The 57348-nt window shown below is 39.8% G+C and overlaps 4 protein-coding genes and 1 non-coding gene across 7 annotated transcripts; 2 read left to right on the top strand and 3 right to left on the bottom strand.

Moving 5' to 3' along the window:
* The first annotated feature begins 5781 nt into the window (after positions 1-5781).
* Positions 5782-12332, top strand: LOC122031831 (probable hexosyltransferase MUCI70). Of its 3 annotated transcripts, none has more exons than XM_042591006.1 (9): positions 5782-6557; positions 8096-8311; positions 8409-8622; positions 8898-9007; positions 9131-9330; positions 10481-10584; positions 11282-11469; positions 11560-11759; positions 11943-12332. In XM_042591006.1, exons 1-9 carry the CDS (start codon positions 6308-6310, stop codon positions 12150-12152), a joined length of 1692 nt encoding a protein of 563 aa, XP_042446940.1. In that variant the 5' UTR covers positions 5782-6307; the 3' UTR covers positions 12153-12332. The 3 variants fall into 3 exon arrangements, with proteins under 3 accessions (XP_042446940.1, XP_042446938.1, XP_042446941.1); XM_042591004.1 differs by having other exon boundaries at positions 10481-10626; XM_042591007.1 differs by having other exon boundaries at positions 6356-6490; positions 10481-10626.
* Positions 12333-12540: 208 nt separating this feature from the next.
* On the bottom strand, positions 12541-26070 carry LOC122031177 (dolichyl-diphosphooligosaccharide--protein glycosyltransferase subunit STT3A-like). Its single transcript, XM_042590315.1, has 23 exons — positions 25848-26070; positions 25657-25719; positions 25104-25159; positions 24944-25015; positions 24739-24844; positions 24589-24639; positions 24161-24256; positions 23947-24006; positions 23758-23871; positions 23547-23633; positions 23003-23106; positions 22803-22898; positions 18256-18376; positions 17649-17729; positions 17437-17568; positions 17063-17344; positions 16170-16313; positions 14279-14465; positions 14092-14189; positions 13273-13352; positions 13107-13194; positions 12857-12943; positions 12541-12785 (listed from the first exon to the last, which is right to left on the bottom strand). Exons 1-23 carry the CDS (start codon positions 25965-25967, stop codon positions 12723-12725), a joined length of 2388 nt encoding a protein of 795 aa, XP_042446249.1. The 5' UTR covers positions 25968-26070; the 3' UTR covers positions 12541-12722.
* Positions 26071-26722: 652 nt separating this feature from the next.
* Positions 26723-30654, bottom strand: LOC122031826 (ultraviolet-B receptor UVR8-like). The gene is made up of 5 exons (XM_042590999.1): positions 30503-30654; positions 30244-30414; positions 29324-29359; positions 29100-29227; positions 26723-28240 (listed from the first exon to the last, which is right to left on the bottom strand). The coding sequence occupies exons 1-5, from the start codon at positions 30558-30560 to the stop codon at positions 26936-26938; spliced, it is 1698 nt and encodes a 565-aa protein (XP_042446933.1). The 5' UTR covers positions 30561-30654; the 3' UTR covers positions 26723-26935.
* Positions 30655-31220: 566 nt separating this feature from the next.
* On the top strand, positions 31221-33892 carry LOC122031650 (GATA transcription factor 9-like). Its single transcript, XM_042590740.1, has 2 exons — positions 31221-31541; positions 33188-33892. Exons 1-2 carry the CDS (start codon positions 31221-31223, stop codon positions 33890-33892), a joined length of 1026 nt encoding a protein of 341 aa, XP_042446674.1.
* A 21505-nt stretch (positions 33893-55397) lies between these two features.
* On the bottom strand, positions 55398-55470 carry TRNAF-GAA. Its single transcript has one exon. It is a non-coding gene; the product is annotated as a tRNA-Phe (tRNA).
* Between the last annotated feature and the right edge of the window lie 1878 nt (positions 55471-57348).

Genomic DNA, 57348 nt, shown 5'->3' with positions numbered 1-57348 from the left:
TCATCAACTTGAACATCTCGGCTAATAATAACTTGACCCAACTGTAGGTTAAATAGTCTATAACCTTTGCTCATGGTACTGTAGCCGACAAAAATACATCTTTCGCTAGATTCGTCAAGTTTGCTTCGTTTCTCTTTTGGAATTTGAGAATAGCAAATGCTTCCGAATACCTTGAGATGGTTCACCGATGGTCTTCTACCACTCCATGCTTCAAACGGAGTCTTGTTTGGTATGGCCGTGGTTGGGCATCGATTGGATAAGTAAACGGCTGTGTAGACTGCTTCAGCCCAGAAGATTTTGGGTAAACCTTTCTCGTGCATCATTGATTTTGCCATTTCAACGATTGTCTGGTTTTTCCTCTCGGTAACACCATTTTGTTGAGGGGTGTACCTTACCGTTAGTTGCCTTTCTACTCCTTCATCTTCACAAAAATTATGAAATTCTTTAGAAGTGTATTCTTTGCCTCTGTCACTTCTTAAGGTTTTGATGAAGCATCCACTCTGTTTTTCGACGAGACTCTTAAACTTCTTGAATATCATAAATACTTCCGACTTCTGTCTCATGAAATAGACCCAAGTCATGCGAGTGTGATCATCGATGAAAAGAATGAAATACCTATTCTGAGCATGAGAAAGGGTGTCCATCGGTCCGCAGACGTCGGTGTGGATAAGTTCCAACTTTTCTTTAGCTCTCCATGATACTCCTTTCGGGAAAGGAAGTCGATGTTGCTTTCCAAACGCGCATCCTTCGCATATATGTTGCTTTCCTTCTATGTGAGGAAGTCCTTGCACCATACTCTTGCCAGATAATTCTTTGAGGCTTTGAAAATTAAGATGACCAAGTCGTCGATGCCATAAGGTTGATGTCAGGTAGTCCGAGGTAGAAGCTCGATGAGCTTTTAGATCGGCATAATTGATGTTGAGAGCGAAGCTTCGATTGACCATTTTGATCTTTGTGAACACCTTTGACTTATCTCTCCTGTCAAATATAACACATTCATTGTTATCGAAGCAGAGCTTGTACCCATTTTCCACCAATTGTCCAAGGCTGAGTAAATTTTGACTCAAGCTCGGCACACACAAGACATTGTTGATGCAGCTCGGACCTTCCTTCATCTCGATGGCGATTCTCCCAAGTCCTTTTGACTTTGTTTGCTCTCCGTTTCCAAACTGAACAGGAGCATTGATGCTATTGTCGATCTCGGAGAAAATTTCTGAGATCGGCGTCATATGGTTGCTACATCCGCTGTCTAGCAACCATTTTCCTTGCTCCTTGTTGGTGGCTGTGTGACATACATAGAATGTTCCATGTGTCTCCTCAGCTGTTTGATTTTCTCCAACCTGATTTGCCTGATAAGAGTTCCTACTTCGGCAATCTTTGGTGAGGTGACCAAATCGATTGCATATTTTGCATCTCGATTGGCCTTTGAACCAACAGTCCTTCTCGGAGTGATTTGGCTTATTGCAGTTGCTGCAATTCGATGAGTTATCTTTTCCTCTTCCTTTTGAGTTACGTCCACCTCGTCCTCTTGATTTCCATCCACCTCGTGATTGGCCCTCTCGTTCGTTGTTACCAATTTTGAGCTTTGATTGGAATGCACCCTCTATTGGCTTTTCAGAATGTCTGGACAATCTTTGCTCGAACGATTTTAGGGACGCCATCACTTCTTGAACTGTGAGTGTTGTTAGGTCCTTTGTTTCTTCAATGACGGCAACAATGGGATCATATTTCTCAGGAAGACAGATGAGAATCTTTCGTACCAGTCTCTGATCTGTAATATCTTCACCATGAGATTTCATTATGTTGACCAAATCAAATATTCTGGTTGAGAATTCCATGAGTGTTTCTTTCTCCTGCATCTTGGCATTTTCGAATTCCTTGAGTAGTGATTGGAGCTTAATCGCTCTCACTTTCACATCTCCTTGAAATTCGCTCTGCAAGATCTCCCATGCTTCTTTAGCAGTGTCGGCACGCATGATTCTGGGAAATATAGCCTTAGTGACTGCTCTTTGAAGGATTGAGAGAGCACTTGCGTCGGCTTGTCGAGACTTCTCTAATTTCTTCAGACCGGCTTCGTCGAGGGCAGTGGTTTCCTCGGGCTCTTGTACTCCATTCTCCACAATCTCCCATTGGTTAAGAGATCGAAAGATGGTTGATCCTGTCCGAACCAGAAGTCAACAGACGCTGGGCACGTGACGCTCCAAGGTTCGCTGATGTAGGTCTCCAACTAGTGTCGAGATGCTCCGGCTATCCTGCACAGAAGTCGAGCCGGGAAGGGGATTCCCAGCGACGACCCTCCGACGCTCAAGTCAGGTAAATCACGATGAACAAGGTGGCTCCAGAAGTCTCAGAGTACATACCATAATCCTCTGTCGATGAAACCTGAGGTTCTTTATATAGAGCTGTGAAAGGTTTGGGCACGCGTACCAAGGTGCATAAGTGTCCCCTGTCCTATCCTAGGTATGCGGCTGTCAGAAAGCTTACCTGTCCTTTCCTAGGTACGCGGCTGTCAGAAAGTTTACCTGACCCATATCGCTACAGTCAAAGCATGCCCTCGATGGGACAGCAGAATCCCCTGTCACAAGATTTGGAGCATGACACACACGTGAAACCTACAGGTTGTCAGAGAAAGAAATCCTCTGGCCCTTTCCTTTGCTCCAAACTTGTAGTCCGAGCGGAAAGATACCTAAACATCCGACCGGACATCCGCAGTGGTTTACTTGTGCTTTGTGGAGACTAACAAACAGGGGTGCTTTATGACTGTGATCGGTCAAAAGGTCAGCTCGGTCCATGACCTTTTTAACTGAGCGTCGGAACCCCGATTTGACAGGGTGCCTACCAACTATAAGTGCAAACCGGCCGGACCCTTCCGGGTACTCGATTCCATCGGCCGGCCGGCAGTCCAGTCGGACCGGCCATCTATGGCCGTCCGTCCGGTCGGACCACACTCTCCTCTGGGTGGGCGGCTGTTCCGGTGACTTCCACTTGGCGTTGACTTTGCAAGAGAAGGGGGGGGGCCCGCTCTTACTACCGGATCAATGGTCTTCATCTTTACATACCAGAAATCATAGTCTTCGCCATTAAACTCTGGAATGAGATGGTTGATGTTTGTTAAGCTCGAGCTGGCCATGGATTTTGATTGGTAGAACCTGGAGGCTCTGATACCAAATATTGAAGAATTTTGGTAGAACTCTTGAGGAGAAAGAGATATTTTGTTTTCTGTATATTAAACTTTTGATTACAAAGCCTTTATATAGACTTGAAAGAAACTTAGAGGGTAAGTAAGCTTAAATGCTAAGTAACCATTTAGCTTATCAAGGTGACTCTTTGATTCATACAACAATTGCATGCACGATGGAAGAGTGATGGTCCAACTTCCTCATAATGATGGTCAACACATTAACTTTAACAGAGAGGTAATACCATGACTTTTATTATATTCCTTCTACACCATCAAATTCATCCATTCCTAAAGTCAATATGAACTTTGACATAAATGACTAGGTATCTATCCATGGAACCTATGAAGTATCTTGCAATGCTCAATATGAACATGAGACGTCTATTTCCTAGGATATAATAGTAAATCGTGATTCTATCAAGCACTAGTCACGACAAACTGAGTGATACCCGAACTATCACGAATACTCCATCGAATAAAAGTTGCACAACAGAGGAGGAGGAAAGGTAAACGGAGAGCTCTTGCTTTTCTATATGCGTAACTTTTTACTTGTGGTCACAGCCTCCTTATGTAGGAGCTCAGACCAATGACTGCATTAATGATCATTTAATGATCATTATTTGTCAGCTATATAACGCCAACGTTTTACTCGACTGTATTAATCTTTCTTTAATGCATCAATTTCACTCGGCTACATTTCTCTTTCTTTATCACTTGGGCAAATTTTGCCACGATCGGTCCGACATTCGACGCATGCAGGTCGTGCCCGCACATGAGTCAACATGGTTCAATGCAATTCGGATCTTGGATTTATACCCACGTGTGAAAGAGAATCTCTCCCCATATATTTGTTCATATCCTCAACACATGTGAAATAATATAAACTAACTTTATTATCTTGGAGCTCCCAATATAAGACTGAAATCTCATTTACAATAAAATTTTATGACTCTTTCTTTTTTTTTTTTTCCATTCATAAATCTCCAACAACATGTTGTATATCACCTTACCAAATGTTCTATTAAATGGAGGGGTAAAAAAACTACGCCTATAATTGAAGCCTTTTTTTTAAACCACAGCAATATCTAAATTAGGTAGACCTTGCGTGACCAAGTCAAGTAATCACACGGCATGCCTTGTGAAAAGAATAGATAAAATTAAAGCACCTTTATGAGACACGGAAGAATCAAATTAATCGAATAGTCAATGGCCACATGGTTGGCTGGAAGACGTGAAATCTATTCGTTCAGTAATACATGTGCACGCTCAAATCATTTGTTGCATGGAATAAGGTGATGCTTGTGATTTGTTGTATCATTATTAATTCAATCTCATCGTCTAGATCCACATGCATCACATGCATAATATTCGAGCTAGTGTTTAAGTTGTCTCTTTTTTAAATTAGGAGGCACATATTTTACATTAACTAGGACTGTGGAAAAGAGACGGGAGGAGGAATCAGTTGACTGGAGCATTGGCTTTATGAATGTTCCAGGAACTAATCGCTTAAGGTGCTTAGGAGTTAGCTGTATAGTTGTCGATGAGTCAGCCATGTGCAGGTCTGCACAGAACGACTATGTCATTCCATGACCAATGCTAATGGAGGAATTCTGCCTCTCTGCAAAGAAGTTTTCTGACTGAATTCTGCCTCTCTTGTTCAGATTTTAATCTTGGCTTGTCCTAAAGGAGCAAAGAGAGAACTAATGAGAATATCTGGATTCAGATCGATCGATTATGCAGTTTGTGCTTTGGGCTATAATCTGAACAAGAGAGACTGCAATCTGAGAAGCCAAGTTGGGCTTCAAAGACTATCAATGTTAGACAGAGTGACTTTGGCACCATCAGTGTCTTCAGCCATCCCAAGCTACACAACGATAGATATCATAGCAGTGAGATAACCAAGTAAAATTTGCAATGAACTTGAAAGATGGACAGGAATCATGGCATGGAGAGATACTGCCCAAGCACACTTAGCTTTGGATTCTGATGAAATCCGATGTATACATCAGTGCTGGTACGATGGCACCATAGGAAGAAGAAAAATGCGTCCGCAATTTGTGGACCTCGTGAACACGGATCTTCTAGTTCGTAATTTACGAATCAGAGGATGCCCGTAATATAAATTGATCCATTTTAATAGATTCCATCTGTTAAACAGATGAATTTCATCATAACTCACCAAATGAATTTCATCATAACTCACCAATCAAATTACGAACCAGAGGACCTCTGCTCATCCATGAGATCTCTCTGTTATGCAACCATTTTATACGTCTGAGAGACTGCAGTTATGCAATTAGACTTTGGGCTAATTAATATTAATATATATATATATATATATATATATATATATATATATATATATATATATAAAATAAATTTTATTTTGGATTTCAAAGTTTTGCTTTTAATTATGCAATTGGAATTTTCTTAAATCTAAAATTAAAATTATTTTTGATACAGAATGACAAACCGTGTTTTTTTTTTCTTCGCTCACTTACATTTTTTAATTACTTCTAAAACAAAATTGATGTTTTTTATTTTTTTTTTTTAAATAGAAATTTGTTTATATCTTCTCAGTTTTAACTTTTAACGAGACGCGTCGGCTTAATTGATGTTTGTTTTCCTCGCCTCTTTCGTATTTTCAACTTCTTCGAGCCCGACGCTCGAACACCTCCGCGTGGGTTTCGATCGGCGAATCCTTCCGCCGAAACCCTAATACACGGATTCATCGGAGCAATCTGCAGCCGAGAACATAATCGACGGATTGATCGCCAACAATTGCAGAATCAGAAGAGAAGAGATCCTTCGCACCATTCCCAATCTATTCCTCTTTTTGTTATTATTATTATTATTATTATTATTATTTACTTGCATTGTAATCGCTCCCCTGGACCTGTGACGAAGGAGACTAATCGCCATCTTTTTCTGGAGATAAGAATTTCATGTAAGGGATATATTCCGGAGAAGTCTGGAGATTTTCCGTGCTAGAACAAGTAGATCTCGTCTTGGATTTAGGTCTGCTGGTTTCAGGAAGTGAGGATTTGCAGATTTTGATTCATTTGATGATAGGATTTTGTAAAGGGTCGGGGAGATGAGTGGGTCTACCTTCCGGAGGGAGGGACGATGGCTGCAGCGTCATTGGGTCTTCGGTCGGGAAGCTACGGATCATTGCATCAACAGCTACAGGACGGTGCTTTTCCGGCAACTCAACCAATCCTACTTCGAAGGGCTGCAAGATCCTTTTCCGGAGTACGAGAAAGGGAGAAGGTCTTGCCTAGGATTTACAAGTTTGTTGGGAGGAGGAAGGTCGGAATTCTACTGATGCTCATGATTTCAGCTGCATTACTGTCGTTTGTTTCGGTTATTAGTAGAGGTTAGTTACTATTTTCGGTATTCCTAGGCATGAATTCGTTATTGAATTGTAGGTAGGTCATTTCATTCATAAATAATATCAATTACACCACACTTCCGTGAATTTGATGCTGAATTGTACTAGGTTATTTCATTCGTGAGTAATATATAGTGAATATGCTTCTTTGAATTTATGAATTTTCTAGTGAATTGTACTAGGTTATTTCATTCGTGAGTAATATATAGTGAATATGCTTCTATGAGTTTATGAATTTTCTAGTGAATTGAAGGTATGTTATTTCAATCATGATTAATATCTAGTAAATTATACTTCTATAAGTTTGGAACTTTGGATGGATTCTTATTGTCCTAGTAGGAACAGTCTAATCTTTTCAATCTTTTGTTATGCCATATTCTAATTTCCCGTTCTCTTTTGATCATTTATGGGTGAAAATTTAGTATTAGACAAGTTGACCAATACAAATTTGCTTGTACTAATTTTAGAGGCATAACCCGACTGAATTTTAGATCAAGACTTGACAGAGAGCTCAACAGTTTTGTTAGGTGTGTCATATCAGGTAGTGTTCCATTTGGAGCAGTGTACTCTTGATTGTTGTAGAAGTTTGCACTAAATTTATATTTTTCAGGAGCTATAGTCATCGGCGGCGGTATCAGTATGAGTTGTGGGTTGTGTATCCTGATAAAATTTCTTCATCATGAGTTTCTATCAGATGAATAAGATTTTCCATCATGCTAATTTAAAGTACCAACAAATCCCATAACCCCAATACAATAACAATAACAATAACCAGACCTTTATCCCACTAAGTTGAGTCGGCTACATAGATCATCTTGTGTCATTGGACTCGATACTCTATTATTTCCTTATTTATATTTAAATGAATTTTATCATATATTATTATTGCTAACCAAATCTTATTTGGTCCTCTTTCTCGATTAATGTGTGTGTTTGCTATAATCTCTCATCGCCTAAGTGGGGAATTTATTGGTCACCAAAGTACTTGTTTAGACCATCTTAAACGCATCTCTTGGAGTTTTTCCTCGGGCGTAACTCCTACTTTTTCTCTGATGTTCTTATTTTTTATCATGTTGATTCTCGTATATTCTCATTTCCACCTTAACATTATCATCTATACGACTCTCATCTTCTACTCATGTGCGCAATTCATAGCCCAACATTCAGATCCATGTAACAAAGCATGTCTAATCGTCGTTTTGTAAAACTTCCCTTTAAATTTTAGAGGTATCTTACGATCACAAAAAAAACATTTGACGCCCTTCTCCATTTCAATCATCCTCCTTGTATCATATGTGAAACATCTCCATCAACCCTTCCATCCTTTTACAAAATCCAAATCTTGGATATTGAAAAAAAAAATATTGCTTTTTTGGGTGCAGTGTTCCTTCATGTATCATCCTTGTAGCTCTAAATATGTTTCCTTTATACCCCTAGTAAACCTTCTTGTCTGCAGCTTTGATAAATTAGTTTTTTCATTATGCATCATCATGGTATATGATAAACTTGTGTTGCTGTTTTAGATGAAGATTCGTTATTAGGTGCTACAACACATATGCATTCGGAAAATCCTTCAAGAAAAAGTTTCGACTCCCCATTTATTGTTCCACTTGAAGAGTCGTCAACTAGACATAGTACAAATCATATTTCTCTTCCCTCTCATCATGGAACACAACATCCTTGTGAAAAATTCCCTGTTCCTTCTCCACCAATGGATAAGAGGCACACTGGTCCACGTCGTAAGTGATGATCTCTTAGCTATATGCTTAATAACTTTTGGATTATCTATTATACTGACTTCTCTATCACACTGACTATCTCATGTGTGTTTTGCAGCATGTCCTGTTTGTTACATTCCCGTAGAGCAGGCTCTGTTTCACATGCCATATTCACCATCTCCATCACCTGTCCTTAAGAATCTACATTATTTTTCAGAAGCTAGTTTAATCTCTTATGAGCCAAATGGGGGCTCTATTTTTGGCGGGCGTCCGTCTTTGATGCAAAGAAATGAATCTTTCACCATAAAAGAATCAATGACCGTGCACTGTGGGTATTTTTCATCATCCTTCCTACTAATCCATAAATATTATTGGATAAATTATAAATGCATTTGTAATAGCATAAATCTGCAGTCTGCAATGTGTATGATTTCTCTTCTCTTTCTTTATAAATGCATTTGTAGTAGCATAAATCTGCAGTCTGCAATGTGTATGATTTCTCTTCTCTTTCTTTAGTATCAATGTGCTTATGTATGTGGAGTAAGGTCCTATTACTTTTATTGTTTTCTAAGTCACAGTTTAATTAGTCTGTCTACTCTTCCATCAGCTTTGCAAATGGAAGGAAACCTGGTCAAGGAACTGGATTCAATATTGATGATGATATCCTTCTCGAAATGGAAGAATGCTATAATGTTGTAGTAGCCTCTGCTATATTTGGTATGAATATAATGCTAATTCTGTTGTTTTTTTCTACTTATTTGTTTCCCCTCTCATTCCTTGTTGTTTCTCCATGTTCTCTTTGCCCATTTAGATTGATTTCTTGTTTGTCTTGTTAACTAGGAAATTATGATTTAATGCAACAACCCAAGAACATTAGTGACCATACGAAGAAGAATGCGTGCTTTTACATGTTTATTGATGAAAAAACTGAAGCCTATATGAGAAATTCTAGTGGTCTAGATGATTCCAAAAGAGTTGGTCTCTGGAGAGTGGTGCTGGTTCGAAATCTTCCATACGAGGATTCAAGGCGCAATGGGAAGGTACAATTTACTCTCTACACTACTATTGATTCATATTAGCTACAATTAGCATCATTTTACATTTAGATATGACCTTGCAATATGCACAACAACTAGGCCAAGTCAATTGTCCGTTACGGTTCTGTAAGTGTTCATCATATTCTATTAGCATTTCATAATGCAAGAAAAGTAAATGTAAAATAAACATGCATATTTTTTCACCTTCTATACCATTACACCTAAGCTCATTACTTCATCATCGGATTTTGTGAACATATTCTTTATCTTGAACTTGTTTCTAAATAATGTTACCTTCCTGACTGTATATTGGCATAAGAAGCTCTTAAAGCTATCAATTAAATTACATTCACTGAAAGGACATATAAGACTACCAAAAACAAATTGATCTTCTTCAATATCAAGAGCATTAAAGAGGTGACCTCAACTCCCATCCAAGATTCTTGATTTCTTCACACATGATTCACTTTTGATTATCCAAAAGAATGTGTTTCAGCTTTGGAATTTTGTAAAAGTCATTTTCATCTTTGATATATGTTATATATCTAATACCTACTATTGTATGCTTTGTTTGTTTGCCTAGAAGGATATATCTTTGGAGTGTAACATTTATCAATAGTATTTCTCTTCATGTTCCATGGAAAAAGTGCTAGAAAACAAAAAGCTTGGCATTAAGGTTATTGTTGAATGCAACATTTAACAAGAATAACAACTTCGTAACATATAAAATAGAAATTGGACAACTTACAAAAATATGAAAATGAATTAGTAAGAAGAAATAACCAAGTTTAATTAGTATAGTTGTTCATAGAAGAGGTTCTGAAAGGGGTAACTTAAGCAGATTGATAAAAGAGTATCGGAGAAATAATAAAATTAGATTATTACTTGAAATCAGTATTTATGTAATCTTAGCTCTGGAACAAATTTAAAATGCATTTGTATGAACTCTCATGATTTTGTGAATAAGCTTACTGTGATACACATTTACACTTCCTGCAGTCATGTCTCTCCATATTCTTTTGTAATTTATATGTCATTTCTAGTTTGCATTTATATTATTATTGTTTTTATTTTTAAAATTCTTTTAGCAGTAATCCCTTTTCTATTTGAGACGATCTATTAAACAAGAGTTTTTTTTTTATAACATTAGCAGGTTCCCAAACTTTTGCTCCATAGGCTTTTCCCAAACGCTCAATTTTCTATTTGGATTGATGGAAAACTGCAACTCGTTGTGGATCCCTACCAAATTCTTGAGAGGTATACTTGGATGAAGGTCTTGCCCCCAATTTTTTTGAGTGGGTACACTTTCATCTCTATGCTAAATGTTGTTCTAATGCTATTAAATAGCGTAGCAAAGTATTGTGTATTTATATTACTTTAGTAGATAGTTGAACTTTTTGCAGCAAAATAATGTTGTTTTTAACTCAAATTGTCAAAATAGTCTCTTTGAAGACAATGTTTCACCATCCAAACCGTAGGTCAGCATGAGCTGTTGCACTAGATTACACTTATTCAACTTATGAAATGCTACTGTATGTTATTTACAAAATGAAAATTTTGTTTTTTTTTTATAAAAGTGACGGGTGAAATTGTTTCCATTCCTATATAATTGGAGTCGTTTAATTTATTCTTATAATTTACCCCTTTCTTCTTTTTGAATCAATGGAATTGTTTGAAGTGAACATTTAGTTGCACAACCAGGTACACTCTTATATTAAATGTTGCGACTTTATTTCAAGAAATATCGATATATTTAACTAGTGTTGCCGAAGGTATAGTTGTTGTGTGGTAGTTAGTAGTAACCGACCTTAGCTTTTTTATGTATGAATAGTGAATCATCTACATGGTTTATATATTTTATATACGAATGACAAAGCAAAGCATTTGTGTTCAAATCTGATTTGTCTGTAAAATTAGTTCATATACGCTGACATGCGTTTATATCCACTATCAGATTCTTGTGGAGGGAAAACTACACATTTGCAATATCTAGGCACTACAGGCGCTTTGATGTATTTGAGGAAGCAGAGGCTAACAAAGCTGCTGGAAAATACGACAATGCGTCCATAGATTATCAAATTGAATTTTACAAGAAAGAGGGGCTGATACCTTATTCTTTATCTAAGCTTCCAATTACAAGTGGTGAGTGCTAGGTTTTACAAGTTGATTCATTTGTGAATAGATTGCTCTTACAACACATGTATTAAATTTGTATGTTTTTTCGTACGCCAGACGTACCAGAGGGATGCGTGATCATCAGAGAACACATACCGATTACTGATCTATTCACTTGTCTGTGGTTCAATGAAGTCGATCGTTTTACCTCCAGGGACCAAATCAGTTTCAGTACTGTAAGGGATAAAATCATGTCCCAAGTAGATTGGACGATTAACATGTTTATGGACTGCGAAAGGCGCAACTTTGTTGTTCAGGTAAATCAACGTTTTATCATGATCTCTCTAACTTTGCTATCTATATTATGTCCCGATTTAATTAGACAACTTTGTTATCCATCAAATCGAATGACTTAATTTCGTTACGTGTAATGGATAATGTCTATAGGGATCAACCAGAAGTGTGCTTATTTAGTTTGAACCATGGTGATGATTGTGCAGGCATACCACAGAGACCTGTTGGAACAGCGAAAAGCACTTGCCGCGATGCACCACCCGGTCCACCCGCCTCCTGCTGCAGTGACACGTGACAAAGACACAAAAGCACCGCCGTTGAGGAAGCTGCCGGGGAAAACGCCCGCGAGGCGTGGTAGGGATAAGAGATCCAGTTCACGACGACGCCATCCGAGAGTCATCGGTGGAAATTTATGACAATTTTTGTTCGGATTTATTCTTTATATTTTCGAAAGTTCTTAAAAGATAGGCAGGACCAATTATTCTCGAGTGCAAATTGCAATGTTCTATTAATTTCGTGAGGAAATATTGACAATTTAACTATTCGTTGTAAATAACAAATTTATGAATAAATCGTCTGCGAAAATTGATTATTTACATGGATTTTGCTCGAGCAGTTTTTTTTTCCCACGCCATCGAATATATTTAATTTTGGAAATCGCAAGAAAGCGAATGCCTTGTAGGTTTATTTTATAACAACACCCCGAGGGAGGTCCCTTTGTAAATTTACATATCAAGTCAATCTTAAATTTCTATGGAAAAGCTTCCGAGGCATGTTACGGATAAAGAATGCAAATTCGTAATGTAACCAGGAAAATTCGAAATTGCATTTCTGAATCCACCATATTGTACAAAGTTAATACAAGACATAAAATTGATTAAATATAAACGGTATCTCCTAACAAAAATTGCAGTCTTCTCCTCTTGATATAAAAATAAAAACTTAAAAAGAACGTCAAGGCATGCATTTGCTATAACTATTCAACTTCACTGCCAAGGATTCTTGTTCCTGTTCTTTTGGTAACTGATCTTGGTTCTCGTTTTAGGATTCTGCAATAATCAACCGAGTGATGAGAAAAGGATTTGCTCAAACTCCAACACATGAGTGCAATTTGACTTACTATTTTTTTCTTCGATTTTCCACGTGTCATATTCTTGGGTGGTTTCAATTTGTATATTCGCACCATCCAGTGGTGTGTAGTAAACACCTGATCAAAAAAAAGTGGAAAAAAATATAGTATGATTCTTAACGCATTCATTATGCTCAAAACAAAACTCCACAAAACTCAAACAATAAACTAAATAGAATAGGAAAATATAACTATTACACTGAAACACTACAACAGAGAATTAGTAAAAAAAATGTTTTACCTCCTCGAAGTGTGTTAGCTTGAAATGTTTTTTCCCTATTTCTGTCCTCCTGACTCTATCAAAGCCTTTACCATCTGTTTCCACAAACCTAAAAAAATAAAAAAGTATGAAAGGATACTCCAACTATAACACTATCAGATTCCTAGATAAGAAAGGATTTGCAAACCTGTAGTATGACAACTTGTACATTAGGCAATTGAGCATAGTTGGGGTAGCTTGTGCATCAATACGATACTGGCCATCCCTCTAGATTGACAAAATAAACACTTGATAAAGTTTCTCTTCAAGAAAAAAGTAGCTCATATCTTTCTGAACCAACTTTAACTATCTATAAGAATACATAGCATAGACAGTTATTGAAGTTCAATGGATTGACGTCTTATATGATGCACCACACTTTTGAGAGCGAAGGTAGGGAATTTAGAGGTAACACTCACATTATTGAAATTGATAAATTTACATTTCACCTGCTATGACTCGGTTACAATACAGTAATATATCTTATGCAGAATCTCTCAATCTTTTCAAAAATAATATAAGAACATTCATATCAATTTCTCAATAATCTCTAAAATTTAGAATAAATCACCCACTTTATTAAATTTAGACAATCATTTTTCATTACACGCTATATCAACTATCCAAAAATTTCCATTATATTTATTTTTTTATTATTTTCTTCTCTCTTTCACTTTTTTATTATTTTCTCTCTCTCCCTATATAATATCTACTTTTCATTACCCAATCTATTCCCTTTATTTTTTCTCTCCCAAATTAAATGATAGGGAATGAATTTCATTCTCTAAATTTAGAAAAATCCTATTCATGAAATCTAAAATTTAGAGAATGGATAGGATAATTGATGCAAACATTTTTTTTTACGTAAAATGTAAAATTTAAATAAATTCCGTGTTTAAGGAAGCTGATGTGGATGCTCTAAGAGAACAATAAGTGATGTACTGCATGACAGAAGTCAGACACTCACAAGATAATCAGGCTCCCTGATATGTGGAAAGACGCCTCCTCCAATTCGAACCATCCACAAGAATTTGTTGATGTCATCACTTGGGTAGCCCACAAAACCTGTTCATTGAAACAAAAAGCTAGAAAATTTAGAAATTTAAAGACGCAAGTTTGAAATGATCAAGGGGATCTCACTTGAGAGCACAAACCTCCAAATACAACAAGAACATATTTGACATCCAGGGAATTGAAGATTTCCCAAGCTGGCTTCTCAGGTGAAGACATAGCAGTACCAACAGTTGCAATGTGAGTGTTATTCCAGGTATTATTGTCAACAATGACAGTTCGATTTGCCATCGCAGTGGTTTGATAACCATAGTCCCACCAAGATGCTACCTGTAAAATAATATAATTTTAAGAAACTTAGGAACTTTTGAAATGTGCAATCTCAAAAGTTTCACTGAGTATTATTCCGGGTACATTGTCAACAATGACGTACAATTTGCTATCATAGTTGTTTAACCATTATCTAGATCCTCTCCACAGCCAATTGCTGTTAATATATATGAAAGCTCAAGAACACATATTGGACATGCACTACAAAGTAGCACAACTTTCAGATGGGTGATAAATAAGATACTCGGATGGCTTAAAAAATATGCAGCTCAAATATCATCTATGTTATCATTTAGAATTAGATCTACATCAGAATGCATCCCTAACTTTCTAGAAATTAGGTATACAAACACAGAAGTCTCTTTGCTTCTTCCGTACCAAATGAAATGGCTGTTCTTTTTTTAAGTCATATAATCAAATAAAATATAGAACTGAGAAAAGATTGAAGGGAGCTTCAATCCTGGGCTGGGCTTGAGCCATTTGAACAGAGCAAAACAACAAGATCTTTGAAACAGTTGCCAATCTTTATCTGGTGTATAGTTGTGTAATTGGCTTTGTTGAAATGCTTGCTTTATGGTTTGACCAACTCTTGATTAAGCCATAACATTTTGGGTGTTTCTCTTTTAATTGGATCAAATTGTAGGCAGGTATTTGCCCTTCCACTAAAAATCAAAAGTGACAAAAAAATAAAATAAATGGTAAAAGTGAAATTGCTTTCAAAGATTCTTCATACTGCCATCGTGCCATTCCAAGAGTATATAGTTGTCATTTTCCCTGTATTTCATTTCATCAATCTAGTTTTAGGTAGCCTTTTAATCTTGCTCTCAAAATCAAGACTGAATAAAAAATATAAACAAAAGGTGTAAAAATGGAACAGCTTGGCTGCTGAGAACATCCTGACTTCAATACCAGAGAAAGAATCCTTGGCCACAGCCATATCTTGTGTATTCAACACAGTTTTTATCATAATCTGAATTTCTTAGTATTTCTTTTGTGCAATGCATCTCTATCAGTAACACAAGAATCTCTCAGGTTTAAAAAAAAAAACACAGAAATAAACAAAATATTATCGACAAAATTTTTTTTCCTTGAGCATAAAAAGGAACAAGAAGTTTGCATAATATTGTGCATAAAAGATAAGTTAGAATGATACTATGATATTAAAATTTCAAATAAATATAGCAAATCTTACCTCAATAGAAGTCAATCAAAATACTTATGTACGAAGTTAAACTGTAAGCTACTGAAGGATATAATAATATATTAACCACACTGACTATTGCAGTTCAAATTTTATCAGGCTAAATTAAGTGCATATCAACTTCTGTCTATCCATCAATAAGACATAAGTATGGCTCCATATAGAAACAAGTGACTACTTCAAGTCCACCACATTCATTATCAGGATCACAAGTGACTTCTGTCTATCCATCACCTCCTTTTTCTAATTAACTCTATAAACATGTCTCTCCATCTCCCTTTAGATTCTAAATGATACAAAACCAGACACTGATGTGAAGTAACACATTTGATTTACAAACAATTAAAAAAAGATAAAATTTAAAAAAAAAAAAAAACAATTATGCAATTCTGTTTCAATCTAAAACCACAACCAAATTCCTTTTATAAGATTATCTTAAGCAATAAGGCATAAACATCCCAGAAATTGTGCAAGGAAATAGAAAGGAGAAAATGAGAAATAACCTTATCATCTACATCAGTATTATGCTTCAGCCACGCATATGCTTCACGAAAATCATCAAAAACATGCAAGCCATCATGGGAATGAGATGTTAGTACAATCGATGGTGCAGAGTAAGCTTCTGCTGCTGCCCAGACACAATGAACCTGCAATAGCCAACAAAAAGATTCAGTCAAGTTGAAACACCCAAATAAGACAGCACCAGAAATAGAGTACAATGTATACATACAAAATAGATGAAATATCCAACACAACATATTCTTCAATGGCTGTATACCACTTAGATTAAGTGTCACTATTCATTTCATTTTCCTCGACTTCTTGCTTTTCAAACCGAGAAATAAACAATAGAATTCACAAATAAAGTACTAGATTTTATATTGTCGGCGATCACTAACTTGTTTCCTCACTTCTGAAAGAATAGTGCAACGGCAAGTTGTTTAACATAACAGTCATCCAAAACTTCTGATGTAAATTTAGATCCTTCGTAATAGTAAAGCATAGGAGGAAATAAATTGTCACCGAAAAGAAAATAGTTGAAGAAAATAATTGGACAGTGATTTGAGATAGGCACATCCATGATATGGTATGTTCAGCACAAATCTTAAATTCATTTTTTGTCGTTTAATAATTTGGAGTGAATTAGCACTTCTATTTCCGTAATAATCAAGGAATATTTATAATCCCAAGTAAGCCTAAGCTAACTTTCCTAATTAAAAATATTTATTTCTCCTGCTTATTGCTGAATCTATAAAAGAAGTCCAAAATCTTATAATTTTTTAATCTTTTAATTGATACAATTTTCAATTTGTATTATCCTTGTGGCAATTGTTTCTCAGGGTGAGGTTGGTGTCCTTATTCATCATATTACAAATAAAACAAGCGATTTTCATACCACATAAAAGGCTCCAAGAATGATGAGCAAGAGAATGGCAACTGCAGATGCCTCCAAAGGCAATACAAGAAGTTTTTTTGCATTTTGACGTTTATCAGACACCTTCTCCACGTTTTCTTTTCCTTTCTCCTTGATTTCTTTTCCTTTCTCCAAGATTTCCTTTTCCTTCTTCCTATTCTTCTTTGAAGGTCTTTCTTTGACTGTAGTTTCAGATTTTTCTGTTGGAATCTTGCTATCAACCTTTGCTAGTTCATCTTGAGTTCCATTGTTAGTATCCCCTGCCTTCAAATTTGTACCATAATTGACACATTATAGTAAAACAGACATAAGTAATTTTTGAGAAATCAAAAGAAGAGACCAATTAGTTGCCATACATCAGAAGGTGGAGTTTCAAATAATTTAGGAAGTTGAAATTTAATAGATCGTGTGAAGACATCAAAGGCTTCAGACAGAGCAATGCCAGACATTATGCATGCAGCAGGAGCCAAAACAAGCATAAGACGTACCTGATGAAAGATTTGCAAATAATAAGAAAGGTGGCAAAATTCTACAAGTATCATTGACAAGAAGAAATTGTGCCACGTACCATAACTCCAGAAAAATATACTGATGTTGTTATATACAAAATCACAAATGAGCTAGCATCAGAAAGAGGTAAAAAGCAAGCCTGCAAGACATTAAATAAAGCAGAGTTGTTTAGAAAAATTAATAGAAAAAAGGTGAAGATTGCCAATAATACCATATAATTATATAATTAAATTTGCAGTTGATAGCTAGTGAAACTTTGTAGGTTCTACCTAGCCGATAAAAATGGTGGAAGTAAAATTGAGATGGTTCATTAACTTAATAAGTCTGATTGCTCTAAAAGATATAACGACAAATTGTCGGATAGAGCAAGATCTTATCACAATTCACATGAATCAATTGAACCAATGAAATTTCTTTATGAACTGTTTTAATTTTAGACAGCGAATCACAACTTTGCAAGTATACAAGAATTCATTAAGTGGTTGAAAAACAATAACAAACATGGACAGTGCAATATAAAATATTTTTCCAGAAAGACATATCACCTAGATGTAAAAATGGATAAAATTTAAAATTAAAACGAACTAGAAATGGCCTAGTAGACATTCCAAAATAACAATATAGCTGAAGATAAAAGAAAAATAAAATAATAGGAAGAAACTTACAACAATGCCAGCTGGAACCAAGAACGCCAACACATTGATGTCCATGAAATAAGAAGGCCATGTTGGTGGCTGATGTTCGCTAACACTAGCAATGATGGGTATGTATTTGCTTGCATAAGTTCTGCTCATGTGAAAAGGAGGATCAAGAAGGTCAATTTACAGGAAGCTAAATGAACCTAACCAGAAACAAAATTGACAAGTTCAAAGGCTACGCAAAATGAAACCAAAATCATTCATCATCTAGTGCATGGAGTGTGAATACTTAGCATAGACATAAAGATAGATAACAATATGATAAGGTTTGTTTTGGCCATCCATTTATCTTTCTTGTTATCGCATCCTGTAGGGGCCCATAGTTTGCAATCTGCAACTTCTCCACCGAAAGAGGAATACCCAAATACCAAAAGGGAAACCCTCCTCGAATCCAATAATCTGAAGTAATTGTGTCTTCATTCTATCAACTCTTCCAGTCATATACATGTTGGACTTCAAAGGATTTTCCTTAAGCCCAACTTTATCTCCAAATTGCTTGATAGTCTGGAATTACCGAAATGGAGGTTTCATCCACTCAAGCAAATAACAATAAGTCATCGGCATATGCAAGATGTGTGATCCGAATTTCCTTATACTTGGGATGAAAATGAACAGTGGGCAACAATGAGGCTACCTGAATCCTTCTTGATAATCCCTCAAGGCACAAACCAAATAATAGGGGTGATAAGTGGTCACTTGCCTTAAACCACGCCTCCCACTGAAAAATCCATGAATCCCGCCATTCAGAGAGACAGAATATTAGGAAAACCCAAAACCAACAAGTGTCGATTTGAGGAAGCCCTAGTCAACCATATCAAATGTCTTCTGTAAATCCACCTTAATCATACATCTTGGCAAAAAAATTTTGCGTGCATACTTCCAAAGCAGTTTTGGTGCTAGATTAACGTTGTCTCCTATCGAACGCCCCTACATGAAGGCCGCTTGTGCCAGATCCAACAAGCTGCCCAAAACTGGTGTTAACTGGCTGGCCAACACCTTGGCTATTACCTTATAGAAAATGTTACAGCAAGAGATTGGCTGGTAGTCCACTACTCCCGAAGTATGATCCGTCTTTAGAATTAAGACAATCAAGGAGTAATTTCATTGCTTTAGCAACTTCCCAGACTGAAAGAACTCTTGAGCTGCTGTTATAAAATTTGTTCCAATTGTATCCCAAGTGGAGGTAAAGAATTTGGCATCATATCCATCCGGTCCCGGGGCCTTACCACTCCCACTGCCATTTAGGACTGCCCGGATCTCTTCTTTGTCTATTGGCTTGATTAAATTCATTGCTTGACCATTAGTTAGTCGCTATCCTATCTGAGCACTGTCCATGGGTCGTTTGTCCAAGCAAAAAGTGAAAGAAACCCACAAAATCCTCTGCCACCAAATCCAAGCTTGTTGTTTGGCCTTCATTTCATTTGGTTAGTGTAACTGTAGCATTCATTTTGTTGTTCCTCTTCACCACATCATAAAAAAAATCTGGTGCATCTATCCGAGTTCTTAAGATAGGCAATATTCACTCTTTGTTTATAGAATTACTTTTCTGCCTCAGCAAGTAGAGTGTCATGCTTCCGTATGCCTATAATCCTTAGGAATAGCACCTCTTGCTAGAATTCCTATTGTACTTCCTCCAAATCTGTTTTTGCCCGCCGCGCCTTCTCCAAGATGTGCTCAAAATGCTCTTTATTCATTTCCTTCAACCGAGTAAGTTTCGCCTTAGCACAAACTGTGCATTCCCTATAGTCGGGTCTACCCACGAGTCTGCCACCATTTTTGGAAATCCCCATGTAGTGCCCACATATTGAAGAACTTAAGGGTCGGTTAGGGGCTCGATCTCGGACTAGGGTGTGCACAATGCTGCATGAGTGGCCAACATCCAATGTGAATTTACCAAAGCTCTATCCAATTTACAAGAGACCGTACCATTAGTCCAAGTGAGCCTACAACCTATAGACCGAAGACCACCAAATCACACATTTGAACAAAATGTTGAAGATCTCTCATTTCATCGTTTGTGATCGGAAGCCCCCCTTCGTTTTCATGAATAGATATCAATGCGTTGAAATCCCCCATGAGAAACCACGGCTCCTTATGTTCTCGCCAAGCTAAGTAGTCCCTCCCATAACGATCTTCGAGTGACTATAGCATGAAATTCATAAATGAACGTAACCAAGAAACCCCTCCCAGCAATTCGACATTTAATATGGCAGTGCATGCACGGATCCGTAGCCATAATAATGTCCACGACAACCCGCTGTAGATCCCAAAGAAGCAATATACGTCTATGATTAGAATAGCTGAAATTATTTGCAGTGCCCATAAATGTGAATTTCCGGCGTAATATCAGGTCAAGAGCAGCTTCATCGAGTTTAGTTTCTAAAAGCACCAATACTTGCAGATTTTTGTGCTTGAGAAGGTGTTGAACCCCTTATGTTTAAGGGACTTATGAAAACCCCTAATATTCCATGAGGTTATCTTCATTGACCACATGATGTACGGGCTGCTCGGACCCTTAATTGTTGACCACTTTGTTGTACATTTTGAACACTTTGCTGGACACTTTGCTGGACACTTTGATGGCCACCTCCATGTGATTGTGTAGGCCTGGAAATACCCTCTGAATTGCTTGTTTGACTTCCAGAATATGTTGATGCCAAGACTGAACTTCCCGTGCTTATATCAGCCGTGTCCTCCATACCCAAGGTGACCATAAGAGACAAATTGCAATCAGATTATTCTGGCACTGCAGCAACTGTCCTGATTCCTATTTGTTACCAGCTGGAGGAGCCTACTCTGGCCTCTCCTTGGTTCTGTTCGGTTTCTGGTGTGCTACCCACAAGTGGTTGTTTGCTGGAACTATGATCTATTGGTACTGTCTCCATAATCACCAGGACTATCCTCTCAATGACCTCCAAATCTGATGCTCCATTCCATGTTATTGGTGGACCAAAACCTCTTCCGCAATTAGTACTCCAAGGAGTTGAATGCTATTGGTTATCCATGCTTCCCATACCCGGTGGAGTGATTGAGAAGATTCATGCTATATGCCGGATGTTTGGTTGGTCCTCCAAGCATCCCCTGATATCATGGGCCACGATTTGTCTTTCCAAACAAGAGGAAGGCTATGGACTTTGGGACCTCCATACATGAAATAATGCTCTACTAAGTAAGACGCTATGGAATATTCAATCCAAGACGGATTCTCTATGGATAAGATGGGTTCATCAACATTACATCAAGGGAGTTAACCTTTGGCAATGGAAGGTCAAGGCCTTGGACTCCCCTTTGATCAAGCAGTTGGTGGACATTAGAGATCAAAGAGTTCAGAGGCTACACAGACAAGGGGCAGCGAATATGGCACTGCTGGAGTGGTTTGCATGGGCAAAAGTGGGGCTGCCAATGCTTGTGAATTTTTCAAGCCAAGGGGGCCTATGGCAGCTTGGACATCGGTGGTTTGGAAGCTAGAACTCATGCCAAAGCACCCATTTTTTATGTGGATACTTGCACATGGGAAGCTACGGACAACGGGTTACCATATGAGACAAATAAGGTTTGTGCTATGTCGACTGCAAGATGAATCAAATGCGCACTATCTTGTTTGATTGCCCCATCACTCGGGCTCTATGGGACAAGGTAAAGAGATGGATAAACATCAGATATGAGATCCAAACAATTGAAGAGTTATTCCAGATTTTCGGCCAACACTACAAAAGCAGAAGCAACATCATAAAAGCAAGGCATCTTGTTGTTTCGAGCATGATTTATGTATTGTGAGAAGACAGTAATAGATATCGTTTTGAGGATCTTGCTCCCAATGTTGATAGGATGTTCCGCAAGCAGATACATGTGAATCGACTTGTGGGCGATTGTAGCTCATGATAATATGCTTTTGATTGTAAACTCTTAATGGTACTCTCTTGAGACATTTATAAAACATTTACCTTTCCCCAAAAAAAGGATAGATAGCAATAAGCTCTAACAGTCTATAAACTTTATTACATTCAGTGGTCATGCCTCAAAAAAAAATTTGTCCTTAGTTAAGGAACATTTTATCATGATTTAGGCCTAGACAACTAGCATTCATCACTAACTTCTGCAATAAATCATATTTGTACTTTCAGAACTATATCACAAATAGCAACCATTTAAATATTTAGCACAAATATAACAACCAAATCTTTATCCAATTAAGTGGAGTCGACTATATAGATCCTCCTACAACATTGGGCTCGATCCCCTACTATATCATCATGTATATTTAAATAAAATTTATCCTGTTTTATTGTTGCCAATTAAGTCTTCTTTGGTTTTCTCTTTCTTGATTATGAAAAATATATCTCAATAAGATTACCAAATGCTTGTGCTGTATAGTTCCTCATAACGATGATCTTAAGGATTTAACAATTACAAGCAAGCAACAAGTTCAAACTATTTAAGGATTTACCAAACATTGATACCAAAGAGAATATTATTAACATTATTATCAATTAACTTCATGAGAAGATGCTTACGGATCAAGAAGACTTAAGCTACGTCCACTCCAACCTTTTGTTGGGCTAGAAGCAACCAGTGCTATAAGAATAGCTAAAACTGCACCACAAACAGCACTGAAGGGAAAGAAACAGTTAATGGAAAACACATTCATGCAACTAAACATACATAAAACTATAGTACAAAAAAATGAGTTGCCATAAACATAATGAAAGCTTACATGCCAATTGTAACGATAAGTGTCATAGCCACTTTAAACATCTTAGGAGATAATATTCCTTTGATATAATAAACTAGAGCAACCACGTGAATGATTATGAAAACCTGCAAATTTGAGGGTGAGTCAATATAAAAGCATATTGGATTCTAGCCACTAGCAATAGGTTCGGTGTTACTAAGAAATGCAGACATACTTTAAGGTCTTCTACCATACTATGACAAAACTAATGAAATCCAATCTTGAAGGTACTAGAATTCAAAATATATAAAAATATCCAAGGTCCAAATTTATGTGTGCCTTTTCCCCTTACCTATGGGATTTACCTTAACAAGATTATAGATTATGTTATGTAAACATGATACAATTAGAATGTAGACGGTAACTGTTTATACTAAATAGTAGCAATTTCTTAAGGGAACTTAACATCAGACATGCATCATGCAGAATGAAGCAAGTACCAACAAAGTTTTGGTCCTCAAGTCATAGAACTCCCATAAAGCATAGAAAAATGGCATGTCATGAGATTTGATATTGAATGACAAACCAAAAAGGAAGCAAAATGCTCAGATGTCATCACTGCGTTGAAACCAACTACAGGCACCAAGGAAGCTAACAGTGTTCCAAAAACCACCTGCAAAGGCACAGAAATTTTATGTGACAAAAGTGGTACTTCTTTATTAAAAACAAAACATTTGATGTATTAGAACTAGATGATGCCTTAAAGCAAACAGTTATATGCAACTGCAAACACTTACAAGAGGAGCATAGGCAATGTACAAACGCGACGAGTAACGACCAGTTACAATGCACAAAAGGACATGCATTGGAATAAGGTTGATAATAAATGTATAGCCTCCCCAAGAGCAGACCTGAAAAGAACAAGATACTACTGTAATTTCTACTAGGAAGATGAGTTGATGAACAATAGACAGAGCATGCTTTACCATGTAGAAATATGATAGAGCATTCAGAGTAGCATAAAAGAGGGATCCAGTATTCAGTGTCTGCGTATAATTCTTGAGATCAGAAGACTTGTAAAACAAAATGTCGCAAACAATAACTAACATTTGGCCAATAATTGGATAATTAAGCCATCTGTTTTTTACATAAAGCAAGAGAAACATGAATTCACAACACATAACATAACCAGATTTATACCTTGATATAGAGATAAAAAGTGAAAATTAAGGCAAATATTGCAACAGCTTCATTGTCATAGCTTCCAGCCACAGACCGTGAAATGTATGAAGGGACCTGTACATAGAGGAGAAAGATATAATTGTTTTTCTGAGATTAAAAGAAACTGTCACATAAAGAATACATGTGAAAATGCAACATATAGAAGAAATTGCCCTTCTAAAACCTGACCAGAAAGCAAAATTTACAAGATGACTAACTTTTCTTTCTTATATAAAAAAAAATATGATGAATGAGGCCACGAATTCATGACACTATTATCTGAAACATGAAGAACCATATCTATTTCAGCAAGGCTATAAGAACACATGGTATAAGTTGTGCATTCTTCTCACACATACATTCTGGTTATCACTAATCAACAGGAACACAAGTAAGAACAAGATTACCATCGCCAATAAGACTGCTGCAGTCAAACCAGCTCCAGTTCCCTTAACTTCCTGCAATTCATGCCAGAAGGATAGAAAAACAACTGATTATCAAAATTTCAATGAATATCAATAAGAAAAACGAGAAGAAACAAATAGATGAGCAGGTGCCTTTGTGAGAAGGTATGTAGCCCATGCTGCATTCGCTGAGAAAATAGGAGCTGTGAATACACAGACAGTCTCCACAGACAGAGGGATGTTCAAGTTATTCAGCAGCCTGCGATAATGAAGCAAGAAATGCACTATTTAAACTATTATTTAAATAGATTCTGACAGATTATAGCTTGTCACAATTAACAATATCTGGCAGACATACCACCATATGGAACCTGCTGTTAATGTCAAACCAGGGTAAACTGTACCACCAATTACACGACCAAGGGGATACCTGTCAAATCATACTAGGAACATTAGTTCAAAACCAATATCAAGCTTGAAGTTTCTAAAACAAGTTGACATGTACTCTGAGATAGTACCAGGTTCGGTCATCAAACCAATTCCAAAAGTCGTATATTCCATTCTTTGTGAGAAACTGAAAAATGGTTCATGTGATGAGTGTATAAGATGTATATTCTAAAACAGAGAGAATTTGACAAGCAATTCAGGAGAAAAGGCGACATGCTTAGTGCATCAACTGCAATGCTTTCTAGTTTGCAAATATAATAGCTAATATTATATTGATATCAAATGTCGCAACCTGACAAGATGTCATTTCCATAAAGTAAATGAGCAAGATTTCAGAAAGTGTACTAGGGGAATATAAATATATTATAGTAGTCATAAAGTCCAAACTTCCAGTGGTCAAATAATAGAACTCTAACTGGATATTTTTAATCTCACGATCAGTCATATTTAAGACTGACAACCAAGAAAATCTTATACAAAAAAAAAAAATTTTAAAAAAAGATCTGACTATAAACACGATAGGATTGTTAAAGAGGAGATCTATTATTATCTCTTTTTTAACAAAATAATGCGAGCGAGAGGAGATATGAGAGTAATATAAACAAAACATGAAAAGAAACAAACCTGAGTGACTCTATAGTTGAAATATGGATCAAACTCGTGAATCACACTCTCGTACTTGATGACCTAGAAGATGAAAGAAAACATCATCACCCATTAGTAGCTCAAAAATAACTGCATGCCTCCAGTTCAGTATTGTATTCCCATTGCAGATCCAGATTGGAGGTGATCGATCTATGAGAAGGACGACTTACCGAGAAGAGGCGGATCGAGAAGGCTAGGGTTCCGATCAGGAGTAGAATGAAGAATCCGAGAACGCCCCCGAAGGCCTTCCGCAGGGAACCTTCCCCTTTGGCTTCGGAGGGATCCACCATTGATGGCTGGATCAAGCACGGGGGCAGACAGTGGGAGGCAAGAGGAGACTGGAGACCCCAACGAAGACTTCTTCAGGGTTTGGGATTCATGAAAGAGATCCCACTCCAAAGTCCTCTTATATATCTCCGCCGTTGTTATTGCCGTCGGACTCTTCCAAACAAGGCGTTCGGATGATCGCCACGTAATCAAATAAAAGTATCACTCCCATCCGTTGGGATTGAAAGGTTGGGGCGTGGAGCAGGTGAGCAGATCGATTTTGGTCGAGGCCTCGCGTAGGATTTTTGTTGGCAGATAACCCCTTTTTTTAAAAAATAATCCAGGATAATTCTTTAAACCGATTAATTCTGATTTAAAAAATTTATTAATCATCGTAATAATCAAAAAAGCTTTAATAAAAATTCATCTAAATGATCAGTATTCTTAAGTCATCTTCTCATTCACATGAAGAGAATAAAGAGAAAGCTAACAAGTGTAGACCTATAGCACTTTATGGCTTATTAGGTTTAAGATTTTATGATTAACCTATATATACCATATTAATCCAATTAAGTGACATTTATATGTAATAGTCAATATATCATAGATAATTTAAAACAGTAGATATATCATAATATAACACATTATTTATATGAACAAAACTAAACAAGCACAATTATAATTAAAAAAATATAAATTCCTGAATTATTTAAAGGTTTTTATTGAATATTAATAAGTCATATAAGTCATATTGTATCTCTGAAGGAAACAAAAGTTATTATTCATTAATGCTCAAGTTTATTTATTTATTTTTATATTTTCAGTTTCAAACCAACATAAGTAAGCTCTTCTTCAGCTTTTACATCCCTAAATCCAACTTAAACACCCCATATTCTAAATAAAATACCATGAGTAAATCAACAAATATCACCCCGAAAACAGCAAACTAATGATTAGCCCGTAATCTTGGTAGGCATGGGGGAAATTTAATTCACGAGGAAGAGTGTTGCCTACCAGTAGACAGTTCACTGAGGCATTCCTTCACAAGTTCTTTCACTCTTCTCTTCATCAGCTTCTCCTTCACGGTAGAAAGCATACCACGATAGAACATCTCCATTCGAGTGAGCTCCTCATCATCTGCCTTTTCAAGAACACCCTCCAATTCCTTTCTGATGTCAAAAACACCAGACTCTTGCAGTGACTGGGATAGCCTTCGCTCGTCCAGTGGCTTCCTGAATATTGATATGTGTAGGAGATTGGCGTATCGCTCCATCAGAGTCAGTTTTGTCCTTAAAAAGTTCAATTCTTCTGTCGCAGCAGACAACTTTTGGTCTGTTTCTTGGAGCTTTCCAACTTCATTGTCTCTGGTTTTCGGCATTGTATCTCTACTATTGCTTCCTTTCTTGGCTGTCATTTCAACAGGAGGCCATAATACAGGTGAAGGAGCATAACTGTCGGTGGTCAAGCCGGTGCCGAGGACACCACTTCTTCCTCTACCCCATGCCCAGAGTTTATAACCATTGTCCGAAACAAGAACCGTATGGGCTGCACCACAAGCAACTTGTACGGGGCCAGTAAACCTGATGCCATTCACTTCAGGAGCCCGTATTCTCAAAGGAAGGTGTGCATCCCCAGCATCAGTTCCAGTGAAGCTAGCATCTGGACACAGTCCGAGGCCCTTCTCCATTCCCCAAGACCACACTTCACCAGTCGAGGACACAACGGAAGTATGAAACAAGCCGCAATCGAGAGAAATCAAGAAAGCATCTTGTGGTAAAGAATCTAAAGGCTTTGGCACACATGAGCTTTGAGTAGTCCCGTGACCAAGTTGACCATTTTCACCAAGACCACATGTCCAACACTTGGATTCAATCTCCTGGTCATATGACTTCTTATTAGCAAGAATTGCTGTATGGAATGCTCCACAAGCAACTTCATAGACAACCCAAGGTGATTCCTCATCAAACGTTGATACGATTTCGGGTTGTGACCGGCTTTCCTTGTCGCCTAATCCCAGTTGACCATGTTTATTGTTGCCCCAAGCGTAGCATACAAGGTCACCATTGCCTCCGTTGTATGTTTCTCCAGTACTTACTACAGCAACAACATGTTCATTTCCGCAGGCTACCTTGACAACAGTATGACCATGGAAGTGCCACACAGGAAGAGGAACAACACTGTTTGAGAGGCAAAACTGCCCATGTTCGGTGGCCTGTGGAGAGTTTCCCCAAATCCATAGAGACCCATGATTGTCTATTGCAAGAGACATCATTCCTCCTGCCTTGACAGTACAGATCTGCATCCAAGACAACCAAATTAGATCAAACAAAATACTCATACTATTACTGCATGATATGGCAATATACAATCTCAAATTCTGAAGTCTGGATATCAGTGTGTTACATCCTTTAAGGCATGTGTGTTGGCTCCCGTGAGCAGCAACCAATCTGTAGCCTGATAATATGATTACATATCATGTGGTCATATATATGACTTAATTAGACGACATCCATGCCTTTTATTTGCCTGGTAATTTCTTTTATATAGGGGTGATTATGGTTTAGTATATAGTTTGATGAGAGTAATCGAAACCAAATAGGAATATAATTGGGTTTGATAAATCCGCACTGCATCAAACTAAAACAGTTCAATTTATTGGTTAGAAAGAAAATTCAAATCAAACCGAAACCATTGTCGGAGAGTGTGGGCACTTCTTCATTTGGTTTTATGTAAGTAAAAGCTTCTCAATCATGTATGTTGATCTTGAATGAATGACTATTACCCGATGGCTTAATTACTGAAAAGCCCAATCCTTACACTGTCTTAAATAAGAGTATGTTATTGGAAAGACACTGTGATTCAAATACAGGAGGTTCTCTTCAACTCTATTACCATCTTAAGTCTGATCAGACAAACATTAGTAGAACATAAATATTATGAAAATGACAAATCTCAACTTACTATCTTCAACAGCCGTCATCACCATCAAACTAAACCCCAAAATTAAATATGAAATGGCTCGGTTTTCACTTTAGAACCCACATCTAATAAATACAAGAAGTCATCATATGTATTTGGTTAAACAACATAGACAATCAGAAGAATGCTTCTAATATTTGAGTTTACTAGAATTTGAAATCAGCCAGGTTAACTACCTTTAATGAAGCATCAGTGCTAGCTGCATTTGATGCATCAGGCAAAGAATCCGGACTGTCAAGTCCCTTGAAGTGTTCAACCAAGCAAGGAATTGAGCAATTTTCCTTGTCATGACCAAGCTGACCATCCATGAAATAGTCAAGGCACAAAGGATATGACAAATCAGAAACCACAAGGATATGACTTCACATCCACCATCAAAAGATTTCATTGCAAAGGATACAGACATTGTAGCCCCAGGACCAGACAGAACCGTCATCTAGCAATGGGAAAAAGATTATTAACAAGAATGTAGTTTGGAATTACCCATAATGTTTGATGGAAAAGGGCCCTGCTACTTTAAGTTTACATTACAATTGCAGAAAAGAATTAAACATCTATATTCACATTTTCCATGTTTAATTATGGGTAACTGACAAAGTAACGAGTGAATGCAGAAATCAACAATCAGGTTAGAAGAATAAATAATATCTTAAATAGTGAAGGAACAATCTACTTTAGCATTTGATTAATTCAATTTGTATGGGTTGCAAGACAAAGGTGTGGTTCTGTGCTTGAAATCATTTTGATTATATCGCACACTTAGTAGTTACAGACATATCTAAATATGCTATCGGCTAGAAAAAGAAATGGCCTTCAAAATGTTATGGCAACCTTCATTACCAAACATCCTTTTCTTGCCAGACAACTGGAACTAAGTCCCATATTAACAATAAAATGAAGTAAAAACAACACACGGGATTAATTTCTGTAGGTGGAGCTTGAAGCACATGGAGAAGATATTTAATTTGCCCAAAAATCAATGGACCAAAGTTATAATTCAGAAGCTTCAACGAATGTAGCCCGTGTTCATGCTGTAGAAAGATATATAAATAATAAATAAAGTGAGCCATGCAGAATTGGGACAAATAGCTGCTGTTGTATTTATACATAGCTACAACTTCTGATGCAATGTCTTAGTATCAGACAAAAACAAGAAAGGAATCACAGTAAAACGCCCCTCAAACACTAGAATAGAATCCGATTTCATAGTATAATGGTCGTACAAACACTAGAATAAGTGTCAACGCAAAGGGGGAAACTGAGAAGCACCCTAATCTCAAAGGAGCTGAAACAATTAAACATAAGAGATATCGATCGGACCTCGTAAGCCAAGATTGTGGTAAGCCCCAGTAGCAATCCCTATGTAGTTGGCTTGTGACACGTTGGAACTATCAGAAGATGCAATTGGAACCGGAAAGAGCTCGTCGTCTTCCTTACTGGTGCCGAGCCGCCCAAATGTCCCCCTTCCCCAAGAGAACAAGCTTCCATCCGCTGACGCAAAACGAAAATTACATAAAAGATACAAGACTACTGATCGAGGGGATGAACTGTTTGTTTGGGGGGAGAGAGGTGAGGATACCAGTAAGAACGAGAGTGTGAGCTTCTCCGGCGGCGACGGAGACGGCCTTGTGAGACATGCTTTGATCAGAATTTTCGGTGACGGCTGCGCAATTTGTGTTCGCTATACGGATCGCCGAAATTCACGATTTTTAACCCGCCGGTAGAGGGGCAGCGAGGATAAGGACCAATGAAAAAGACAAATTAAATAAATAATTAAAAATAAATTTGATATGACTTTTAAACGAAAATTCTTCGATGATTTTTTTTTTTTTTTTTATTCAGCACAAAAATTGGTCCATCGCTTTAGTTCGAGGTCACAATACGATTTTTCAGGAATATCCATTTATAAAGTATTTATCAAATTGTCGAATTAAATATAAATATACCTAAATAAATTAGCATTTGTTTTATGCCTTTGGAAATTAAAAAAATATTATTTAATTTTAATTTATTCTCCATTTTACAAAATGATTATATCGTAACGTCAGAATTGGTGATAAACAATTGTTTTTTTTATTGAAAATAATATAGCGTGATAATTATTTAAGAATTCCCATTTGACCAAGCGTTCTGAATATTTTACGGGAACACGTTCTCAAGTTTTTAGGCTGCACTGTAAAATTATAAACTAAATTAATATTCCTTCGTTATCTCCCTTATTCACCTTTTCTATATAAACCCTAAGCATATGATTTCAGTGGAATATTGCTATTATTCACGTTATATTTAAGCCGGAGATGTTGGCCGGCGACAGGGCGTTAGAAGCAGGGGATAATTCCGTCATCGATGAGCTGCTCGACGAGTTTTTGAACGAGGAGGCAGAGACGGCGCCGGGGCTCGCCGCCGCCTGCAACTCGACGGACTTTTTCTCGGCCACCGGCGAGGACAGCTTCAGTGATTTCTTGTTCGATGGCGTCGGAACATTTTTGACCGACGACTGCACGCCACCCAGTTCAGTGCTATATAATCAGATGGATTATTCGTCGATGGTCGCCGCAGAGTGCCGAGCCTCACTCAAGGCTAATTTTTCTGGAGATCATTTTGATTTATCTATGAAGGTGATTCTATTTTGATTTATCTATTGGGTAAATTCAGAGTGCAATTTTATACACAATTAGAAAGACAATCTTTAAAAATTCATCATATTATAAAATTTAAATCTGTATTTTATCAATATAGCATCTGTGTGCGAGAAATAATTCTACACTTCTTTTACTAGATCTGTACATTTAAGTTAACTTTTAAAAAGGATGAATAAAATTTTGTGTATTTATTTTTCTTAACATTTTGTATGTGTGCCTCTGAATGCATATATTTCCATCCAATATTAATCCAAGCTCTACATATTTCTAACATTAATTTTTTGTGTTGAGTTAGTCACAACTATGGGTGCATACGGGACCCATCAGGTTCAGCCACAATTGAGAAAATGGATGGTGTCTCAGTGAGCTAAAGCTAAGATGGCTAAGATCTATGAAGGTGATTAATTAATAGATAAATTAATAGTACATATTATGCACATTGAAATCAATCTCTAAAATATTTGTCCTATTTGAAATTTAAATCTTATCTTCTTATTATTTATTATTTCTTTTACTCCAAGTGAGTGACTTCTTACAAAAGAAATGAAGGCAACTCTAATAGAGTTATTAGTGCTACTAGATCTAGGTCGAATTTGGAAAGGAAGTTGTTAGTTGTGATTAAGACAAACTGCATATCTAAGTTGAGCTTTAAATAGGGGTGAGTAAATAGGGGTGAATAAAATTTTAATTCAATCAAAATAACTAATGAACCGAATTATTAGTGCTACGGCCGAGCTTGGAAAGGAAGTTGCTAGTTGTGATTAGGGTAAGCTACATATCTAAGTTGAACTAAGTAAATTTTCAATTCGATCAAATAACTAATGAAACGGTTAATTTTTTTTTTTTAAATATCAATTATTTCAATTAAATTAGTTCAGTACCAATTGAATTGATCGATTTGTATTGGTTGGATTTGTTTAATTATAATAATAAGAATGGATCGGTTTGATTGATAAAAAAAAATCAAGAAGTTTGATTTTATCAAATTTGATTTAGATAATTCAATTTTAACTGAATGTTTGTGCCGACTTTTCAATAAGTAAATTCTAATGACTGCCGACTTTTGTGCACTATGAGATCATAAAAAGTCAAGTTTCATCCATGTTGGGTGAGTAATCCTTGTAGTCAAACTCTGTTGTTTTTTCCTTTCATAATAGCTAATATCTGTCTAAAAAAACTTCAAGAAACATAGAGAGTAAACTAGTTTATCTTTTTTTATTTTAAAAAAATAACAATGTTTGATTTGTATTTTTTTTATTTTTTTCTAAAACCAGAGTATTTTTTGAAAAATACTATCTTTGTCTTCAAGTCATATTTCTATGAGATTGAGGAAGCTATTTAATAGATTCACTCTTTTAGTGAAAGAAATTTAAGACACTACTAATTTCGATCTTTCCCATTCAGTCTTATATTTGATCCACGTCCCTATGATATCACTAGTACCTTTCCCTAACAGTCGAGCTACGCCCTTTTCTTCATATGTCGGCTACTTATAATGAACTTCAGACCTTTAACCTTTGAATGACATATAAAACACTCATACTGAAAAAATAATTTAATATTTTTTTTATTATTTTAAGTGAGTTTTTTTTTTTTTTTTTTTTTTTTTTGCACTTTAGCAGGATGCCATCGGCGGCGGACTCGACGTGCCTAACGATGATTTGCAGTGGATTTCGAGTATCTTTGATGAAGCTTCCTTCTTCAGTGGCGAAAACATCCAAAAGACTCCCACCATCTCCGGCGACGTCGATGAAAACTCAGACTCCAGGTCGCAAGCTGCCGAACCGGAGGTCTCTCACCCCGAACTTGGCATTAGAAAACCAGGCAACAAGCGCCGCAACGATGACTCCCCCATATCGACGTTGGATTGGGAACTCGGTGTCCAATATGAGAATAGCAAGGCGGCGAATATTATGACGACGCTAAAGAAAAGAAAAGCGGCATGCGGGGCGGCGGCGGCGGCGGCGTCAGAAGGGCGCAGGTGCCTACACTGCCAGACCGACAAGACACCGCAGTGGCGCTCCGGACCGGAGGGCCCCAAAACGCTCTGCAACGCCTGCGGGATGCGGTTCAAGTCCGGCCGCTTGGTGCCGGAGTACCGCCCGGCCTCCAGCCCCACCTTCGTGGGATCGCATCACTCTAACTCCCACCGGAAGGTGCTCGAGCTCCGACGTCAGAAGTTGATCCTCGATCAGGAACAGGAACAGGAACAGAAACAGAAACAGCGACGGCAGCTCCTCGGAACCTGCAGCCTTGCCTCCGTCGTCGACCTTCCACCGGCGATGCGCCCTCTGGATGCGCTCTTCCACGGCCTGGATAATTCATAAGGAATTTAATTAGTATTTAGCTGGAGTTTATTGTTCTTAATTTATTCCGAAAAGTAACTTAGATTAGTTTATTTATTTATTCATTCAAAAATGTATATGTCTCCATTTTTTCTATGATGACGACAGCAATAAAACCCTTTTGAAGAGGAATTAAAATAGAAGAATTCCCTTAGCTTGCTCGGAATCATTTTCGACAGCAATAAAACCCTTTTGAAGAGGAATTAAAATAGAATAATTCCCTTAGCTTGCTCGGAATCATTTTCTATGGCTTTTGAGTGAATGCAAATGAAAATTAATTTCTAAATGATTTAAGTGAAGGTGGAGTCACACATTTTTGTTGAAGCAAAATGAGCTTAATAGACAATTGATAAATGATCCGGTTCGTAGTAGATGGATTGCTGATGAGGTGACTTATTTGTTGACCACAAGAAGATCTTGGAAGGGAGTTCGAAGCCACGTAGAGAGGATAAGGGAAAAGGATAACGTCAATAGATAAGCTAAAGGACGAATTCCAAGAAACTAAGTCAAATGGGAAGACCTACAATATTAACAATATATCATTTTTTCTTAATTGTACCAACTAAGTCGGTAGATAGAAACCTCCGCTGTACGGATTGCACTTGCACATAACTTTTTTAATAATTCCCTAACAACGATTATACACAACATTAAAGGAATTAGTGGATTAACGGGTTGTGGATTATTATTTCATTATGACAGGTCTTTTAGGGCTTCCAAGTTTTGATGAACCCTAATGATATTTCTATAGCAGTCTTAATGATATCCGACCAGACCTCGGTCCCAATCGAGTTCGATCGGATATACACAGGGGGCTAAGCATCTATGTGGCTGAGTTAACCTTTATCAATTTAATCCATCTTCTTGGTTACGAAGTCTCGAACCATGTGAAACGCCCGCTCGAAGTCTTTCAGGAGAACTAATCTGGGTCTCTCCGAGAGGCTTTTTACAAATGTTCAACTGAGCCTCTAAGAATCACGCCAAACCATTTAAGTTAATCACCTTAGGACTTTGACTACCATGACCCTCAAAAGTTTGACTGCCACGTCTTTAGAGGCTTCGATGACCATGTTCTTCGACACTTTGAACGTTATGCCCCTTGGGACTTTATGTTGGGTGTTGCAGGAGACAAAGGGGCACAGAGTTTCCCCTTCATTTGTATCATTACTGCAAACGTCTCTCTTTGCGGCAAACACCAAGGAAACGAAGAGGCGTCCTTTCCCCTTCGTCTTCCTCAATCTTCTTATAAATGGTGTGTCTAAGCCATGGGAAGAGGAAGAGCATAAGGTGAAGGCAGAGGCGACGGTGATTAGAGGTGCATCAAGCAAAGAAGAACATCCGATAAGCTGGGGATTTGGCTCATACACCTTGAAGTACTTTCTAGTTACCTGTGATCGTGCTTCCGACAACAGTGGCACCCGACAACATCATCGATTTCTTCAGGAGATCACTGTGAGTGGTTACCGCTTTGTTTTTGTGTTTGTTCTATGCTGTCAAAAGAACCAACAATGGTATCAGAGCACTGTTTTTGAAAGCATGGAGAAATCGCGACGTTGTGATTTCAGCGATCTATGTCAGAATCACATGCCGAATCGTGATTTTCACCCCGCTACATGGAAATCGTGTAGTCCTCGGCGGCATAAAGTCGCGGTAGAGGAGTGTTGGCGACCGTGTTTAAATACCGGTGAAAGTTGGCCACGGGAAGAATCACGTTTGTCGCGAGATAGAAGATGAACAGTGCACAGTTTTTTTTCTCGTTTTAATCGATAACTCAATCGATTCATCCATTTGAATCGATTGAGAAGGAAATTAAATCGATTAAGTTCATGGCACATTTACTTAATCGATTCATCAATCGATTGAATGGAATTTTAACTCTCGAGATGTACAATAACTTAATTGATTCATCAATCGATTGAATTCGTTTTAATCGATTGAAAAAAGAAAAAAAAAAATCGAGATGAACACTAATATTTTGATGAAGCACAGTGCATGTATGAATTGTTTTTTCTTCACATAAAGAAACTTTAGTGCATGTTTAAAGAAATTTAATTAAATATATTTATTAATTAATTAAATGTATATAGAAATGTATTATTAATTAATAAATATATATTTAATTAATTTATGATTCAATTAACTGAAAATTGAACCAGACCAACTTGTCCAATCAAATCCAGGTATGATTTACATTATTAGTTGATTTAAGCATACCAGATTCAATGATATTTAAATCTGGTTCAAATTATTTGTTGGTTTAACTAGTTCAGTTTATTATTTAATTAATTAGGGTGATTTTGATTACATAAGTTGGGCTGATCAAACATGACCGGATTAGTTCTGTTGTGTCAGATTTGATGATTTGTTCTAATGGATCAGACTTAATCCAATGGACAATGGATGAATAAACGGGCCTAAATTTGATCAATAAGCCTGAGAATGACTCAAATGGGCTTAAACAATAACAGAACATACGTTTGAAATCTATGTCAAATTGGATTAGTTCTAATGAGGGCGATAGACTAAGCTTAAGATCCAGATTCCTGATAGACCGATACAATGTGTCAATCACATGAGATTCCTCAAATAAAGAAAATTTGTTTTTCTTAATTGCTGGTGTATTTTGTATATATTTGTTTTATATGTGGGAATTGAAGATGACCGATTTTTATTATTGGTCTGTCGATTTTATATTGACATCATGATTTTCAATTCCAGAACAATACACACGATGAATGGTCGCTATGAATGACAACATGAGTTGCTCGACGAGTTGTAAATAATGAGGAGGCCGAGACGGCACCGGGGCTCGCCTCCGCCTGCAACACGACGGATTTTTTCTCGGCCACCGGCGTGGACAGCTTCAGTGATTTCTTGTTCGATGGCGTCGGGACATTTTTGACCGACGATTACACGCCACCCAGCTCAGTGCTATATAATCAGATGGATTATTCTTCGATGGTCGCCGCAGAGTGTCGAGCCTCACTCAAGGTTAATTTTTCTGATAATCCTTTTGATTTATCGACGAAGGTGATTTATCGACGAAGGTGATTCTATTTTGATTTATGTATTGGGTAAATTCAGAGTGCAATTTTATACACAATTAGAAAGTCAATCCTTAAAAATTCATCCTATTATAAAATTTAAATCTATATTTTATCAATATAGCATCGTGTGCCAGAAATAACTTCTTCTTTTACTCATTTAAGTTAACTTTTAAAAAGTATGAATACAATTTTGTTTTAATATAAATAGCTAGATTTTCCGATGATCATATCTACTTAACTAAATTTTTTCTTGCCTATTTAATTTTCTTATTGTGTGCTCCTGTAAATGCATAGATTTTCATCCAATATTAATTCAAAGCTCTACATATTTCTAACATTAATTTTTGTGTTGAGTTAGTCACAACTATGAATGAGTGCATACGGGACCCATCAGGTTCAGTCACAATTGAGAAAATGGATGGTGGTCATAGTGAGCTAAGGCTAAGATGACTAAGATAAGGTGATTAATAGATAAATTAGTAGTACATATTATGCACATTCAGAAATCAATCTCTAAAATATTTGTCCTATTTGAAATTTAAATCTTATCTTCTTATTATTTATTATTTCTTTTGCTCCGTTATGAGTGAGTGGTTTCTTACAAAAGACAATGAAGGCAACTCTGATAGAAGTTATTAGTGCTACTAGATTATGTCAAACTTGGAAAGGAAGTTGTTAGTTGTGATTAAGGCAAGTTGCATATTTAAGTTGAGTTTTAAATAGAGGTGAGTAAAATTTTGATTCAATCCAAATAACTAATGGAACCGAATTATTAGTGTTACGATCGAGTTTGGAAAGGAAATTGCTAGTTGTGATTAAGGTAAGCTGCATATCTAAGTTGAACTTTAAATAGGGGTGAGTAAAATTTTGATTCAATCCAAATAACTAATGGAACCGAGTTATTAGTGCTATGGCTGAGCTTGGAAAGGAAGTTGCTAGTTGTGATTAGGGTAAGCTACAGATCTAAGTTGAGCTAAGTAAATTTTCAATTCAATCGAATAACTAATGAAACCGAATTAATTCAAAAAGTTAGTTTTTTTTTAAAAAAAATATCAATTATTTCAATTAAATTAGTTCAGTACCGATTGAATTAATTGATTTGTATTGGTTGGATTTGTTCAATTATAATAATAAGAATTGATCGGTTCGATCGATAAAAAAAATCAAGGAGTTTAATTTTATCAAATTTGATTTAGATAGTTCAATTTTAACCGAATGTTTGTGCCGACTTTTCAATAAGTAAATTCCAATGACCGCAAACTTTTGAGACTATGAGATCATAAAAGGTCAAGTTTCATCCATGTTGGATGAGTAATTCCTGTAGTCAGTCTCTGGTTTTCCTTTTCACAATATTTAATATCTGTCTAAAAAATTTGAAGAAACAAGTAAACTAATTTACCTATTTTTTTATTTTTTGAAAAAACATGTATTTTTTAAAAAATAATGTTTGGTTTATATTTTTTTCTTCTCTTTTCTAGATAAAGAGATAATATTTTTTGAAAAATACTATCTTTGTTGAGGAAGGTTTGATAGATTCACCATATTCTTTTTTAGCAGTAAAGGAAAGAAATTTAAGACACTACTAATTTCGATCTTTTCCATTCAGCCTTATATTTGATCCACGTCGCTATGAATATCACTCGTACCTCTCCCTAACGATCGAACCCTAGCTACGACTTTGCCTTTAGATGTCGACTACTTATAACGTCAATAGATAAGCTAAGGAATAATTCCAAGAAACTCAAGTCAAATGGGGAGACCTACCATATTAACAATATGTCATTTTTCCTCAATTGTACCAACTAAGTTTGTGCCTGGAGGATGGAAACCTCCACTGTACAGGTTGCACATAACTTTTCTAATAATTCCCTAACAACGATTACACATAGCGTTAAAAGAATTAGTGGATTAACGGGTTGTGGATTATTATTTCATTATGACAGGTCTTCCAGGGCTTCCAAGCCTTGATGGATCCTAACGATATTTCTGTAACAGTCTTAATGATATTCGATCAGACCTCTGTCCCAATCAAGTTAGATCGGATATACACGGGGCGCTAAGCATCTATGTAGTTGAATTAACCTTTACCGATTTAATCCATCTTCTTGGTTACGAAGTCTCGGACCATGGGAAACGTCCGCTCGAAGTCTTTCAGGAGAGCTAATCTGGGGCTCTCCGAGAGGCATTTTACAAATGTTCGACTGAGCCTCTAAGAATCACGCCAAACCGCTCTAAGTTAATCACCTTGGGACTTCAACTACCATGACCCTCAAAAGTTTGACTGCCACTTCTTTCGGGGTTTCGATCATCATGTTCTTTGACACTTTGAACGTTACACCCCTCCGAACTTTGACACCATCAATAAATGTAGTTTGTCCTGACAAAAATTTAAGTGAGATCAACACATAATTTAGTCGGACTTACTGTCAAGTTCGAAGAGAACAATCGAAAATAGAAGAGACCACCGTGACAGTTTCTCTTTTAATTATTTGAGCGGATGCACAGAGAAAGAAATCGAAGAAAATCTTATATCTTTCTTTTAGCCATTCATATTCCAACCCAATCAATCTGCAAGAGTTTCTCAGTTTTAATAGATCATTTATTTATATATTTATTTGATTTTTTTTCTTCGAAAAACTGTGGCCAGACAAGACTGAGCGACCTACATCCACCGTATATTTTCTGATATTTTCCAGCCGAATCCAAGTGACGGTAAGGCACTCAAAATGCACGTCCCGCCATTTCTCCATAGCCAGTTCATGCAACTGGTATTTAACAAATTTAAATACTTCAATGCAAATGATCACGTAGGATGGAAAGAGCAAGCTAAGCCTAAGCAAAGCATGCACACTGTGCTACTTAATTTAAGCTTTTGCTTAGCATGACATCCTAATAAATTGGGAGGCTATAGGCTCTTCCCCCCTATCAAAAAACATTAACTAAACAACTTTGTGTTGCCTTTTGACATCTGATATGGCAGAATCTTGCGATCTTCACATGTCACATGGGGGGTTGAATGCCATCCGGAAATGTCAGTTAAAATCAAATTGAAGCGAATATGAACCAAAGGAAATTAGATCCAACCCAAATGAGACTAGGATATGATAGAATAAATCAGCTATCGTATCTTGGTCTCAGCTGTCAATATCTCCTTTGTCTTAGTCTCATATCTTGATACCCTCCTCATTTAAGCCACCAATTACTTCATCTTAATTTCCATTATAGTTGCCGACATCGTTTCCATATCGGCTCCGGAACTTGACGTCATCTCAATCTAGGTCTCAATCGTTAACATCGCTTCCGTCTCAGTCTCAAATTGTGACATCACCCTAGTCTCGATCTCAATCTCAAATCATGGTTGTCGACACCCTCAACATTTGTCTCATATCCTGGCATCACTCGAATCGTAGTATCAGTCTTAAATCTAGGTAGCAGTACTTGGGCCTCAGCGTCACTCTCAAATCTCGACATTACCCGGATCTCAATCTCAGATCTCGGCCTCACTTGTGTCTCAGCTGCATGCAACTACTGACATCTTCACCATCAGTCTTCGATCCTGACGTCACTTGAATATCAGTCTCAATCTTAAATCTTGACATCACCTGGGTCTCAATCTCAAATCCTAGTATCACCCGTGTCTCTGCTTTAGTCGTCGACTTCATCTATCCTCAAGCTCACTCCACATTGACGTCATTTTCTATCTGCCCTCGAATCAAACTCATACTAACCCCTCGTTAATGAGGTGGATTTTCTCAGAAGATGCAGACAACGATGATGAATATTTCAAAGTAGATCCGCACGCTACCTTAGCGGCCCCCCTTAGTGTCAGCTCCACGGATAAACCCCAGGTATACAGGTCATAGACGCATGGTGAGATAAACTCCAGATCAACAATTCTTGAGAATCGACCCTTGGTCATTGCATCAAAGATGACATGCGCTTATCGTCTATGCTACACCCTGGGAGCACGATGATGAATATTCCAGAACACATTGTACAGGATGAATGGAGAGGTGGTTAAGGGATTATCATATTTGATACCCTAGATGCCCTTCTTCAAACACATGACATTTGATGAATAGGAGGCAACTAACGATTGTCAGATCTATTTACCCCCACTAGCTCATACGAAGATGATAAAAGAGTGAGTAGCACCGCAAAGATGTTCTTCTGACAAATATATAAACCCTAGAGAGGGTAAAGGCAAAGGATTTTGGACTATAGATTTTCTCCTTCTCCATCTTCTTTCTCCCGTATATTACTACCCCCGGGGCTATGGTGCAGCAGTAGAATATCCAGGTTGTCACCCAAACACTCGTGGTTGAAGCCCCAGTTATGACGAATTTGCAGGAATTTTTCCTCCAAATGGGGCACGCAACTAAAGGATGCTGGACTCCTGGACTGCTTGCTTTGAGCACTTTCCGATTTACTCTGGTGGTCGGTGGGAAACTTCCGTGGGACTGGGCTGGTCACCACAGGCTCGACGTTACCCAACCTGATTAATCATTTCTTTTCTCCTGTATATTACCTCAAGTAAATCCTAACTTAAGCATCAGAGTGATCTGCCAGAACTCCTCGGTGTCAGTCTAACACTATTTTGGAGTGCCTTTCAGGTCCCTCATCCTCCTGGTCGATAATCTCTAGAGATCGCCTGTGTCAACTTATTCGTTAACTGATAATTTAACTATCCACGGCATTTAACTGGAACAACATCCATAAATTAAGGGGGATGATGCGAGTTTTAAACAAGGGGCTACAGTGTGTCATGGCTTCCTTCTCTGAATTTACTGCTGCAGGAGGCCAAGCATCATCCAGCTTGCTCTGCATGGTAACTATCAGATATCCATGCACCCTGATTTTCTCGTTCTCCTCGATCGATCCTCTGTAAATAATCTAAACGATACGATTATGTAACTAATTAATAATGGTTAGCTCATTCTCTCTAGTGGGCATTGGCTATTGAGCATCGATCTTCAAGCATCTATATATATATAATTTTTTTTCTTCACGGCAGTCTGCATATAAATTAATTATATATCTTTTTGTTTTAATGATCGATCAAGAATCAACAACCACTTCAACAACGGGTCTCACCCGACGACGAGTACAGCTGGAATAAAATAGACGACAAGACCACTGATACGGTTAGCAGTGGAGGGGCCCAAGAGGAAAGAGTGAGAAAGGTCACGGTCATATAGCGGTCAAAAGTCAAGAGGACGTGGCGGTCAATAGTCAAGCTGACTAGACAGTCAAAAGGCTAGCCTATGGAATAGGCAGAGGTCAGGCAGACTGGTTGTTCAAGCAGGCGAGGCCGTGGGAAAACAAAGGAAGTCGGCAAGCGGAACCTGGGGTACAGGTCGGGATCGGCAAAGCTGGGCAGAGGCAGCTCAAGCTGCAGGCCTATGGTCGAGGGACAGGAAACAAATCAAAGGTCGGAAGCGGCAGGGCTGTGCAGAGACGGCTCGGTCTGCAGGTCTGCGACTCGAAGGCCCGGAAGTGCAAGCCACAAATCAAAGGTCGGAAGCGGCAGGGCTGTGCAGAGACGGCTCGGTCTGCAGGTCTGCGACTCGAAGGCCCGGAAGTGCAAGCCACAAATCAAAGGTCGGAAGCGGCAGGGCTGTGCAGAGACGGCTCGGTCTGCAGGTCTGCGACTCGAAGGCCCGGAAGTGCAAGCCACAAATCAAAGGTCGGAAGCGGCAGGGCTGTGTAGAAACGGCTCGGTCTGCAGGTCTGCGACTCGAAGATCCGGAAGTGCGAGTCACCAGTCACAGGTCGGAAGCGACAGGGCTGTGTAAAGACAGCCCGATCTACGGGCTTATAGTCGAGGGCCGGCAAATACAGGGTACAGAATACAGACCGTGATTGACAGGACTGTTCAGGGTTAGCCCGACTAACAAGTAACGCATAGAGGCGAGATCTGGTCGAGGGGTGTGAGGTAGATGCAGACCGCGATAAATAGGACGAACTAAGCTGTGCAGGAGTCGGAGGATCACAACTGCTCGTCAAGGGTAATCATTGCATACTAGGGAGATGTGCAGAGGCGGAAGTTCCTAAGCGAGAGGATGCTCTCATAACCAATGGCAGCCTGACAGATGTCCTTCACTACGAGACAAAACCCCTGTATAAAGGCGAAGGTTCCTAAACAAGAAGATGCCTTCACGACCAATAGTAGCACGACAGGTGTCGGGGATATACGACAAAGCCCAGCGTCTAACGTTTTCGGACAGGATGGCAGGTTCTGGAAGCAAGGCGGGTGAATAAAAATGAGGAGATTCCTTGTACGCGGGTACGCGCTCTCTCGTCACTTTTTCCACAACTTTTCGTTTTTAGTCTCTCTGCTTTTTCTGGGGAAAAAGGACCTGATTTGAGCATCGGAGGGCCTAATCCGGAGACTTTTTCCCTGGGTTCTGGTCTCTAACGTGAGGGAGGGAGATCGTCTGAGTGTGTGCAGGGTCCTGCAGCAGCGTCAGCTGCCCGTGGGAGCCGAATCGCCCACGACTTTCCGTCAACAACCAGGCCACCGCGACCAACCTCCGTCCGACTCAGCCTTCGGACAGGATCAAATTTGGCGCCGTCTGTGGGAAACACAACAGCCTGATCCGAAGCGTGAAGATGGAGGACTCTGGTCGAAGCTCTAGCAGGAGGATCAACGTCACCATGACCGCGGGGGAGTACGAGCTCTTTAAGGAGGTCAGGAAGCAAGCCGCCTCTGAAAAACAAAGAACAGTCTCACGACCTCGCCTGGCGCCCGAAGCGTCTAAAGAACCAGCTCTTGCCTCCGACAGGGGCTCGAAGAGGAAGCAGCAGGAAGAACCCCCCCCCTACCTCTTTCCGAGAGCCTCGCCGCAACTATCATCGAGCCGGACCCCGTGAGCATAGTCCGAAGAAAGAGGAGCCGCCGACGTCGGTGGCGGAAAACTCTCTACATCCACCTCGGGATTCAGGAAAGGGAAAAGCTATAATCCCTGCCAGAGATCTGCCTGAAGACCTGGATGACAAGGTACCCTTCTCGGCTCAGATCCTTAGGGAAAGCCTGCCCAAGGGGTATCGAGCTCCAAACATTGGAGAATATGATGGGAGCAAGGACCCGGAAGAGCACCTGAGGAAGTTCATGAACGCGGCTATCTTGTATCAATACAGCAGTGCTGTCAAATGCCGAGTGTTTCTACACACCCTGTCCGGGTCGGCGCAGAAGTGGTTCGATGGATTGCCCCCAGAGTCCATCAATCGCTTCATGGATTTCAAAACGGCCTTCCTGCGCCGTTTCGCCAGTAGTCGTAAGTATCAAAAAATCGACCACTGTCTTTTTGCTCTCAAGCAGGATCCGACCGAGCCCTTGCGAAGCTACATCAACCGGTTCAGTCAGGTGGCCAATGACATCCCCTCCGCCACCTCAGAAATATTAATGAGCGTCTTCTCCCACGGATTGCGAGAAGGGGAATTCTTCAGGGACCTCATCAAAAACCCCGCCCGAAGCTTTGACGATATGGTGGAGAAAGCTTCTTGCTACATCAAGGTGGAAGAAGCGCAGGCCGCTAGACGGAAGGCCGAAAGGACGGTGGCTCCAGGCAACCGACCTGAAAGGAGAGTACCGAAACCAGCTCAGCCCTTCCAGCGCGGTCAACCCAGACCTGCCCCTCAGCCCGCTCAGGGAGTCAGACCAGCTCCGCGAGTTGGTGCTATACACGCACCCAGACCTGGACCAAGGGGAGCACCATATTGCACATATCATCGGTCCAGGACGTATGATCTTAGTAACTGCTTTCAATTCGCTCGTGATTCCAGGAGAGCTGTCGAGCAGGGTCTGCCCCCCCCGGAGTTAGCGCCCCAAATACAGAGGTTGGAGGAGGATAGCGAAGCGTCGAAGTAAGGAAAGCGGACTGCCTTTAGGGTTTATAAAGCCCATTCATTCCTAGGAAACATGGAGGGTCGAGCCGAGTATCTTTTGGGGTAACGCGCCCCAGCGCCGTCTAATGGGAAATAAGCGCCGAAGGGTGCAAAAAAGGGTCAGAGGCTGGCGTCAGGAGGCGTGCACAGTAAAGGCGTCGGACAGGTGTCATTGCGAGCAGAAACGCATTAAAGATCGACAAGGCAAGGTAATCATGAAAGGGCGTGGCCTCAAAAAAGAAGCATTCTTCGTGAAAGGCTCAAGGCTAGGCGGGAAGTTTCATAAAGCTACAGACGCCAGGCAATTCAAAAGGGTCGTGAATGAGACAAAGCAGGTCAGCAGAAGTGAATGTCAGATCAGAGGAGTATCAAGCGGGCCTGTGGGGTGTTGTTTGCTCGGACCATCCGGGCAAGTAGCTCTGCCTGGACATCCCCTGATCTGAGCAGCTAACCACGCGCATCGCAAGAACTGCGGGGTCAGCATAAGCTGCAAGGGCATTGTGGCCCAAGGGTTGAGTAAGGTTTTTACACTCCCTCCTCTATCCTTAATTCTATATCGCGCATAATGCAATTGCAGGGAGAAACGCGACGCAAATGAGTAAGCTCAAAGCTAGCGATAACGACCAGATCAACCACAGCAATGAGGTCGGTATAGGCGAGACGAATGAAGGCGAAAAAGAGAAATGCATCTATGCCTTTGCCGTTTGGAATATCATTACTGGTCTCGGACCAGCGCCATCGCCACCGGTTCCGGACCGGAGTATCCCAGACTCTCGCCCCAGTGCGAGTTATAAGTGAGCTCTGTTCTCACGCCCAACGACCGTTTAGGTCGGCTCCCATGCGAGAATTAAAAGTGAGCCTTGCGCTCACGCCCAACGACCTCTTAGGTCGGTATCTCCAGACTCTCACTCCAGTGCGAGTTATAAGTGAGCCCTGTTCTCACGCCCAACGACCTTTCAGGCCGACTCCCATGCGAGAATTAAAAGTGAGCCTTGTGCTCACGCCCAACGACCTTTTAGGTCGGTAGTCCCAGACTCTCGCCCCAGTGCGAGTTATAAGTGAGCTATGTTCTCACGCCCAATGACCTTTCAGGTCGGCTCCCATGCGAGAATTAAAAGTGAGTCTTGCGCTCACACCCAACGACCTCTTAGGTCGATATCTCCAGACTCTCGCCCCAGTGCAAGTTATAAGTGAGTCATGTTCTCACGCCCAACGGCCTTTCAGGTCGGCTCCCATGCGAGAATTAAAAGTGAGCCTTGTGCTCACGCCCAACGACCTTTTAGGTCGGTAGTCCCAGACTCTCGCCCCAGTGCGAGTTATAAGTGAGCTCTGTTCTCACGCCCAACGACCTTTCAGGTCGGCTCCCATGCGAGAATTAAAAGTGAGTCTTGTGCTCACGCCCAACGACCTTTTAGGTCGGTAGTCCCAGACTCTCGCCCTAGTGCGAGTTATAAGTGAGCTCTGTTCTCACGCCCAACGACCTTTCAGGTCGGCTTCCATGCGAGAATTAAAAGTGAGCCTTGCGCTCACGCCCAACGACCTCTTAGGTCGGTATCTCCAGACTCTCTGTTAAGTGAGAAAAAAAAAAAAAAAAAAGCACCCATGCCACTCACCCACGTGCACTGCCCTCCCCCACATCCCCCTTTTTCCTTTTCCCTTTTCTCTTCCCCACCGAAGCCTCAAAACCCCTCTCTTCTTCTTCGTTTTCTTCTCTAGCGGCGACGAACGGCAGATTTTTTTCTCCCGTTCTTCTTCTCAAGCAGCCCTCGTTTTCTCCTCCCGCACCTCTTCTCCTCCTCCAGCTAGGGCAGAGCATTGTTTTCTCCTTTGCTTCCTCTTCTCTGCTTCTCGGCAGCACTGTTAGAGCTCCTCGGAGTTCGCCGGAGCTCGCCAAACCACCGGGAAAAGAGGGGAAACAAAACCCTAGTTGCTCTCTCCTTTTTCCCCCACCAACAGCAGCAGTTTTGCTGCCTTTTGTTTCCTCCAACAGCAGCCCTAGCTGCTGTCCTTTTATTGGCAGCGTCGTCGTTGTTCGCCGGAGCTTGCCGTAGCTTGCCGGAGTTGCCGACAAAGAACCTTAATTGCTGCCCTAATTTCCAGCAGCCACACAAAACCCTTAGAAGGTATATTTTAGGTTGCTTTTGGGTTAAATTGATGTGTAGTTAGAAGGGATATCTAGATTAGAACAGATGTTGTATCTAGGAATGCGAAGTGGTACGAGGTATCGAGATCAAAATAATTCACTGATTTTGAATCAGAGTTAATGTGTAGATTTTAGGTCATTATTGTTATTAGATAGTATTTTGATTATTTAAGTTATGTTTGATATTGTGTTTGTAGATCCGAGCTCGAGTGGAGCACGGTGACCTGCCGATACTCGGAGATTTTGCTGTATATAAGGTGGATACATCTACTCTTGTCTATTTCCTTGTGCATGAATAAATATATAAATTGGAATATGTATAGGTTATATTATTGTTTTAAAAATGGGGATTAAACTGATATTATAAATAGCGAAATGGGTTAAAATATTAAAATTATTGGAGGGTAAATAATTAATATTATTTTTTGTTCACATGTGGGTTCATATAGGGATTGATATGGGAAGGGTTGTTTTTTTTTAAATTAAAGAAATATTCTGAATTTCTCTTCTGTTGATACCTTGTCTCTTTTGACTTGCTTGACCTTTCATACTTCATGCTTTTGATACTCTATCTGTTGATACTTGTAGCTTTTTATCTGTGGACCCTATAATGATAAATTAATAGACTTGATACGAAAATATTACCTTGATTGACCATTCAATATGAAAAGAGAATAAACATGATAAATGGATGAATATAATCATAAAGGTGAAATAATAAAGATAGTAAATGAAGAATTAAAAAGTGAAGACTATGAGCCTAGCTTTATACCAGAGCTCTATACTAGAGTATTGGACCGCCCACATGTTATTGTGGTAGCGCGGCGGCCGCGGTCCAGTGGCGTGATGTAGCCCTCGGTCAGTGTTTATTATGTCTTCCACCGGTGAGGGCTGATAGCCCGTACGTCAGATGACGTATGCGACAGTTTTATACTCTTAGGAGGCTTTTAGCCTATCCATATGATATTTCACTCTGATGATATTGGCTCCAGTGATTCACTTTTTAGTTGATTTATCAGATTCAGACTATTGATATACATGTTGATCTTACCATGATAACTTATAATTGAGTGATTAAATAATAAGATTGAAAAATTGATTTTATTAATGATGACAAGTGATGATAAGGTGAAGATCCTAAACTCTAATCTAAAAATTTTACCTGATTATAGATAATGAGAAGATGATTATACATATATATGTATAAATGTAGAACTTTAAGAATAATCCTAAAGTTGTAACAAAAGATGATGATTTATTCTACTTCCTTGACTTCTTCAATAAGATTAAATTCATGCGCATCTTTCTTGAGTATCCACTTAGCCATTTGGCTAATTTGCTACATTCCTTGGTCTCCAGTTTTGCAGACACAGGGATCCTTTTGATATTACTGTTGATTTTGGACTTTCATAGAGTTGCTCAGAGATCTCGACGTGCTGATTTTCTGGTTTGTTTTACTTTTGTTTCGCTGTATTTACATTTTGCACTTTTGTTACAGATGTCGTTTATCTGTATAGTAATTGTAGTCTATGGATAGATATATATAATTGATACATTTCGTGGTTATGTTGTTTCTATTTTATGTATGTTCCAGCCGTGTGGGCTGATGAATATGTTGTTTATGTTTATATATTGTGATGTATGTATGTATGCTTCATATTGTCACCGGTACAGGGGAGATGCTGTCAGATTTTTGTCTGGCAGGGACTCCTCTGGGGCGTGACACTCTCGCCCCAGTGCGAGTTATAAGTGAGCCCTGTTCTCACGCCCAACGACCTTTCAGGTCGGCTCCCATGCGAGAATTAAAAGTGAGCCTTGTGCTCACGCCCAACGACCTTTTAGGTCGGTAGCCCCAGACTCTCGCCCCAGTGCGAGTTATAAGTGAGCTCTGTTCTCACGCCCAACGACCTTTCAGGTCGGCTCCCATGCGAGAATTAAAAGTGAGCCTTGTGCTCACGCCCAACGACCTTTTAGGTCGGTATCTCCAGACTCTCAGTGCGAGTTATAAGTGAGCTCTGTTCTCACGCCCAACGACCTTCGTGGTCGCTCCCATGAGAATTAAAAGTGAGCCTTGCGCCCAACGACCTCTTAGGTCGGTATCTCCAGACTCTCACCCAAGTGAGAGTTATAAATGAGCCCTGCTCACGCCCAACGACCTTCAGGCCGACTCCCATGCGAGAATTAAAGTGAGCCTTGTGCTCACGCCCAACGACCTTTCAGGTCGGTAGACTCTTGCCGCCCGGTCGAGTTATAAGTGAGCTATGTTCTCACGCCCAACGACCTTCGTGGTCGGCTCCCATGCGAGAATTAAAAGTGAGTCTTGCTCACACCCAACGACCTCTTAGGTCGATATCACCAGACTCTCGCCACAGTGCAAGTTATAAGTGAGCTATGTTCTCACGCCCAACGGCCTTTCAGGTCATGCGAGAATTAAAAGTGAGCCTTGTGCTCACGCCCAACGACCTTTAGGTCGGTAGTCCCAGACTCTCGCCCAGCGAGAGTTATAAGTGAGCCTTGTTCTCACGCCCAATGACCTTCGTGCCGGCTCCCATGCGAGAATTAAAAGTGAGCCTTGTGCTCACGCCCAACGACCTTTAGGTCGGTAGTCCCAGACCCCCCGGTCGAGTTATAAGTGAGCTCTGCTCACGCCCAACGACCTTCAGGTCGGCTCCCATGCGAAATTAAAGTGAGCCTTGCGCCACGCCCAACCTCTTAGGTCCAGGATTCCAGACTCTCGTCCCAGTGCGAGTTATAAGTGAGCTCTGTTCTCACGCCCAACGACCTTTCAGGTCGGCTCCCATGCGAGAATTAAAAGTGAGCCTTACGCTCACGCTCAACGACCTTTTAGGTCGGTAGTCCCAGACTCTCGCCCCAGTGCGAGTTATAAGTGAGTTCTGTTCTCACGCCCAATGACCTTTCAGGTCGGCTCCCATGCGAGAATTAAAAGTGAGTCTTGTGCTCACACCCAACGACCTTTAGGTCGGTAGTCCCAGACTCTCGCCCCAGTGCGAGTTATAAGTGAGCTATGTTCTCACGCCCAACGACCTTTCAGGTCAGCTCGCTCACGCCCAACGACCTTTTAGGTCGGTAGTCCCAGACTCTCGCCCCAGTGCGAGTTATAAGTGAGCTCTGTTCTCACGCACAACGACCTTGCAGGTCGGCTCCCATGCGAGAATTAAAAGTGAGCCTTGTGCTCACGCCCAATGACCTTTTAGGTCGGTAGTCTCAGACTCTCGCCCCAGTGCGAATTATAAGTGAGCCCTGTTCTCACGCCCAACGACCTTTCAGGTCGGCTCCCATGCGAGAATTAAAAGTGAGCCTTATGCTCACGCCCAACGACCTTTTAGGTCGGCTCCCAGTGCGAGTTAAAAGTGAGCTCTGTCCTCACGCCCAACGACCTTTCAGGTCGGCCCTCATGCGGGAATCAAAAATCAACTCCCCTGCGAAAAGCATAAGTGAACTCGGCGCCCACGCCTAACTACCTTTCAGAGGGATATGCCTTACATTGAGCGGAGCGTTTCCAAATAATCAGGTCAGCTACATCTGACTTCATTTTAGCTCCTTTATGCAAATTGCAAATATGCAGCAAACAAGCAAGGTACGGAGTACGTGAGGCCACCCACCCTACCCCTAAAGCATCGATGTTAACTGCGGAATCAGGTTTTGCATGTTTATTGCAGTTTTAATTTTTAAGCACCATGTTGGTTTTATTATCCAAAATTCATACATAAAGAGGAGTCATGAAACAACTCTTAGCTCTTACATACGAGCCAGTTTCTAAAAATGCTTGCTAGATGAAAATTGAGCAGGAAAGACTAGGCCGGAAAAGGATAGATATACAAGTACAGTAGCACAGTTCAATTAGCAAGCGATACAGCTAAGGCCACAAGAGGGAATGCTTTGCGGCAAAGGAGCCACTGAGACAACTATGACCTGAACTAATTTTAACTCGGGGAAAGGATTGGTCATGGAGAATGAGCACTGCCGCGTGAAGAAATGTCTGGGGACTCAGGAGCCCCTGGGGCGTTCAAGGCTCGAGCCAGCTGCGCATGTAGGGAGTTGATGACTGTTTGTTGCCGGGCGATCGTGTCTTTCTTGTCGTCGAGATACACACGGAGGAGAGATAGCTCTGTTTCATGCTCTTGTTTCAAGCGTTCTGAAGGCTGAGTTGGCGCTGCAGGCTAGCCTGGCATTCCTCTTTCCTCGCCTTCTCAGAATGCACGCAAGACTTCGCAACACGATACTGGGCTTCCATGGAGCGCAGGGCAGCTAGCTGACGAGCTCGATCCTTGGATATGCACTCCAGTTCACGTTCTTTCTCGGCAAGTTGTAAGGTGAGCTGATCTATTCATGTTTGGGAAGGTGGTTGATCAACCTCCTCAGAAAAAGGAGAATGCATCGCGGGGAAGAAGGTGGTGTAACGCGGGTTAGCAAAAGAAAGTGGGAAGGCGTGGTAGGAGAAGATAGAATAAAGAAACGACCGTAAGGCTCTTTATAAAGAGGATGGGTGGCCAAGTCAAAGCAACTGTGTGGGCACGGTACCCCAAGCGACTGGCAAAGCAATTAAGGAGGCATGGTATCCCAGGCGACGCGACACAAAGGTTGATGCGCAAGGCAAGAAGCAGAGCGCACAGAGATATGTTGAGGTAGAGACACAGAGATAGGCTGAGGTCACAGAGATATGCTGAGATCTCAGAGATGTGCTGAGGTCTAGTCAGTCAGACTTTCGTCATCCTTCGACTAGACTTGTGAGGGAGGCTTGTGATATGGTTAGCAGTGGAGGGGCCCAAGAGGAAAGGGTGAGAAAGGTCACGGTCATATAGCGGTCAAAAGTCAAGAGGACGTGGCGGTCAATAGTCAAGCTGACTAGGCAGTCAAAAGGCTAGCCTATGGAATAGGAAGAGGTCAGGCAGACTGGTTGTTCAAGCAGGCAAGGCCATGGGAAAACAAAGGAAGTCGGCAAGCGGAACCTGGGGTACAAGTCGGGATTGGCAAAGCTGGGCAGAGGCAGCTCAAGCTGCAGGCCTATGGTCGAGGGACAGGAAACAAATCAAAGGTCGGAAGCGGCAGGGCTGTGCAGAGACGGCTCGGTCTGCAGGTCTGCGACTCGAAGGCTCGGAAGTGCAAGCCACAAATCAAAGATCAGAAGCGGCAGGGCTGTGCAGAGACGGCTCGATTTGCAGGTCTGCGACTCGAAGGCCCGGAAGTGCAAGCCACAAATCAAAGGTCGGAAGCGGCAGGGCTGTGCAGAGACGGCTCGGTCTGCAGGTCTGCGACTCGAAGGCCCGGAAGTGCAAGCCACAAATCAAAGGTCAGAAGCGGCAGGGCTGTGCAGAGACGGCTCGGTCTGCAGGTCTGCGACTCGAAGATCCGGAAGTGCGAGTCACCAGTCACAGGTCGGAAGCGACAGGGCTGTGTAAAGACAGCCCGATCTACGGGCTTACAGTCGAGGGCCGGCAAATACAGGGTACAGAATACAGACCGTGATCGACAGGGCTGTTCAGGGTTAGCCCGACTAACAAGTAACGCATAGAGGCGAGATCTAGTCGAGGGGTGTGAGGTAGATGCAGACCGCGATAAATAGGACGAGCTAAGCTGTGCAGGAGTCGGAGGATCACAACTGTCCGTCAAGGGTAATCATTGCATACCAGGGAGATGTGCGGAGGCGGAGGTTCCTAAGCGAGAGGATGCTCTCATAACCAATGGCAGCTTGACAGATGTCCTTCACTAAGAGACAAAACCCCTGTGTAAAGGCGAAGGTTCCTAAACAAGAAGATGCCTTCACGACCAATAGCAGCACGACAGGTGTCGGGGATATACGACAAAGCCCAGCGTTTAACATTTTCGGACAGGATGGCAGGTTCTGGAAGCAAGGCGGGTGAATAAAAAAGAGGAGATTCCTTGTACGCGGGTACGCGCTCTCTCGTCACTTTTTCCACAACTTTTCGTTTTTAGTCACTCTGCTTTTTCTGGGGAAAAAGGACCTGACTTGAGCGTCGGAGGGCCTAATCCGGAGACTTTTTCCCTGGGTTCTGGTCTCTAACGTGAGGGAGGGAGATCGCCTGAGTGTGTGCAGGGTCCTGCAGCAGATCAGCCGCCCGTGGGAGCCGAATCGCCCACGACTTTCCGTCAACAACCAGGCCACCGCGACCAGCCTCCGTCCGACTCAGCCTTCGGACAGGATCAACCACGAATGGTACTACAGCAGAAGTAATCGACGATCATGAAGGAGCAGCAGCCGAGAGCGTGAGGTGCGAGTGTTGCAGGTTGTCGGAGGATTGCACGACCGCCTACATCGGCCGGATCAAGGAGTTGTTCGACGACAGGTGGATCTGTGGCCTCTGCTCCGAGGCCGTCGAGTAGCAGATGCAGCGAGGAGCTGCTAAACCTGCAGGCTCCAAGGAACAAGCCCTGGAGTCGCACATGTCGTTGTGCAGCAAGTTCAACAAGACCATCAGGCTCAACCCCAAGCTCTCCTTGGCGACGACCGTGAGGGATATTGCGAGAAAGAGCTCCGAACGCAGAGCAATGAACACTGCGGAGATGCCTAACAAGATTGTCAGGGAAATCAAATACCTTCAGCACATGTTAGATCTGAATCACAACCATATACTTCAATCTCTATCTAGTACTTGTAATTTGACTGTACTCTTAGTGTTCTTCGATCAGGTTGGTTGTGCCAAACATATATTGTAGATTTTTGACTTAGCTAAAATCAATCAACTCTTATAATATTGGTTAGAGGAAATTGATTATCAAAGTCTAGTATTGCTTAGTTGCAAATCTTATTTAAAAAAAAAAAAATCCTACAAATATATCTTTCATGCACAATTAAGAGATGAATTGATGTTCTCACTATGTTACATAAATCTTAATAGTGTATTAATTTCAAAATATTTGTAATTGATTTTCAACTGAGATTGATGTTTATTATAGTATGTTTTTTCGTCTAGTTTCAGTTAATGTGGTTTCATTTGTGTTTTAGTTTAAGTATGCTAGATGTCTTTATTTTGACAATATAAAAAGATAAATCAGGATTATCCTGATTATCTTTTATTCCTAAAAATTCATCCGTTGAAATAGTTTGCTGGTAATTAAGATAATCTAATGAAAAGGAAAAAAAATGGTGTAGTAATAAATTTAAAAATTCAAGGATTTAAATTGAAAAATAAAATGATTGCAGTCATATATATATATATATATATATATATATATATATATATATCTGATATTTAAAATTTAAAGAAAAAAGGTGTAAACGGTAAAAAATGATTTGTAAAGTGAAAGGAAATGAATTTAAATTTTGTAACTTTAAGGGGTAGACTTCTTTTGATAATGAAAAGAAAAAGGGATGATACCAATACGATTAGCGTTGACATTTTACAAATAAGGTTATAATTAAATTAAATATTTGTGAACTAGTATTCATCTTAGTAAACATTTATTTATGTTCATTCATCAATAAATTAAAATATATATGTTTAATTTATTAATATTCATAAATAAAAATTATAAATTAATTTTAATAATATTTATGAATAATATTTATAATAAAAAAATAGTAATCTCAGTTAATCTCATTAATTATTCTTAAGGCGATCGATCTCTCGGAACTTTTTCTCCGGTTATCAGGGAAAATCGAAAAATGCATACGAAAAAAAAACTCCTACAAATACAACATAGCTGGGGATCAAAGTACAGATACATGAATGACAATCTAAATATCCTATTACGATATTATAGCCTCGGAGATAATAATATTCAACTAATGAATCATGTTGATCAATATAGCTCTTATTAAATTTATAAATAAAACAAATAAATAAGCTTATACTATTAATCTCATTACCAAATTAAATAAATTTATATAAAAGTATCAAACAAGCTCCAATTTAGGGTTTAATAACTTTTAAATGAATTAAGTTAAAAAAATAAATACAAACTTAAATAATCTTTTTAGTAAATTTTAAATTCCACTTACATAAACCAGTTATCAAATAATCTTAAACAAATACAAAAGTTGATTAAGCTTTATAACCCAATTTGTAAAAAGCTAAATGTTACCTTATGGGTTTAAAATTCGTAAACTTAAGGGGTAGTTTTAAATTTTGTAAGTTTAATGGGTCATTTAGTTGCATTGGGGTGGATTTAAATTTTGTAAACTTAACGGGTGAATGCGCTGGAACGAATTCAAGGTTTAATAATTTAAGAGGGGAAATTGAATTCCTGGTAAAAGGCCGGTGATTATTTGTTTAGATTTCGTAAGGTCAAAGGAAAAAAATTGCGGTGAGCGTGAATCGAACACCCGACCTTCAGATCTTCGCACTCCCAACTGAGCTATCCCCGCTTATAATTATAATGCCAAATGATATTTAAATATTAAAATATTAACATAATGAACCGAAAAAATTGCGGTGAGCGTGGATCGAACACGCGACCTTCAGATCTTCAGTCTGACGCTCTCCCAACTGAGCTATCCCCGCTTGTATTTATGATGCCAAATACAATTTAAATATTAAAATATTAATATAATGAACCGAAAAAATTGCGATGAGCGCGAATCAAACACGCGACCTTCATATCTTCCGTCTGACGCTCTCCCAACCGAGTTATCCTCTCTGAAATTTATTATGCCAAATAAAGGTAAATATTAAAATAGAAACACAATGAACCGAAAAAAAGGGGAAACCACAAGGACATCCTTAGACTAGATCGATTCATTAGGACAGTCTAGACAGACATGCCATCATCGCTCTCTCCCAACTAAAAACTTTTTCGAATTCTTTATCCATCTTTTGCTTTCCCTTTCCATGCCGTTCCACCTCCCATAGACCCTTGCTTCCTCCTTCAGAGTCCCCAGCACCCACCACCCCTCGCCAGTCGCCAGAGTGGACGCTCACTCACCGGATGACGACGAGTTCGCCAGCGTGGACCTTTGCTTCCGCCGTCAGAGGTATGATTTTTCTAGTACGTGCATGCATCTCTTCTGATCTAATTACATTATGATTGTATCTGTAAGCATTAAACATGTTTGATGTTCAAGAATGAATTCAGTTAATAAAAAGAACCATAAATATATTCATTAAAAACAACTTACTAACATGTAGTACATCTCATTTGACACACAAAGGTACCTACACAGACAACAAACAACAGAGAACACTAGGACCTACCGGCGGAGCGACTAGAGTCTCTTGCGATAGGTTGGCAATAGACGGCGTCCAATCAGACAACACGGAGGCCACCGTCTGTTGAACCAATGCGAGGGTCGTAGTTTCAGCTTGCTCGGCCGACTGCGCCGCCGAAGTAGCAGAACGCGATGAAGGCTTGATCCGTCGTCTCTTATGCCGGTTCAGTGACACGTCAGAGGAAGCTGAGCCCGATGGTTCCTCGACAGGAATCAAGGGGCATTGCTTGGCCGGAGGCTGTGAACCCGGGGCAGCTCCCCCTCTTCCCACATGGCTAGCCTCGCCTTCGCCCACCACCATGGGCGCTTCCTCGCTCAGGCCGAGCGGATCTTCGTCGGAGTCGACCGACTACAAGCCTCGGCTCGATAGTTCTTCAATAGCCATTGCCCCGATCGCGGTGTCATTAAGCTTCGCCTTGCCGGCCATACACACTTGTTTCATGATTTCAGCTGCAAAAGAGGAAGAGAAATCAGTTAGCATTAAAGGATAAGAGTAAAGTAGTAGCATATCTAGACTGGTCGGAAGCCGGGTGTGAATCGGACTAAGACCAAATATGTACAGGACACCCTCAAATAGCAACTTGTAGATGTTGTACTTCTGACCGACCAACATGGAGGCAGCATGTAGGTAGTCTGGTCGACTCTTGTAGTTTTTTAGAGGAGGCTGCGACACCACTTCGAGTTGCAGTGAGTCGGGAAGTCTGGCCACTCGGGAAGACGAATAAAAAAAAATTCTCTCCAATGTTTATTGGAGGTCGACATCTTGTCAAAAAACACTAACCCGACCCGTGATTGCAAAAGGAAAGTCCCCGGCTTGGACTGCTTAGGATAAGAAAAATAATGGAAGATCTGAGGAATAAGAGAGATGTCGTGCAGGCGAAACAACACAACGACGCCGCACAGCGGTGGAAGGAGTTCGACACGAGTTGGGGAAGCGAAATGCAAAAGTATTTACAAACTACAGAAATGAAGGGATGAATAGGGAACCGCAGACCGACGGTGAAGTAATCCCTGAATAAACAATGCAGCCGGTCGGCGGAGAATTCGACCGATCGGAAGGAGAAGACAAAATTATCTCATGATCGGACGGGATTTCGAAGGCATCTCCCAGGTTTTCAGCGTCGCCTCCATCGAACCTAGATTCCATGGATGTGTACCAGAGTTCAGGGATAGA

The sequence above is a fragment of the Zingiber officinale genome, chromosome 11A, assembly GCF_018446385.1.
Source record: "Zingiber officinale cultivar Zhangliang chromosome 11A, Zo_v1.1, whole genome shotgun sequence".
NCBI lineage: Eukaryota > Viridiplantae > Streptophyta > Magnoliopsida > Zingiberales > Zingiberaceae > Zingiber > Zingiber officinale.
This window is presented reverse-complemented; position numbering and strand designations above follow the sequence as displayed.

What these genes read in the sequence shown, in the direction of transcription:
- LOC122031831 (XM_042591004.1), top strand. Translation starts at nt 6,308, where the DNA reads ATGGCTGCAGCGTCATTGGGTCTTCGGTCGGGAAGCTACGGATCATTG. An exon ending in GAGGCACACTGGTCCACGTC is followed by an intron (nt 8,312 to 8,408) that starts GTAAGTGATGAT and finishes TGTGTTTTGCAG; the next exon opens with CATGTCCTGTTTGTTACATT. An exon ending in AGTAGCCTCTGCTATATTTG is followed by an intron (nt 9,008 to 9,130) that starts GTATGAATATAA and finishes CTTGTTAACTAG; the next exon opens with GAAATTATGATTTAATGCAA.
- LOC122031177 (XM_042590315.1), bottom strand. Translation starts at nt 25,967, where the DNA reads ATGGTGGATCCCTCCGAAGCCAAAGGGGAAGGTTCCCTGCGGAAGGCC. An exon ending in CAGCAGTCTTATTGGCGATG is followed by an intron (nt 24,257 to 24,588) that starts GTAATCTTGTTC and finishes CTCTATGTACAG; the next exon opens with GTCCCTTCATACATTTCACG. An exon ending in TCAGGGAGCCTGATTATCTT is followed by an intron (nt 13,353 to 14,091) that starts GTGAGTGTCTGA and finishes TTGTCAATCTAG; the next exon opens with AGGGATGGCCAGTATCGTAT.
- LOC122031826 (XM_042590999.1), bottom strand. Translation starts at nt 30,560, where the DNA reads ATGTCTCACAAGGCCGTCTCCGTCGCCGCCGGAGAAGCTCACACTCTC. An exon ending in TCACACTCTCGTTCTTACTG is followed by an intron (nt 30,415 to 30,502) that starts GTATCCTCACCT and finishes GTTTTGCGTCAG; the next exon opens with CGGATGGAAGCTTGTTCTCT. An exon ending in CCACAATCTTGGCTTACGAG is followed by an intron (nt 29,360 to 30,243) that starts GTCCGATCGATA and finishes TCCCATTGCTAG; the next exon opens with ATGACGGTTCTGTCTGGTCC.
- LOC122031650 (XM_042590740.1), top strand. Translation starts at nt 31,221, where the DNA reads ATGTTGGCCGGCGACAGGGCGTTAGAAGCAGGGGATAATTCCGTCATC. An exon ending in ATTTTGATTTATCTATGAAG is followed by an intron (nt 31,542 to 33,187) that starts GTGATTCTATTT and finishes GCACTTTAGCAG; the next exon opens with GATGCCATCGGCGGCGGACT.